General features: G+C 33.5%; 4 protein-coding genes, 1 long non-coding RNA gene and 1 other non-coding gene across 11 annotated transcripts; 2 read left to right on the top strand and 4 right to left on the bottom strand.

The window, feature by feature from the left end:
• Positions 1 to 3398: 3398 nt before the first annotated feature.
• Positions 3399 to 7948, bottom strand: LOC145791169 (uncharacterized). 3 transcript variants are annotated; one of them, XR_014330988.1, is made up of 4 exons: positions 7760 to 7948; positions 7514 to 7634; positions 4138 to 5257; positions 3399 to 3704 (listed from the first exon to the last, which is right to left on the bottom strand). It is a non-coding gene; the product is annotated as an uncharacterized LOC145791169 (long non-coding RNA). The 3 variants fall into 3 exon arrangements; XR_014330986.1 differs by having other exon boundaries at positions 3400 to 3704; positions 7514 to 7948; XR_014330987.1 differs by having other exon boundaries at positions 3400 to 3704; positions 7601 to 7948.
• Positions 7949 to 10767: 2819 nt separating this feature from the next.
• TRNAG-UCC (transfer RNA glycine (anticodon UCC)) lies at positions 10768 to 10839 on the bottom strand. The gene has a single exon. It is a non-coding gene; the product is annotated as a tRNA-Gly (tRNA).
• A 47-nt stretch (positions 10840 to 10886) lies between these two features.
• LOC114320293 (Radical SAM superfamily protein) lies at positions 10887 to 15647 on the top strand. Of its 2 annotated transcripts, none has more exons than XM_028267440.2 (8): positions 10887 to 11242; positions 12306 to 12408; positions 12555 to 12699; positions 12832 to 12972; positions 13062 to 13170; positions 13641 to 13832; positions 13919 to 14055; positions 15107 to 15647. In XM_028267440.2, the coding sequence occupies exons 1-8, from the start codon at positions 10991 to 10993 to the stop codon at positions 15387 to 15389; spliced, it is 1362 nt and encodes a 453-aa protein (XP_028123241.1). In that variant the 5' UTR covers positions 10887 to 10990; the 3' UTR covers positions 15390 to 15647. The 2 variants fall into 2 exon arrangements, with proteins under 2 accessions (XP_028123241.1, XP_028123242.1); XM_028267441.2 differs by having other exon boundaries at positions 10888 to 11242; positions 12555 to 12652; positions 12842 to 12972.
• Positions 15648 to 36264: 20617 nt separating this feature from the next.
• LOC114320292 (uncharacterized) lies at positions 36265 to 42105 on the top strand. 3 transcript variants are annotated; one of them, XM_028267438.2, is made up of 19 exons: positions 36265 to 36460; positions 37245 to 37282; positions 37406 to 37428; positions 38043 to 38149; positions 38245 to 38296; positions 38382 to 38466; positions 39030 to 39120; positions 39386 to 39424; positions 39580 to 39647; positions 39735 to 39797; positions 40009 to 40064; positions 40157 to 40230; positions 40359 to 40451; positions 40531 to 40632; positions 40865 to 40945; positions 41029 to 41117; positions 41242 to 41257; positions 41579 to 41689; positions 41799 to 42105. In XM_028267438.2, the coding sequence occupies exons 1-19, from the start codon at positions 36344 to 36346 to the stop codon at positions 41898 to 41900; spliced, it is 1407 nt and encodes a 468-aa protein (XP_028123239.1). In that variant the 5' UTR covers positions 36265 to 36343; the 3' UTR covers positions 41901 to 42105. The 3 variants fall into 3 exon arrangements, with proteins under 3 accessions (XP_028123239.1, XP_028123238.1, XP_028123240.1); XM_028267437.2 differs by having other exon boundaries at positions 36283 to 36460; positions 37122 to 37282; XM_028267439.2 differs by having other exon boundaries at positions 36290 to 36460; positions 37117 to 37282.
• A 2559-nt stretch (positions 42106 to 44664) lies between these two features.
• Positions 44665 to 53887, bottom strand: LOC114320290 (ubiquitin-like-specific protease 1D). Its single transcript, XM_028267433.2, has 15 exons — positions 53521 to 53887; positions 52937 to 53122; positions 52486 to 52537; positions 51382 to 51461; positions 51009 to 51280; positions 50088 to 50136; positions 48388 to 48467; positions 48239 to 48271; positions 48016 to 48111; positions 47787 to 47889; positions 47133 to 47227; positions 46675 to 46797; positions 45978 to 46092; positions 45252 to 45359; positions 44665 to 45140 (listed from the first exon to the last, which is right to left on the bottom strand). The coding sequence occupies exons 1-15, from the start codon at positions 53773 to 53775 to the stop codon at positions 44964 to 44966; spliced, it is 1824 nt and encodes a 607-aa protein (XP_028123234.2). The 5' UTR covers positions 53776 to 53887; the 3' UTR covers positions 44665 to 44963.
• Positions 53888 to 63149: 9262 nt separating this feature from the next.
• LOC145792056 (uncharacterized) lies at positions 63150 to 63464 on the bottom strand. The gene has a single exon (XM_082872539.1). The coding sequence runs from the start codon at positions 63462 to 63464 to the stop codon at positions 63150 to 63152; it is 315 nt and encodes a 104-aa protein (XP_082728665.1).
• Between the last annotated feature and the right edge of the window lie 8625 nt (positions 63465 to 72089).

Here is a 72089-nt window from a genome sequence, read left to right as displayed (position 1 = left end):
GCCCTTTCCTTTACTGGATCAACTAGGGGCGGTCGTAGCTCAAAACTGACCAAGTCCTTTTCCCCCAACGGCTTGGGGCGCGGTCGGATTCACTCCCTCGCGATCGGCTTCGGACCAGGCCCTAGTTGGGTCTCCTTGTATTTGTTTGCTCGGGCGAGCAACCTTCTCTCCTCCTCCTCCTCCGCCTTCCGTTGCCTCTCTAACTCCTCCCTTTCTGGATCCTCTTCCAGCGGCTACGGCCCCAAGTTCAGGGCAAACAACTTTGAAGGCAGGACCAGCTCGTCCCACCTCACCCCCTTCTCTTCCCTCCATTCTCTCACCCTCTTCACACAGTCCTCCGCCTCCTTGTCCAACTTGGGCTCGACCGATTTGGTGGGCACCTTCCACGTCGTGTGAACCCCAACTCCACCATTCGCTATCACGAAGAACCATCTCGGCCTCCACCCCTTCACCAAAGATGAAAGACCCGCCACCAGCCCTGCCATACCACTACTTGCAGAGTCACCCAGGTCTCCTGCTGACCGGAGGCCTTGTAGTAGGAGAAGAACTCATTCACTGACATTGTCGTCCCCCTGGTCGCCTCCAGCCAGGTACTCGCGCACGCCATTACTATCTTCCAGGCGTTCGACATCAATTGCCCTGGCGCCACCCCTAACTTATTTAACACCTCCACCACTACTTAGGGGAGAGGTAGCCTCAAACCCCCTCACAGCGCTTTCTCGTATAAACTGAACTCGCCTGGTCGCACATCCGATGCCCTCTCCTTGGATTCGGGCAGTCTTAGCCCTATCTCAAAGGGAATTTGATACTTCTTTCTTATTCCCTCCAACTCCTCCATTGTCAGCACAGATCTGTCCGGTTTGGTGTGCCAATGGTCCGGCTCCACCTGGCTAATAGGTCTCGTGACGAAAATCATTGTCCTGGGGCGAGCCCGCACAGCCTGACTCGCTTCTTCCCCCTCCCTACGCTCCGTACGGTATTGTTCTGTCAACTCTACCGCATCATCGTCACCCAATGGATCAACTCTTGCTTCTTCTTGGGCCATCTCTCTCGTGTGTCTGCGAATAGCTTCGGATGCAGATGCAAGAAAATTCACAAAGTGTTGCAGGGATGTATCGCTTGCAATGAAGGAGTCTACACTTGGAATGCTTTGATTTTTTTCACAAAGATAGGTAAAGCGAATAATACCCAAGGCTTGCCTGTATTCTAAGGGTCACAATTAAACTTTACCATTTTGAAAATTTTCAAAAATCTGCCAAAACTGTCTTTTCAACACCCTGCAATGACCTATCGTTTCACTTATTGCCCAACGCCTAACCTTCCCCACTACGAGATTCTGCCACGTGTACGACCACGATCCACTGCCCCTTTCCCCTTTCCTGTCTATTCCACTTCACCTCACCACGTGCCCCGCCGCCTCTCGAGCCCCGCGCCGCACCACCAAACCCTCGCGGTCGGCTCTCTCCATGGTTGGTCTCTCCACTTGGCCACCCTTCGCGGTCGGCCCTCCCCACGGTTGGTCTCTTCACTCGGCCACCCTTCGCAGTCGGCCCTCTCCATGTTCGGTCTCTCCACTCGGCCACCCTTCGCAGTCGGCCCTCCCCATGGTCGGTCTCTCCACTCGACCACCCTTCATGCTCGCCCCTCCTCAGGGTCAGCCCACACTCGGTCGCCTTCGCAGTCGACCCTCCTCATAATCTATCACCATTCGCGGTCGGCCCTCCTTATGGTCGGTCCTTCCACTCGGCCACCCTGCGCGGTCGGCCGTCCTCATGGTTGGTCAACCCTCTCACAACCCTCATTTTCTTCATTATTCCCTTCGTTGGACTAAAGCTACACTTGGGAATGGGGAACTACTGACATGGGTAAGCCCATAAAGATTATAGCCCACCATTTGGGGCCCAATACATAACTCAAATGCTAAAGCCCAGCACTGCTGAATCCCATGTAGCAATAAGAACCAATGACATCAAGACACATGGTGAGAGAAGGGCAAGCCACATCAGCAGACAAAGATCTGTAAAGTTATTGCCACGGCACATCGCCATTAATGAGGCCCCTTACAGCATTTATTGCGATAACCCCTCTCCGTCGGAACAGAACGCCTTTACCATGAACAAGGTAAGCTAGAGCATAGACTTTCGGCCAAGGTGACAGGTCGGAAGGGACAACGAAATGATTACCAGAGGATATAAGCAAAGGTCGAAGATAGAAAGAAAGTTAAGCTTTCTATCTCTAATTCATCTCTATACTCCACTTCTCTCTCTAACTTGCTCGTCGGAGGGTTTGCTGGAAGACTCCCCGTTCCCCGTTGAACTCTTGTACAGGTCTTCGGGTGGGCTTGGTCGCTTGGACACTGGCTAGAGGAGCGTGGATCAGTCCGACCCGTTCCACTTGGAACGAACTGCATCATCATGTTGCAAGGGGGCTTTCAGAAGATGATGAAGAATGGATATAATGCTTGAAAGAGGCTATAGTTATAAAAACTGGATATCAATTGAGGAGATTGTTTAGTATTATTCTTACCCAGTGCTCTCTACTAAATCCATGTGCATTATGGAATCAATTCTCAACGCATATATGTGATGATCTTACACATAAGATTCGTATATTGTTTGTCATTTCTAACCCAACTGAGACTCAAATTAAAGATTATGGTCTCCATCTTTTGAATCAAATGCTTGATGAATAAGGCAAAAGTTTAATTGACTTCCCACCCATACCACAACCTACTGCAAATTGGAGTGCAGTAGTTGGTAATCGATTGATACTCGAACATTAACAATTGCAGAGTGAGGCACAACATGCAGATCCACAAATTATTATTGATTGTCTTAATAATGGACAGCGGAATGCTTATAACACAATCACATCTTCAATTTTTCAAAATAATGGAACTGTTTTCTTTCTGACTGGGGGTGCTGGAACGGGGAAAATATTTTTGTACAATACAATTACATTAAAATGTCGCAGCCTTGGGTATATCGTTGTTACTGTGGCTTCATCTGAAATTGCATCATTGTTACTGGTAGGAGGTCGCACTGCATATTCAACATTTTCCGTTCTGCTAGATGTCTTGGAAAATTCATTTTGTGGGTTTAGCAAACAATCATTACAAGCTGAGTTATTTAGAGAAACAAAACTCATAATTTGGAATGAAATTCCTATGCAACATAGACATTGTGTCACTACTAAAAAAAACACTTTTTGCGACCGCCACAAGCCGTCGCAAATAATAAAAATACAGTCGCAAAAAACTTTTTGCGACGGCCTATGCGACCGCAGGTGGGGGTGGCAAATACTTTTTGCGACGGCAAAACAGCGGTCGCAAATTATTTGCGACCACCTAAACTACTTTTTGCGACAGCTATTTTGCCGTCGCAAAAAAAATAAAATAAAATAAAAAAACACTTTTAGCGACCATTGTTTTACTGTCGCAAATAATTATTTCTTTTAAAAAAAATCATATATGGGTTTGCTATAACAAAAAAATCAATTATAAGCACCAAACAATTTTTTGTTAATGAAAAATAACAAAATTAACAATTTAATTAAATTTATAATAGACATTATCCATTAACCATCCTTAAATACACTGTACTAAAAAATTCAAGTCTCAAAAAAAGAAAAAAAAAAAAAAGCAACATAATCTTTGGCTCCCAACATCACCTGCTTGATCATACCAACTATTCCCTCAACAAAATCTGCAAACACATATATCAAACTTAACTAAGTGCCTTCATACTATAAAATGCTATGTAGTTAAACACAATATAAATTCAGAGAGACAGAGCCATTCTTCAAAGAGTGAAATCCTAACTTTTCATGGAGAGAATTATTATTGTGATTCAAACCCACCCACAAAGCTAGGGGCAGATAGAACTTCTCAAGTCATGTCACGACCACTAAGAGGGTTCAAGCCTTGCCATTCAAGCCCTCCCTCCCTAAACCTATCAGAGTACAAGTACTTGAACTGTGCAAATTCCCTACTAATGGTACTAGTAATCCCACTATTGCTTAGTTATAACAGCTCATGTTTTAACCCACTATGACTCTACTGCATCAAATATATATTAAAAAAACATAACATCCTAGAAATAGACTTTTCTTGATTATTGCTAAATAGGAACCACTTACATCTTGATATAATAGCTCTGTTCCACTCAACTTTTAGAAACCCAATCCATCTTCCTTGACCATATTAAGTTTACAACCTGCAAGATGGAGAAAAAATTGGAGAGAAACTAATTAGCATCCATCATTAAACATACGATTAAAGTTGGAATGTTTCATAATTCTAATGTCTCCGAGACCCAATATGCTAGCAATGATTTAACTGCAATCATAAAGCTATAAACTTTCAAAGTTTTGATTTTATTTTTAATTGAAAAGTTGTAACATGAAGGTTTGAACTCATTCAGCTAAGCGAATGACACAACCACAGTATGGAAACTACTCAAGGAACCAGAATTCTGAAAATGATGAGACTAAGCATTTTGTATAATTCCAAAATTTATGGCAAGTAAAACTAGGTGACAGGAATATCTTTAAATGGGACAGTAAAAAAATGATAGATAATATCAAAATCACATGAACATCACAGATAATATGACAAATAAAATATAAAAACCACAGATCATGTTCTGACAGTATTAAGTGGAATCAGCATCAAGTAAAGTTCCATCCCAACTCAGATAATATGAATTTTAATGGGAACATGATAGTCCAACGATTATAGATATGTATTGAGAGAGCGTATAACAATTTAACAAAATTTCTTTACAAACAGAATTCTGTACTTGACCAGATGCTGCCAGTGCATCCATAAGGAGAGATACAGCCCAACCATACTTGTAAGCATATTTGATGAGCAGCCATAGCTACTGTTCCTTGATGAGCAGCCATTGATGTCCCTAGTGTCATAGTCACAAGAACAACAAAATAGTGTCCCAGTGTTCTACTGGAAGATGAACTGCTATAACTAATCAGCCTTAAGCAGGATTTATGGTCCTAATCCAATGTTATATTGATATCAAAATTCCGCACTCACAGAACAAAACTACAATAAAATGACACAGCATAAATCGTATTTCATATGCATGCCAATAGATTTTAGTCACACTAGCATTATCTTAAAAATAAAATAAAACACTCACCAGATTTTATATGACCTCCAAATTGCAGATCTCTCAACTTTGGAGGCAATAAGACAACCCTCTTATTAAGATGACAAATCATTAAAAAGGTAACAATATCTCTGAAACAAAGAAAATACACACATATATATATATATATATACAATATATCGAATCCTCAAACAATAGTTACAACTCAAATATATCGAATCCTCAAACAACAAAAATAAAAGCCAAAAGGAGAGGAAGTCAAAAACTAGTGAGAGAGAGAGAGAGTGAGAGATCTATTAAATGCAATAAAGAAAAGCAACTATAGAAATATGTTTGGTTTTCTTTTAATATTGAAAGCATAACATTTTTGGGTGCCCAATAGTTTCAATCAACCATCTGCTCCACAGGACTAACTTCGCACTGAAAGCCAAGAGGATAAGAAGAGTTGATTTAGTTATTGGTCATTGTTCATGAATTAACTTCAAATTTCCTGTTTACTTTTTATTCTTATCAAATGATTTGTGTTGAAGTTGATGAATTTTCTTTGGTAACAAAACATAGCTGACTGTAGTTTTTCATTTCAACTGAAGTAAACATTTGGGGAAATGCTTAAGCAAAATTTGAAAGCCATAGAATTTTTATTATTATTATTATTGACAAGAAGCTATGCTAATAATTATCATGGTGAACTTTCTTTTCAAATATTTGGTCAGAAACCATCTCCACCATATTCAGTGCTACTGATGTGGCACGACCAGATGGAATTCATCGATTCCTGGAGAGAATTTTAGCTAGTGGAAAACTAAAGTCCACTCTTTTTCCCCTGTTTCAGTATCTTATACTATCTTATGCTGAAAATGGTTTTTCCTCATTAGAAACAAAGCAAGGATTGTGAAAAAACAAAACAAAACAAAACAAAAGTTGATACAGAGAAAAAAAAGGTAGGGATTTGCAATCACATATCACTACAGAATCTAAATTTTAGAGATGGTGTTAGATAGGTTGAGTTGAGAAGTTCACACCACAAACAAATTTTCATCCCTTGCTGCACTTCACTGCAACCTAAATTGAAGTTGGTGTGAATGGCTTCATGAATCCATTACAAACCCCATTTTCACTGAAACTTGACTCAATTTGAAGCTGGAAATTTGTTGAGAATCATGAAATGCTATTGCTTTGCCATTCAGCCATTAAGAAAATCTTTTGAAGTTCATGTTTTCACTACTTGTGACATGAATAAAAAAAATTCCAAATCAATTGTGCCCAATTCAAATGGTTGGTTGGTGAATTTTCACTAGCAACTTCCAACATCAAAATTCAGATCTCATTACTTTTCTATTTCCTTAAAATTGTCTCAACAACCAAACATAGGGCGAAAAGGGCATTAACTAGATTGTTCAGAATTTTCACGATTGAACATTGGTTAATAATAATAAGAATAATAATAGTGAATTTTCATTATCGACTTTCAATACCAAAAGTCAATTATCATTTTCTTTTTCTATATCCTCAAAATTTTCTCAACAAACAAACAGATGGAAAAAGGGCCAAATTTGACTATCAAAATTCAAACAGACACATAATTACGAATTAGTACCTGCCATTGTTACACATAATTTGACTATCAAAATTTGACTATCAAAATTCAAACATAATTACACATAATTACACATAATTACGAATTAGTACCTACTGTTAAAAATTCACATGTTTCTCCTCTGTTTAAACAATAGTTACAACTCAAATACACATATATATATATTTATAAAATTACATCAACATATCTAACTAATGCTCCTTTATTTTCCAAAACTATCCACATTATATCTATCTAACAGCTCATAATGCTATATAGGAAACCTATCATATACTTTATCTAAACCAATAATCACCATATAAAGGCCCTACAAATTCAAAAACTTTTGTATCTCATGAGAATTTGTCAACAACTTTACTGCATATTTTTTCTTTTCCGGCATTTTCTCACAAACAAAACAAAGGCAAAAACTATAAATATCATCTGAAACATGTACAACATAAAAACTCTAATCTTAATTTTCATTCTAAGGGACTAAAAACAGAGCTAAAGAATAAAACTCAATTTTTTCAATTTTAGTTTCTGACAATATCTGAGTAGATAAACAGAGGCAAAATGGAGAAATATAATCAGACAAATAAAAACATACTGAATTTTCAGGCTTAAGAAGCAACAAAAAAAATCGAAATGAAAAAATAAAATTGAATTTCATTCATCGAATAATAGAAATCATAAAATTTGAATATTGCAAGGGTCATCCGTCGATCCAAACCCTAGGAGCAGATTCAAATTGTAAAATGACAAGAGACAAAGGAAAATAGAAACAGAGAGAACTTCCGAGAGAGAGTACCTTGAACTCGATCGAAACCCTAGGTGCAGATTCAAATCAGAAAACAAGAAGAAGAAGAGAAAGAAACTTGAGAGAGAGAGCGCGTACCTTCAATGATCGAATTCAAAAGAATCAGGAAAAGCTGATTGTGTTTTTAGAATATAAGAAACAGAGAGAGCACAAGATTGAGAAGAACATCAATGAGAGAGAGAAGAGATTGAGGGACACAGAACGAGTGAGATCGAAAGAAGAGAGAGTGATTCATACCAATGTGTGAGACTGAGAGAGAGACTGAAAGAGAGCTCGCGCGAGAAAGAGAACGATCATTGTGAAGAGTTAGGGCAAATATAAGGAAAAGGGAAAAATAAATAGAAGAAAATAAGGAATATGTTAGTTATTTGCGACTGATAATCGGGGGGTCGCAAGTTATATGGTAGCAAAAAGTCATCTTTCTAGTAGTGTGTTAAAGCGGTTGATTGTACATTGAGGGATATTTGTGATGTAAAAAGACATTTTGGGGTATTACTGTTGTTCTTGGTGGAGATATTCGACAAATCTTACTAGTTTTACCCAAAGGAGTTCGTGAGAAAATTGTGAATGAATCATTAAGACACTCTGTTCTATGGAAGCATATATATATCTTAACTTGGATTTGAATATGTGCTTGAATCATGAAGGCCATAAAAATGCTAATTTTGTAAATTTTTTGATAGAAGTAACACTACTTTAACATTTTTCCTTATTATATAAATTATTTTAAATTAATAAATTGTGTTTATGCTCTTACTTTTTTATTGATTTCACTTTTTTTAGATTGGGACCAATCCTCAAGAAATCGTTAACCTTCCATCAACAATACACAAATGTCAAGATTTGAATGAATTACTCTTTACAGTTTACCCACAATTGAATATGATAGAGACGTCAACCCCAGCACTTTTAACTGAACGCACAATTCTGTATGTACGTAACGATGATGTCAGTGACATTAATACTACTACGTTGAATATCTTTCTAAGGAGATTATATACTTATCTTGCAGTAGATAAAATGTTTGAAGATAATGAAATTGATCCTACCATTTCAAATAGATATCCTAATGAATATTTAAAATCATTGGATCCTCCTAGGCTGCCAACTTTTAAGTTAGAATTGAAAGTGGGTTGTCCTATAATATTGTTGAGAAACATCGCACCGAAAGATGGATTATGTAATGGTACAAGATTGATGGTTACTAGGTGCGACACTTGCACAATTGAAGCTCAAATTTTAACTGAAGAAAAGTTTGGCAATTTGGCATTCATACCAAGGATATCTTTGACACCATCTTCTTTACAAATGCCTTTCCAAATGACAAGACGTCAATTTCCAGTCCGATTGGCATATGCCTTGACCATTAATAAATCTCAAGGACAATCTGTGAAATTTATTGGGGTTGATTTGCGTATACTAGTATTTAGCCTTAGGCAATTATATGTGGCATTGTCCAGATGTACATCCTTTGATCGTATAAGTATTCTCTTTCCTAAAAATAGTTTGAATTCTACTACAAATATTGTTTATCCTGAAGTGTTGTTGTAGTATTCTATGTAGATTAAATCACATTTTATCAAAAGGTAACCATGTAAATTTATTTCTATTGATTATGTAATTTTTTATAAAATTTCAATTTAATAATAATTTGAAAAATGGACTTTTGTAGGATTAGATCGAAAAATCTATAGAGCTTAAAAAAAGAAATACGACTAGCTTGCTTCAATGGGGATGTAATAAGGTAATTTCAATCTCAAAGTATTTTGATATGTATATTTCCAACAAATATATTAATCTATATTTTTTTTGTTTCCACAAATTACCAGATTGTTATACATGTTCCTCATTGGGGATACATACTAGTAATGAGGAGGAAGTTTGGACAAACACATGTTATTGACACATCTTTTGTAAAGCATACATATTTTGGAAGGCTTTAACCCACTTTTTGTAAAGCTTTAACCCACTCTTTTGGTGTATGACAATATAATGTTTGTTTTTCTTATGTAGTTATAATTTGATTAGCAGCAGTAACACTAACTGGTATGCATTTCAATTTTAATTTCTTTTAGATTACAGAGCACTGGCTGGTATGTATTATTTGATATTTAATTTTTTTTCATATTTGATTTGTTTGGAATTGTAGAGTAGAGGCTTTATGTATTGTTTGATATTTAATTTTCAATTTATTTGTTGAGATTGTAGAGCACTTACTAATGTGCTTTATTATATAGATTTAGTAATTTTTTTTCTTTTTATTATAAAACGTTAACAAGTATATAATAACTTTAATTTTTATTTTTTATTCAGTGTTTACACTTTTTTTTACTGCCTCTTATATTTTGATTTGTAATATTGGTGAACATTATAAATGTTATATGTTTGTTTCTTAATTTGTATTAAGATTAGGAGGAGTTGTTAGTTTATTTGAGTTTTGTAAAGCATTTAATACAAGCAAAATTGTTACAAGTTTTTTAAAAAGAAAAATATTTCAATATATTTTTTCAATATCTTTATCAAAAAATGACATAAATTTTATAAATTTCAACATAATATGTATAAATTATAACTGCATTTTAATCTTAAAATTATTTATATCGTGCCTTTAAGCACGAGCATACGCTAATATATATATATATATATAAATATATTAATCAAATATTTTATTTTTAAAATTTACTTAAAAAGTAAAATATTTATGAATAAATACAAAAACAAAATAAAAATATACTGAATTTTTTGTTTTTATCTATTTAAAAGTTCGACCAAAACAAAACAAAAAAAACTAGGGGGATGCACCAATAAATCCCAAATTAATAACTTATGCACTGTTTAGTCCTAAAAGTTTTCTTATAGACTGAAAGGTCCCATTACAATGTTAATAACATCAGATACAATGTTAATAACATCAGAGTCATGTTACAAACATTGGATTTCAAACATCTAATGTTCATCAAATTTCAATAATGTTTGAAAATATATGATGAAAAACATCTAATGTTCATTAGATTTCAATAAATTTTGAAATTATAGAATGAAACATCAGATCATTTACATCATTCACATCATGTTGATGTAAAAATTGGACTAAATGGAGCATAAGAAAACTTTTAGGACTAAATGGTTCAACGTTTCAAAAACTAGGACTTATGGGTAAATTTTCCAAAAAACTATATTTAAAGAACCAGAGTTATAGAAGTAAACTAAAAACACTTTTCTGAATAAAAATAAAAGATTAATTTTGCGTCTGCCGGGAGTCGAACCCGGGTCTATTGCTTGGAAGGCAATTATCCTAACCGTTGGACTACAGACGCTGTCTTTTGAAGATGATAACTATAAAAATCTTTATACAAAACAAGACCACTCAAAAGTCCCTCCACATGCTCTCTATCTAGGCTCTCTCTCTCTCTCTCTCTCTCTTCTCTAGTATTCAGCAAAAACATCGAGAAGAGTTGCAGTGTGTAGATGAGGCGGCTCATGGCAACTCATCATCATCCACTTCTCACGAAGAAGCTTCCTCCTCCGCCGACTACTCTCAATTCCTGGCCGCCTCTATTCTTTCCATCACTACGCCTCGTTTCTCCGATGTCCTCTCATCGCCGCTGTCTTTCAACCACTACGGTTCTTGTTTCATCCTCTAATCGCGACGATAATGGAACTGTAAATCAGGACTCCAAGAAGGTGTTGCTCAAGGGAATGAGATATGCTGAACTTGAAGTATGTATATCTCTCTCTTATGTTCTTTTTTTTTCTTTCTTTTGCAATTTCAGCTGCAAACAATGGATTTCGTAGCTATGCCATTGATGCTGCTTACTTTCATTTCTGTTCATATGATGTGTATATGTAAATCTCTTGAATGTTTTGTGATAGGGCTTCTTTGATTGGTAGGTATGGTTTTTAATTTTACTGGAATTGGATTAGGAATTTAGGATATGATTGAGTTTTATGTAAAGAAGGGCAACCCTTTTGCTAACTTTGTCACGTAATCATATTAGTTGTGAAAGTAATGTTGGATGTTTTGTGAATGTGAGGATAATTATACGAAACAATTGTGTCATTTGAGCATTTCTACTATTTTTCCAACATTTTAGGTGCTAACTCAATTAAGAAAGTTAAACTATTATTATGTTTTTAGATACTCATTTTCATACTGTTGCAGCTAAATTTTAGGTAACAGATCATCCAATTCCAATTAAAATAGAGCAATGCTGGTTATGACAACTCATGGGCTGAAACCGACTTACATGGTCGGCCATGATTGGTGCACACAACATTGGGGGCCAATTGTGACCGATTATGTAAGTCAGCTTGGGCATATATTCTGTATTTCGACTTGCACATCATTTGTTTAAATATTACTTTTGCACCACTCGAGGGTAGTGACCTGGTGGTAGGGGCTTACTCCCTTGTGGTTTGGTGACCAAGAGGGCATGGGTTCAAGTGTGTGGTTCAAGAGTCTTGCCTATTAATCCCCTATGGCTCAAGCCAATCTTGAGGAAACCTATGGATCCCCTACCTTGCCAGACTGGTCTAGACCCCTCATGTCCAGCTCCTGTGGTCATGGCCAAGGAGGGCGCAAAAATATATACTTTTGCTGAGCGCAGTAGGAAAAGTATGCAAGTTATCGAATGATACAACTAGACAACCGATATGAATATTGAGTCTATGACTTCAATGTTATATTTTTCTGTACTGTGGGAATTTGTCTATATCATGGACTTTTGCAATATGGTCCCAGTTCATGGATTACATATCTAATTATGTGGATCTGATTTGACAGAAATGGGTTCAATCACATGGATTCAGGCCAGGTCAGGCACTAATGTTATGGAAGCGTCTTTATGGGAATGACATTTGGGCACATTGTATTGATGAACTGGAAGGTTGATTTCTGGATTCTGTCTTCTTCTCTATCCCTTGTTTTGTCTACATTTTTTGAAGCTAATGTATTTATGCTTCTCTGAAAATTAAGAAACCCTTTATATATATTTCTTTGATAAGATTTAGTTTTTAAATTTAATTTATGTAGGTTTGAACAAAGATTTCAAGAAAATGTTGAGTGAACATGCTGAATTTAGGGCATTATTTATGAAAGACATTCTTACAGCATCTGATGGAACCAGAAAGGTGGACACAATCTTTCCTAGTTGTCACGGTGCTACTGATTCGCTTTGGTTATTATCTTGTTTAGAACTAATTGGAAATCATATATGCATGTAGCTAGACAAAGTCCTCTATGCATATATGGGATTTTTGTCATATACTTGTGATTCTTAAGAATCTTCTCATTGATTTTGAACTAACAGGATTTTGCAGATTTTATTCACTTTGGAAGATGGACTGGTAATTGAAACAGTAGTAATACCTTGCAACAGAGACCGGACTACTGTTTGTGTTTCAAGTCAAGTGGGCTGTGCCATGAACTGTCAGTTTTGCTACACCGGCAGGCAAGCTTTCATCCTCTTCATTTGATATTATATCAGTTAATAGTAATGTAACTAATTGGATTTTCATGATGTGCTAATCCATTTTGCAGGATGGGTCTAAGAAGAAATTTGACTGCGGGTGAGATAGTAGAGCAGGCTGTGTTTGCACGACGGCTGCTCTCTGCTGAAGTTGGCTCCATTACAAATGTTGTGTTCATGGTAGGTCTACATTTTAAAGATTTTGAATTTCCTTAAACTTTTCCCCTAGTATGGAAAGATTTCCACTATGGGTTATTTTGATTTTGGAAACTGCTGGTTTCTACTGATGGATTCCATTAGCTTAATAGGCACTGTGCATTTTGCATCTAATCTATTACACCTGCTAGTTTATATTCGGCGAAGGGGCTCCATTTCACATTCTTCTTATGCTTTATGGGCTTGATGAGGATCTAGTGCCGGCACTAATATGAAGTTCATAAAATGCAGAGATTTGTTTGACTTGTGAAAGTCATTTGAAAACTGGAGTTTTTTTCCTGCAGAGATTCTTATCCCTGGAGATTCTTTCCTCCCATCCATACTAGATGAGGAACCATGCCCTAATCTTGTTCAACTTAAGTATATAAGTTGAAATTAGATTATTGAATATCTTCTATTGCTTTCTAAACAAGGGTGGCTAGCTGAATTTGTAGGGGATGGGAGAACCGCTTCACAACATTGAAAATGTCATGAAAGCTGCAGACATAATGGTGCATGAGCAAGGCCTCCATTTCAGTCCTCGCAAGGTTACTGTTTCAACCAGTGGACTCGTCCCCCAGCTGCGACGTTTCCTAAATGAATGTAATTGTGCTTTAGCAGTTAGCTTGAATGCAACAACTAATGAGGTACGTCTCTTCTAGCCGTATTTTAGTTTGCACATGGGGAGAAATAGGGAGTGAGAAGATTGATCGTCGTTCAAAAAATATTGCAGGTTAGAAACTGGATCATGCCAATTAACCGGAAGTATAACCTAGGCTTGCTTCTTGAGACCCTTCGGCAGGAACTTCGTTTCAAACGTAATTACAAAGTTCTGTTTGAATATGTAATGCTTGCAGGCATTAATGACAGGTCAGATAAGCAGCCTTTCACATTTATGCATTTCCATTGCCAATACTTTAGTTCTCATTTATATTTCTTGCTACCCTTTTTTGTGTAGCATTTAAGTCAATTTCATTTATTCTTATCATGTGATTCAAAATTGCTGAATACTTAAGAGAATAAAAGCTTATAACAAACAACCTGACAAAAAACATGACAAAATAATCTCTCTTTTTTTCATTGGAAGCATTACACAAATGAGTATTTTGCTCTATGAAGTATTTGAACCCATTAGCTTACAAGAAATGCTTACATAACCTAAGAAAAAAAAAAAATTGATCTCAAGATTTGTATTTGATCTATTTTAAATGCATTAATTTTTCAGGAGGGATCAAGTGGGCCGTAAGTCATCTGTTCAAAGTCTCTTTTTTTCTTTTATTTATTTATTTTTGATAGCATGCTAGCTTGTCTATATTTCTAGATTAAAATATGTAAGTAGTTTGTTAAAATGATTTATCTTCATTTATTTCCCTCATGCTGGGGAAAAAAGACTTAGGTCTTGTTTGGCATGATCTAAAAAAGTTAAAAAGTCACTATTCTATTTAAGTCACATCATCTTATTTAAGTCACATCACCTTATTTAGATCATCCCAAACCACCCCTTAATGTTAGAATTTCAACGAGTGAGTTTATTTTTATTTAACTCAGCTTCGTACTTGGATGCCCTATACTTAACATTGAAACTGTTAGAAACATTTTTAGTTGGCAGAGAGTTCGTTTATTTGTTAAAAATTGTGGTTACTTGAATTTGATTGGATTGCCTATTTAATGCCTTTCTTGGCATCCTTTACTTTTGTAATGGCATGAAATTCTCTTGAATTGCTCAACTCTTAGAGTGCCTACTATTTAATTTTCTTATAGAATTACATGGCCTATCTTTCAATGTTCTATTTATTTTTGTAAAGATTATCTAGAGAGAATATATCTACATTTTTCAAGCAAAAAATAAAATCCATCTACATTTTACTGTCTGAAATTATAGGCACTGTATTAGTATCTCAGTATTTGGTTCTGTCTGCAGTACGGAGGATGCAAAGCGTCTGATTGAACTTGTAAAGGGCATTCCTTGCAAGATCAACCTTATCTCATTCAACCCTCATTCTGGGTCTCAGTTTAGATCAACCCCTGATGCGAAGATGATCGAGTTTCGGAATATTCTGGCAGAGGCCGGGTGCATTGTTTTCTTGCGACCCAGTAGAGGTGATGATCAGATGGCTGCCTGTGGTCAGCTTGGCAAGCCCGGTGAGACCCAGGCTCCTTTGTTCCGCATTCCAGCTCAATTCCAAACATTATTGGAGACATAAGCGTCCTGACTGGTGCAAAATTTCTTACTTTTTCGAATGAGATGATACAAAAGCGTCGTGAAATTTACCGGCTGGACCGGTTAGATTGGCACTGCCCTAGAGTCTGTTCAGGCGGTGCATCATTTTTGGGGAATGTTAAAGTTATCAGTTCTGGGTAATCTTATTTTCTGCTATTATAATTTTATGTACACAGTATTGTGTTATGTAACCCATTGTTACACATCTAATCCGATTGCTGCCTTCTGGAGATTTGTCAAACCTATGTCTCGAAACATGGCATTTTGTGATGCTATTGGATCTGAAAGGCCGAGATAGTGGTATTTTGATGTTACATAACTTGCGGCGTTTATTTAACAACCCTCATTTCTCATATTTGTCAGGGTTTGTCAAACCCATGTCTTGAAACACGGCATTTTGTGATGCTATTGGATCCAAAAGGCCGAGATAGTGGTATTTTGAGGTTACATGACTTGTGTTATTTATTGGGTAAATTATTAATGGGTTCTAATAGTTAGATTTAATTCTCATCAAGCCCTATTGAAAAATAAGTTTTAATACAATCGTCATTAAAAATAATTTTTTTTGACAATTTTTTTCATATGTCGTTAAAAATTGACAATTAGTAACTTTTTTTGTAACAGTTTTTGTAAATTGTCGTTAAAATTTACCATCAATGACTTTTTGTGACGAATTTTCCGTGACGCTTTTTGTGACGAATTTTTTAAACCGTTGTTAAAACTTATAATTAGTAACATTTTTTGTAACAAAATTTTCTAACTGTCGCTGAAAATTACTAATTAGTAATATTTTTTTATAGTGTATAATGAAAAATGTCATTAATTATTATAAGACCTATTGAATAACAAGTTCCTTTAGTAAGACCTACATGTAAGTTGCCTTTATTTATTTAACCAGCATTGCTCATATTTGTCACGGTTTGTCAAGTCCATGTCTGGAAACATGGCATTTTGTGACACCATTCACTGTATTTGGTTTGAGTTTTTTGGATTAAGTTTTTTAAAAATTGAGTTTTTTGATTTTCGTATTTTTTTGTTTTTAGTGAATATTTTTAAAATTTTAAATATTTTTTTTACTTTTTTAGATGCACCTTACTTAGACGTGTCTAAAAAATAAAAAAATTGTGAAAAAATATTTTAAAAAATTAAGAAATACATAAAAATACAAAAAAAATGTACTAAATTCTTATATTTTTTTGTATTTTTAGTATTTAGTGAATTTTTAAAAGATTTTTTTTACAATTTTTTTACTTTTTAGGTGTATTTATGTTAGGTGTGTCTAAAAAGTAAAAAATTTATATAAAATATTAAAAAAATTCAATGAAAATAAAAAAATATGAAAAATAAAAGTGTAGAATTTTTTAAAAATTATTTTTGAAAAATGAAAACCAAACAAAGTGATTGGATCCGAAAGGTCGAGATAGAGTATTTTGAGGTTAAATGACTTGTGTTGTTTATTTGTCAGGGTTTGATACCCGCTGACCGGCCCTTCCCCGCCGTGTTTGGTGCATTATCCTACTTGTATGCATTGAAAATGCTAATAATGTGATGACGAAAGCCTTGTTTATTCCCATTGTTGTTCACAACACGGGTTTGCTTAGGTTGAATCATTCATATGTTGTGTATTTTTATCAAAGTATATTATATGTGTTAAAAATAGTAACGGTATATTCTATCTATTATACATATCATATTATATTTATTATCATATTTAAGATTATCATACCTAGATTTCTCTTATCTTATATAAAGGAGTCTTGTATCCATTGTTACATAATTATTCAACACAATATTCGATATAATCTATTAAATATTGTAACATGGTATCAGAGTTAGGTTAAATACCTAGTAATTTTGCTTCACCGCCAAGCGGCAGCCTTGCTTTGACCGCCCGTCGAATCTCAACACATTCTACTGTCATATTTTCTTTTGGTTTTACTTCGTGGTGATCTCTTCCTCTATCCACTAGTTTATTTTTATCCCAAATATGTCTATCATATATATATATTTTTTTACTCTTAATCCATTTTTTTGTGTGTTTCTGTTCCACTTTGTTTTCCCCTCTATTTCAACTTCAAATAGATTTCTATCTTCAAACCTTTTTGAGTTTGAGAGGATATTATACCTATATCATTGTGAGTACGGTGATATACCATGTGACCACTTAAACCGCCTCATCTGTCGCACAACCCAAGTCACCCCCCTCTGGCGCACTTTTGGTGCACCCTTGGTGCACCACCTAAGCCGCCCATTCTGGCACATAACTAAAGCTACCCCCTCTAGCTCACCACCAAAGCCGCCTCCTAACACACTTTTAAATAAGTCGTTCCTTGGTGCATTCAATCATTTGTTGCCATCATTATCCAACACCACATCATAAGTTACGTGTAAACCACGTTTGTTGGTTCAACATCCAATTCTCTATATCGATCTAGCATGACCTCTTTAAACTGTCCCGACATTGATTCCGGTTAGTTTCTACAACGATCCGACATGACCCCTTAAACTGTCCCGACATTGATTTTGATCAGTTCGTACAACGGTCCGGCATGACTGCGTAAACTGTCCTAACATTGATTCCGATCAGTTTCTACAACAATCCAGCATGACCTTAAACTGTCCCAAGATTAGTTTTTACCAGTTTCTACAACGGTCCAGCAACTGTCTCCCGGCATTAGCTCTAGCCTCTTATCTATCTCAAGCACCCTTGTGCACCCATCTAGACTTTTTAATCTATTTGTCTCGGATCTATCCATATTTTATTTTATTTTATTTTTCAGTTTTATTTCATATTTTTTTGGATACTTACATGTAGGCCCTAATAAGTGAACTTATTATTTAATAGGTCCTATGGGAAAAAAATTGTCACTAAAAAAATATTACTAATTATAAGTTTTAACAACAATTTATAAAAATCATGACAAAAAAAGTCACTAATTATCAATATTTAGCAGCATATATAAAAAATTGTTACAAAAAAATTATTTTTAACGGCAGTTTTATCAAGACTTATTTTCAATAGGACTTGATGGGAATTAAGTCTAACTATTAGGACCTATTGGTAGTTTACCCAATTAATTTCTCTCTCCAAACTCAAGTAGGTATCCCTATTTAAGTTTGAAGGGTGTTAAATATAGTAACTATATATTCGGTCTATCATACCTATCACATTATTTTAATTATCATATTTAAGATTACATACTTAAGTTTTTCTCCTTCTATATAAAGAAATTTTTATATATTATTACATAATTATTCAATATAATATTCAATATAATACAAATCTCTCTCCCTCTTAGATAGTGTAAGAATATGTGTGTACTGTGTGTAGATTAAACTTGAGTCTTGAGATGTATTTGGATGGTGTGAATATTCGTTATTGTGATGCACATTATTCCCATAAGATCCAAGGGCAATAGCTGAATGCTTCAGAGACAAGTAATTTTGGGACATTGTTAGATTGGATTGGCGTGGAGTGCGTGGAGCGACATTGGTCACGCGTTTTCCAACTTTATCATTTACCCAAAAGGAGCAATGCTACATTTACTATTTAGGTTTAATCATTTATATTTATTATTTAATATGTCAATGTCAATGTCAAATTACATGATAAATATAAAAAGTAAAAGTAAATGGTCAATTTTGTTTAAAAAAAAAAAAGAAAAAGTATATTATAATTTCATCTCATCATCAAATTTTAATTTTATCATCATTACCAATCTTATAAACCCTAACCCTATATCTTCATCCATCTTCATCAATTCTAACCTTATAAATACAGTCTTAATCCCATCCTTACCATTTCCAACCCTTCTTATTTATCATGTGGCTAGAGGAGTTGGGAAGAGGAGGGAGGGGCAAAGGAAGATGGAGATGGAAATTCGGGTGGTGAGGAGATGGGGGATAAGCTGTTAGTGGTTGCAATGATGGCTGCCAGAGGTGGAGATATAAGGGCTAAAGTTAGGATTTTAATGATGAAATAAAGAGTGACCACACCATAATTTGGTGTGACTCACTTTACTCAATCTTCTCTCTCTTGAATTGTAAAGAACCTCCTCGCAAAAATATTGAAGCTATCTGTTAGTTAGTTAATGGTTTGAATTCAAACATCAATAGACACAACTTTTAGTGAACCATGGTGACCGTTGTTGTATGAAACAAATTCAAATATTATACCTATTCCCAAAGGTCACTTATTTGTATATAAATACTTAACAGCAGATTTAGAATAATTGATATATGAACTAGAAGATTTCCATTTTCTAACTTTCAGATAATCGATATTCCACTGAAAGATAATCTTAACAATGGCAATTGATCGAAAAACCCATAAGGGTGTTTATCACACGAGAATATCGATTATCCGAAAATTAGAAAGTGGAAATCTTCTAGTTCATATATCAATTATTCCAAACCTGCTGTCAAGTATTTAAGATTATCTGTTGGTGGTATTTCGATCAATTGCCATTGTTAAGATTATCTTTCAGTGGTATTAAAGCAAGGTTATACATTATCGCAGATGTCGAATTTTAGTCCGGAAGAACAAAAATTTTCCGAACTCTTTTTTCCAAAAATTCAGAAAATCATTGATCGTCAATCTTCGGCATTGGTTAATTCGGTTTGTTTATTTAATCATCACCAACATGTTGTATTTCTAGAAAACTATCTGAAGAAAATAACTGTTGGTGGTGCTATTGTTCCAAACCTTGCCGAAAGTGAGTCCGAATTACACCGTTGGAAGCAATTTTATAAAATATTTTTCAGTTCAAATTGCGTCTCCAAATTGGCGCCATCTTGTTCTTCACCAATTTTCATCATAACGGAGAAATTCGTTGTGAAAAACGGAGAAAATTTGATCCACAAGATCCAACTTGTAGTGTGTGGTCTTCTACCCCCACCGGAGCAGACAACCGGAGCAAAAGAGCCGTTATTTATTCTAATTCAAAAGATCAATCAATTGGGCTCAAACTAAAAGGGCCAAAAATTAGGAAAACAGCAAGGAAGTCTGTTCCCTTGGGCCTAAAAATTAAAAAGAAATTTTTTGGGCCAATCCAGCCATCGGCCCAAGTCAACCAGGCGGAGCCCAGCCGCCCAAAGCCTCAAGGACCGCCCAGCCCAACGACTTAGCCCAGCAGTCCAACGCTGCAGCCCAGCGCGCATCCAGATCCGCGCGTCGACCCAGCGCACCGCGCTCGGATCCGCGTCTGTCTGCTCCACACGACCGGCGTGATGATCCGCGCACTAACTCGTGCGTTGACCAGTGGTTCAAGCCAGTTCAAGCCGGTTCAGCCAAGACATTGAACTGGCAGATTGGTTCAAGGGGTTTTTCGGCTCGTTGTCGCTCATTTCATAGCCGTTTTCAGTCATTCAAAAGCCAAAATTTTTAGAATTTTTCTGTGGGTACTTGCTCTACATTTTCAAAAGAAAAAATTCAAGGAGAAGGCTATCAAAGGATGTTACCAAGAAAAACATCTAAAGAAACATTGTTTAAAAGGCACCATTGTGTTCCTTAGGCTCGTAACTATTATTACAATACTCATAAGCAAAGTATTGGGTTTACTAGGCCATTGGGTTTTTATCATTCTTCTTACCCAAGGCAACAGTATCGTTCTATTCCTTCACATCATTTTCATCACAGGGGCTGATTCAACAACTACAAGATTTTTCCTTATTGTTGTTATTTTTAATTTTGCTTATTTTTATTTTTAGTTTAGTATTGTAATATTCACATTTGTATTTTCATATTCACATTTGAATTTTCATAGTAACAATTTTGTTTTTAATATGGCTATTAAAAATACAATGGATCCTTCGAGAATCGAGATGCTTAATGGAAATAATTTCCGAGCATGGAAACGCCACATTTCTTATCTTCTTACACATGAGTTCTAAACCAGATGATGATTCTAATTGGTTCCAAAATAAATAGATAGAAGATGATGCAATGGCAAAGGCAACTATGTTACATAATATGAAAGATAACATTATTCCGCTCTTTGAAGAACATGAAACTGCCAGACAACTAATGGAAGCACTAGAAAGTAAGTATAGAGTTCGATCGGATATTCAAATTCAATTGCTCTTAGACAAATATAATAACACTCGTATGAGTGATAATGATAGTGTTGGTAATCATGTTCAAATGGAATTAATTGCTAAAGAATTATCCAACGCTGATCACTCTTTGTCGGACAAGATACAAGTAACAACCATACTTAATAGTCTTCCATTGTCTTGGGATCATGTTATCACATCTCTAACTCATAGCAGACGAGAGATTTCAATGGTAACATTGCCTGTACTCTTAGTTTTGGAAGAAGAAAGAATGAAGCGCAAGCGTAAAGAATGATTGTCTTCTAACTTGTTGATGGCACAATCTTCACCACAACTACAGAATAATACCCACACTCCATTCCACAAGAAAAAGATGACTTTTTTCAAGAAAAAATGAAAAAAAAAAAAGGGATTTCAGAAAGGATGGAAGAAACCACGCAAATGGCAAAAACAACAACATCACAAGCATCAAATTGGCCCATGTTACAAGTGCGGTCAAAAAGGTCATATCAAAGCCAATTGTCCTCAGAAGAAGTAGAAAAAGGAAAATAACCCTGTTGCCATGACAGTTTCTGAAGCAATGGTACTTGAACCTTCATCAAATTCATGGTGGATTGATTCTGCTGCAACTAGGCATATTGTGCAAAATAAAGACATGTTCGTGGAGTTTACTGAAAAGAAGGTTGGCGAACACAGAATCTACATGGGAAACAACTCCTATAGTGATGTTTTGGGCATCGGCAACTGTCAATTCTCTATTAATGGAACTTCTATTGTGCTTCATGATGTGCTTTATGTAGCCAACATTCGGCGAAATTTAATTTCAGTTCCAGTGTTAACTCAAAAAGGTTTTGAGATTAATTTTAGGTTTAGCATAGTATTGATTAAGAAATGAAGTGTATTAGTGAAAGGTGTAAGAGTGAATGATATGTACTCTCTTCCTGTTGATAATAAAGTATGTATTTCTGATTATATGCATGTTTCTACTAGTAATAGTTCTTATTTGTGGCATTTAAGGTTAGGTCACATTAATAAAAATAAAATGTCTCGAATGTTTAAAAGTGGCTTATTGCCTAAAATATGTTCCGATGATTTTGATATATGTGAACCATGTATCAAAGGCAAAATGACTAGCAAGTCATTTTTCAAACATTGGAAATCATCGAAATTACTCGAAATAATTCATTCGGACATTTATGGGCCTTTAAGAACTAAAACTCATCAAGACATGGAATACTTTATTACTTTCACTGATGATTATTCAAGATATGGACATATCTACCTTCTTAAACACAAATCAAAAGAAATTGAAAAGTTTAAGGAATATAAATTAGAGGTAGAAAAGCAACTTGGTCGGTCCATTAAACACTTGAATAATGATAGAGGTAGCGAATATGAAGCTATGGATTCTTTTTGCAAGGACAATGACATAAAACATTTGTTTACAATGCCATACACACCACAACAAAATGGGGTCCAGAAAGACGAAATCATACTCTCATGGAAATGGCACGGTCTATGATGGTTCATGCTGATCTTCCTATTCATTTTTTGGGAGAAGCCTTGTCCACCGCTGCGTACATATTAAATAGAGTCGAAACAAAAGCCAAACCTCTAACTCCTTACGAATGTTGGCATGGAACTAAAACTAATGTTCAAAATCTCAAATTTGGGGATGTAAGGCACATGTACCTATTCCCAAACCTTTAAGGGATAAATTGGGAAGCAAAACTTGGGAATGCAAGTTTATTGGTTATGTCGAAAATGGGAGTGGTTATCATTTTTACCATCCCGAACGTGGATTAATAGAAAGTAGAGATGCTATTTTTCTTGAATCCACTGATCTTGTTACTCCTATTGAACAAATTGAATTGCTCTCTGAAATATCTCAAGATTCTTCTCTTCCTTCTTTATCACACAGTCCACATATTTTCCCTGCATCATCTAATAGTGGGAGCAAAGGCAAATTACATGACGTTGTTTTACCTGCTTCGAATCCTAAGATAAGTGGGAGTAAGAGAGCAAGACGTCCATCTACGTTTTTGAAAGATCATTATGTTTTTCAAGTTGAAGAACTTAATAACTTAGTGGATGATCATACTACTTATAATGAAGCAATAAGTAGCAGTGATGCTACTCAACGTCCATCTACGTTTTTGAAAGATCATTATGTTTTTCAAGTTGAAGAACTTAATAACTTAGTGGATGATCCTACTACTTATAATGAAGCAATAAGTAGCAGTGATGCTATTCAATGGCTTGACGCAATGAATGAAGAACTTGACTCGATCAAGAAAAATGATGTTTGGGAATTAATTGATCTCCCAAATAGAAGAAAAGTCATTGGTTGCAAATGGGTTCTTAGAAAGAAATTCAAAATTATTATATCTAGATCAAGAGAAATATCTTGACAAGGTGCTCAAAAGATTTAATATGGATAACTGTAATTCTTTAAGTACACATGTTTGCAAGGGACAAAGTCTTAGTAAAAGTATGAGTCGTCAAACAAGTCTGACATTGAGGAAATGAGAAATGTCTCGTATGTTCAGGCAGTAGGCAGCCTAATGTATGCTATGACAAGTACTAGACCTAACATCTATCATGCAGTCGGACTGGTAAGTCGATTTCAATCCAATCCAAGTAAGGAACATTGGCAAGTAGTCAAAAGAATATTCAGATATTTAAAAGGCACTAAAAAATTGAAGTTATGTTTTGGTTTGTGTGATTTAGACATAAAAGGATACACTGACACAGATTTTGTAGGAGATGTAGATGATAGAAAATCTACTAGTGGTCATGTGTTCTTGTTTGGTGGAACAGCAGTTTCTTGGTTAAGTAAGAAACAGAGTTGTGTTGCAAAGTATACTATGGAAGCTGAATACATGGCTTGCAGCACAGCCATTAGTAATGCAGTTTGGATAAAACGATTTGTTGACAGTTTACAATTAGGTATACCTGTCAGACCGGTCAATATGTTTTGTGACAATCAGTCCGCCATCTCATTAATAAAAAGTGGAGCAAATAGCTTCAAGGGAAAACATATTGATGCAAGTTACCACTATATTCAGGATATAGTAGAGAGAGGTGAAATTAAAGTCAGCTATATGCCCTCAGAAGAGATGGTGGCTGACCCTATGACCAAAGGGTTGTCTCTGGAAAAATTCAGAGAACATATAGCTAATATGGGATTGAAAAATGCCTAGCTAGGTGGTTTAGCTACTCATATAAGAGCATAGTCGGATGACTCTGGGGACGCCTAGATAACTGATGTTTTGCGACTTTATCTTGCATGGAAACATGTGTTTGGTCAGGTAACAAGATAGAGGAACTGACAAGGTATGGATATCATAATTAGCATGAGATGTAAAGTCCATTATATGCAACGTGCTACTAGATGATATTGTCTTCTTGATCAGCAAAAAGTTATTGATAAGGTGTGTTAAGGAAAACCTTCAGGAATGGGTCTTAAAGGAAGTACTTAACAATAATTTCAATGCAGGTCGATACATGAAAAATATATGCGGCTGAAGTCGTCAATGGTGATTGGGTATGGACTATGAACCCAACACTGAAAATTGATGCCGTTCATTTGAAATATAGTGAATTGAAGTCATCTGGAGTATGTGTCAGTGGGAGAACACATTCGTACGGGTGCGGTCAGATTGGTGGCAAAAATGTGCGCACGTATGGCCAAGTCACAATCAGACGTCGATCTATGAGGTAATTTCGTAGATGGAAGTTGTCATGAGGCAAAATTTTGGTACCAAGGTTAAAAATGCTCAACTCAGGTTTATCATCATATTATGGTGTGTTCAAGTGGGAGATGATGGAATAAAGAGTGACCACACCATAATTTGGTGTGACTCACTTTACTCAATCTTCTCTCTCTTGAATTGTAAAGAACCTTCCCGCAAGAATATGGAAGCTATCTGTTATTTAGTTAATGGTTTGAATTCAAACATCAATAGACACAACTTTTAGTGAACCATGGTAACTGTTGTTGTATGAAACAAATTCAAATATTATACCTATTCCCAAAGGTCACTTATTTGTATATAAATACTTGACAGCAGGTTTGGAATAATTGATAAATGAACTAGAAGATTTTCATTTTCTAACTTTCGAATAATCGATATTCTCGCGTGATAAACACCCTCACGGGCATTTTGATCAATTGCTATTGTTAAGATTATCTTTCATTTAAGATAGGGATCCAAAGAGAATGAAAAAATTCGAAAGTTTGAGGTGATGAGACTTCAATGAAAAGTTGAGTATAAGAAATTTTAATAGGTATTATTAGCAGCGCTCGTGAATAAAGCACGACTTCAAGTTTTATCTTAACAAATGTTTTTTTTCGATCCTTGATTTCAAAACTTTATTTTGTTTGAATCAATAATTTTTGGCTGATTTCCTTCGTCGTGGTGGTGGTGATGAAGTTTGTTGGTGAGAGAACCACAATCTGCCAAACATCTTTAGCTATGACAAAGATGTCACTGCCTTAGCAACATGATATGTTGTTTGGAAATTGGCCCCAAAACTAGGTGGTTAAAAAGCAAAGATTCCATCTCATCCAAGGCCTTTTTTGCCACATCTTCAATAATTGGTTTTGATGTTCCTCGCATTTTGGTAATGCGTCAAGTCAACAAGGTTTGTCATTGGTGGGATGATATCGCTTTTATGTTGTGTTTGGTTAGAGAATTTGAAAAGAAATTTGAAAAGAAAAATTAAAAAAATAGATGAAATGTGAATAAAACATACTTATATTTCACCTAATTTCACACATATTTTCTTTTTTTACTTTTTAAATTTCTCTCCAAATTCGCCAACCAAATATAGCGTTAATGAAAAAATTATGTAATGCTCTTGACATAAATTTACATTGCATCTCAATTTATTATTTATTGATTAAAATTGTAAAGTCTAATATTTTTTATTAAGATTGTAAAAAATAATTTAATAAGTGTCAAATAATAAATTATGTAGGGTAATATTCCAATCAAATAATCACCCGGCCTTTAGTGGGTGTCCATTTGGTCATTGTAGGTTGTCCATGTGGCAAAGAGAGAGGACCCAAAGTTAAAGAACCCAAAGTAAAGATAAAAGACCCAATAGGGAGAGAGAGCTTTGAGAGGAAGAGTATATTATATCAAAAAATTCTACGAGTCCATAATCCTTTTATCATGAGTTGTAAAGGTGAAGATTGATCTGTTGTACAGTGGGCCTTACCTAAAATTTAGATTATAAGTTGTTTTGAAAAGTTACTTTTCAAGTTTTAACTTACCTTTTTTTTCACACAAAAAAATTAAAAAGTTTTAACTATCTTTCCAAATTGTTGATTTGTTTGGTAAAATTGTAGGTAAATTTTCTAATTTGTAGCGTTGCTGGTACTATATATTTAATAGTTGAGCTTATTTTAATAAATCAACCTAGAATATCACCTGTATTATGTACGAAATAAAAATAAAATATTATTTAATAAAAATATAATAATTATATTTAAATTTTTTTATATTATGTAAAATAAAAATTAAATAGAAACTAATCAATCGGGATTTTCTAAATTGTTTAAAATTAAAAAATTAAAAAAATTAGTATGAGATATTGATCATAAGGTTTCTCACTAAAAATTTCATTTTGCTTATATAAATGGAAATATAAGATTTACTTTATATAAGTGAAACAATTCACTTTTTCCTTCTTTTCTCAATATGAGATTATAAAATAAAAGTTAAATGAAAGCTAGCCAATGAAGTTTTTTTAATTGTTTAAAAGTTAACAATTGTTTGGTGAAAAGTTTATTTCGAATCAAGTAATTTTAGTCGTTTAATCTATAATTAAGTCAACCTTTAATTTATTTTAAATACTAATATATTTTGATAAAACCGCTAATATCGCAGTTAAACCAGCAAATCAGTCAAACCAAAAATGGTTCACCATATCGGCTAGGTCAAAGGACCAACTAACTTATACAAAAATTAATTAATTAAAATTTTAAAATTTAAACTGTTTTCAACTAAAATATACACAATACTACAATATTAAATGGGAATTTAAAGTTTATATAGTGAAACAACTCATTTTTTCTCTCATTTTCCTGATGTGAGATTGTAAAATAAAAGTTAACGGTTGTTTGGACGGAAAATTCATTTTTAATCAAGTAATCTTAGTCGTTCAATTTTGAATAAGGTCAATCTTAATTTATTTCAAATCAAACAAATCTAAGTAATATATTTTTATAAAACAGCTAGAATCGTGATTAAAATAGTAAATCAGTCAAACCGAAGACGATTCAATCTAATTAGTTAAGTCAAAAAAACCAACCAATTTATAACAAAATTAATTAATTAAAACCTTTAAATTTTATTTTAAAATTTAAATCATTTTGAACTAAAACATACACGATACTATAATATTAAATGAGAATATAAGATTCACTTTATATAAATGAAACAATTCACTTTTTTATTTTTTTCTCAAGGTGGGATTGTAATTATTTTAAAGTTAAATATTAGGAGAGTTTCAACATCTCATACAAAATTATTTTTAAAATCAAAACGTCTATGTGAGATTGTAAAATAAAAGTTAAATGGAAGCTAACCAATGGAGATTTTCTTAATTGTTTAAAATTAAGAAGAAGAAAAAATGGTATTAATTATAGGGTTTCTCACTAAAAATCTTCTTTTGGTTATATAAATTAGAACATAAAATTCACTTTATATAAGTGAACACAATTTACTTTTTTATTCTTTTCCCGATATGAGATTGTAAAATAAAAGTTAAATAGAAGCTAACCAATGAAAAAAAATTTAATTGTTTAAAATTAAGAAATTTATATAAATTGGAGCATAAGATTTACTTTAGAAACAATTCACGTTTTCCTTCTTTTTTTTCCCGATTTGAGATTGTAAAATAAAAAGTAAATGAAAGTTAGCCAATGAAAATTTTCTTAATTATTTAAAATTAAGAAAAATCAATAATTTTAAAACGAGGGTTTAGAACTTCTTGAAGGCTTCTTACTTAAAATTCCCTTTATAAAATTCATTTTATAGAAATGAAACAACTTACTTTTTCTTTCTTGTTCCTAATGTGAGATTGTAACACTTTATATAAGTGAAACAACTCAATTTTTCTTTTTTTTTCTCGATATGAGATTGTAATTATTTTAATATTAAATATTATGAGAGTTTCAATATCTCATACAAAATTATTTTTAAAATCAAAATTATGTGGGATTGTAAAATAAAAATTAAATGGAAGCTAGCCTATCAGAATTTTCTTAATTGTTTAAATTTAGAAAATTTAAAAAAAAATAAGTGTGAGATTTTGATCATAGAGTTTCTCACTAAAAATCTCCTTTTGCTTATATAAATTGGAGCATAAGACTCACTTTATGTAAGTGAAATAATTCACTTTTTCTTTCTTTTTTCAATGTGAGATTGTAAAATAAAAGATAAATGGAAACTAGTCAACAGAAATTTTCTTAATTCTTAAAATTAAGAAAATTCTTAATAAAATAATGGTTTGGAGCTCCCTAAAAGGTGTCTCCCTAAAATCCTCATTTTCCTTATATAATATATAGATAGATAGTGAAACAAACTTTAATTTTTCTTCTTTTCTCGATGTAGGATTATAAAATAAATCATAAACTAATAAGGGCATGTTTGATTGGGTGGATTAGAGCATGGGATTAGGATTATTAATCCGTGGGCCCAATTATCTCATGTTTGTTTTAACATTTTGGTTTAGGATTATTAATCCAATGGATAATTAATCCAACAAATTTATAGGATTATTAGTAATGGGGTAGGGGTGGGATTATTAATCCAATGGATATTAATCCAATTGGATAGTGAATCCTACACTAATTTAATAGGATTATTAATACTTCACTATTAGTCTTTTGAATCAAACATGACCTAAGAGTTTTATTTTTTTATGGTTAAATGGAAGTTAGCCAATCAAATTTTTTTAATTGTTTAAATTAATAAAATCAATATGAGAAATCGCAATTAAATCGGCGAATCGGTCAAACCCAATATGGTTCAGCCTAATCGGTTAGGTCAAATGACCAACCAACTTATAAAAAAATTAATGGGACATTTACATACAAGTCCTAATTTACGAACTTATACTTTATTGTCCTAACAAAAACTTTTTAAACTTTCAAGTCCTATTAAATTTTTATCAAGTTCACTTGTATCCTCGTCATTTTTTTCTACTTCATTGCAGTCATTCCCATCCTCTCTGCTAACGACGTTTTGCAAAACCAATCTGAAGAATCCAAGGCGGTAGAAGTCGCCGACGAATGGTACCGACACAGATAAATCATTGAACCAATCACCAATACTTGCATACAAATTGAAAACATGAATTATTTTTTTTGCAAAATTAAAAATTTTATGTATATAAAAGAGCATGATGTTGGAACATTAATGTGCAAAATTAGAGAAAAGAAAAACTTTAAAAAAAAAATTGATAATATTCTCAGTTTTAAAACTGAAAAAAACTGATAATGTTCTCGGTTTTATTAGATAGATGAATCAAACCAATAAATAAAAAGATAAAAAAGTTTAATCTCATGCTCTATTTTTTTATCAGTTAGTAAAACAATTATATGGAATATTATTATGTAAAATTGATAATATTCTTAATTTTAAAAATTGAAAAAAATGATAATATTCGCAATTTTACTAAATAAGACTTATTGGTTCAAAAACTCCTAAATAGGACATAAGCTACCATAACATTCCTAAATAGGAATATTATTATGCAAAATTCATAATGTGCTTAATTTAAAAAATTAAAAAAAAAATTGATAATATTCGCAGTTTTACTAAATAAGACTTATTGGTTCAAAAACTCTTAAATAGGACCTAAGCTACCATAATAGTCTTAAATAGGACTTTTAGGTAATTAACTCAAAATTAATTAATTAAAAATTTTAAATGTTATTTTAATTTTAAAATTTAAACTGTCTTAAATTGAAGTATATATACACAATACTACACTATTAAGATTCACTTTATATGAGTGAAAAAACTCAATGTTTTTTTCTTTTTTCAGTGTGGGATTATAAAATAAAAGTTAACAATTATTTGAACTGAAAGTTTATTTCTAATAAAGCAATCTGAGTCTTTCAATCTTTAATTTTTTTCGAATCAAACAAATCTAATCAATATATTTTGATAAAACCACTAAAATTGCGGTTAAACTAACAAATCAATTAAATCAAAAATGATTTAGCCTAATCGGCTAGATCATAATTAATTAATTAAAACTTTTAAAATTTAAATTATATTGAATTGAAACATACACAACAATATAATACTAAATGGGATGAGAGCATAAAATTTACTTTATATGAGGAGTAAAATAACTCATTTTTTTTTCTTCTTTTTTCGATGTGGGATTATCAAATAAAAGGTAACTAATGGAGATTTTCTTAATTGTTTAAATTTTTTTTTAAAAAAATCAAGAAAATTAATATGAGATATCACGTGGCTTCTCACTAAATGAGATAGGAGTATAAGATTCTCTTTATATAAGTAAAACAATTCATTTTTTTCTTTCTTTTTCTGATGTGGGATTATCAAATAAAAACTAACCAATAGAGATTTTTTTAATTGTTTAAAATTAAGAAAATCAAGAAAATTAATATGAGATATTAAAAACTCCTACATGACTTCTCACTAAATGGGATAGAAGTATATGATTCCTTTTATATAAGTAAAATAATTCCTTCTTTTTTGTTTTTTTCTTTTTCTGACATGAGATTATCTAGGGCTGAGCAAGAAATCCGTAAAATCCGTAAAATCCGTAATCCGATCCAGTCCAGTCCAATCCGATAGGTTTGGATTGGTTTTTCGAATCCGTGGTTCGGTTCCGGATTGAAGAATTAAAAATCCGTAGTCCACGGATTGGTTCCGGATTGAACCTCACGGTTCCGGATTGAAACCGATCCGGACCGTATACAAATAGTCTATATTTTTATTATACATCCTCCCCCATAGTATCTTCTCTTATTCTATATAAAATCTAAACTCAAACCTAAACCTCGTATAATATCTTCTTTTATTACTTTTGTTTTTTAGTTTTTAGTTTTAATTTGTAATGGTCTAAATACTTATGATGAAACTAGTTTTTTTATGATTGTTTAAATTCTAGAACATTATGTCGCTATTATAAAAAAACATGTTGCTATTGTAGAACTAATATAGCGCTATGTTTATATTTTTATAAAATTAAAGTATTATATATATATATATATATATTTTTTTTTTTGTTATTTAATTATGTGAATCCGTGGTCCTAAACCGATCCAATCCGTGTTGAAATGGATTGGTTCGGATTGGTTCCAAGATTTAAACGGATCGGATTTGTTCCGATTTTTCAGGAACCGTAGATAACGGATTGGTCCTGGTTTTATCCCAATCCGGACCATGCTCACCCATGAGATTATCAAATAAAAACTAATCAATATAAATTTTTTTAATTATTTAAAATTAAAAAAAAAATTGATATGAAACTTTAGAGCACTTACAAAACTTCTGACTAGAAAGATTATTTTCCTTGTAAGATACTACTGGACTTGACCCCGGTATTATGATTGATAAATGATTGTGGTCCTTAATCCAACATAAAATGTGCCAAAATTTTGGTAATGGAGCTGTGTTTGTGAAATTGCAATGGACAAATTATATCAAAATACAAAAATATGATCAATCAAGTTGTACTGACATTTAAAAATCTCACTCTTTTAAAAAAATTCAAATCCTTAAACAGATTATTTTAATAATTTTTTAATTTCTTGATTAAAAAATTAAAAAAAAATTAATATGTTTAGAATGATTTTTAAATTTTTTATAAAACAAATGCGTAAAAAGTAGAAAGAAAAAAGAATATTTAATTTTTTGATATAAGTTATAAATTTTTTAATTTTTTTAATAATTTTTTAATTTTTAAACTAAAAGTGTTACATGCCTCTCATTTTACAACAATCTTATTATAAATGTGTTTTTTCTCTTTTTTCTTTTTTTTGGGGGGGGGGGTCTAATCGGGATTTTGTTTCTCAAACTGTCATGAAATTGTGGCAATTTGAGTATCAAAGTAACTAGAAATAATCAATGAAAAATAAAAATAAGGCCTGGTTTGGGGTATTTTAAAAAATTTAAAAAGTTACAAAAAAAAAAAAAAAAAGTCATCACTATTCATAAATTAAAAATATAAAAAATTTAATATACATAATATTAAAATACAAACCAACTTCACACCACCTTAGGTACTGAAGTGAAAGAAAGGAATAAAAAAAAATTACATATATATTTACTGTTGGATGAAAATGTTGGGCCCATGGGAGCCCACCACAGATCCCGTTTTGATAATCTGAACCGTTCAATATGTAAAATTTGTCAAGTACTAAATGCCTATAAAAAATTACATTGATCGGATATCGCTAACTAAATGATCAAATCAGTTTTGTATAAAAAATTGATGGTATTATAGTTAACAGTTGGCAAAAAAAACTAACACGATCAGATAGCTATCGATATTCAGGTAGTTATCGATATCCAATCAACGTGATTTTTAACAAGCATATAGTAATCGACGGGTTCTACACATTGAATGGTTCCGATTAGCAAAACAGGACCTGTGGTGGGCCCCCACGGACAGAACAACAATCCAATTCAAGCCCGAAAAAGAAGCAATCATTTCCCATATCGTAACCAGCCCACTACACTGCCCAACCTGTACAGCCTACTCCACTAACTTCTCCTACACGCTTATTAATACAATTTTTTAATACATATTTTTTCGTAAAAAATCAAAAAGTTAACCCAAACATCCATCTTTTTTTTCCTTAATTTTTTAGTCCAAAAAGTGCACTTATTGAGGACACCCAAACAACTCCTAAAGTATACACCATAACACACAATTTGTTTAGAAAGTGAATTAACTTTTTGACTTTTTAATTTTTTAGTTATTTTAATTTGGGGTTAAAATGTCTCGTTTTGATTAAATTTTTTAATTTTTTTGATTTTTTTAAGAGAAAAAATAAAATAATTATAATTTAGATATGACATTTTATTTTATTGACTTTTTAATTTATTTTATCTTTTTCTAACTATTTTAACCTAATAACCCCAGCTAAGATGCCAAAAGAGGGCTTAATATGCTTAGAGGCCTTAAGGAAATGTACAGTGAATTTTTTGTATGTAGTTGAAAATACAAATTTTGATATAGTTTCGAATGTAATGAGTTTAAGGATGTAAGAGTTATTAAGCACTCTTTTGAGCATAAATTATTTTAATATTTTTTTATAAAAATATATAAAAAAAATAAAAATACTAAAATGACAATTTATAATAATTTTTTAACCTTTTAATTAAAATATGTAATCTCCAAAGGAGCTCTATTTATTTTTTCAGCAGTGATTGATACCACTAATTTGGTATTATTAAACCACCACTAATTCGGTAGAAAATAAAAAAAAAAAAAAAAACAAGGTGTAACAACACTGTGGCAGTGGAGCAAGGATCCTTTAGAGTTTTTTTTTCTTAAAGTTTCCTAGAGTGGTGCATTGTGTGGTTGAGATTTAATGATAAGTCACATCAATTTTTCAGCATTAAATCTCAACCACACAATACACCACTTTAAGAAACTTTAGGAAAAAAATACTCTAGAGGATCCTTGGTGGTGGCAGTGGGTGTTAGAGCCACCACTAATTAGTGATTTTAAACATTTTTGTTATTTTTTTGTTTCAAAAACTTAAGCTTCGTTTGAGAAGGGCTTTTGATTTTTTTAACTTTTGACTTTTCTGTGAGAGAAAGAATGTAATAATTATACATTGAATATAATATTTTATCTTATTAGAATAAAAAGTCTATTTTATTTTTTAATGACTATTTTAACTAAAAAAAAAACCCAAACCACCAATTCCCAAACAAGCCCTTAATTCATAATTACAGTATAAAAAATAGAGAGTCATTGTAAATATAAAATTTTACAAATCCCATCCTTTCACATCAAACATTTTGGGTCACCCAATTTATGATGAGTTACTATTATAGGGTGGGCTATGTAGCTTTGGTCATCATTTATTATAAGATGTTTTGAGTAGGTGGTTAAAAATTAATTTTTTTTTTGATTTTTTTAAAAAATATATAAAAATGTGAAAAATAATATGACGTAAAATAGGTTATAAATTAACTTTGGAATTTCTCCTTTCATAATGTAAATACACAGTTTTTTTTGGGTTAATAGTGGCTATGTTTGTATGTGAAAGGTTTGAGAATGGGATTGGAGTGCTTTTGTCCGCCTCACCGTGTTTTGGGGGTAGTGTTTTTTTTTGTTTTTTTTTCTTTTGCTTTATTTCTGTTTTTAGTGATTTTTTTTAAAAAAAAAATTAGATTTTTAAATTCAGCTAAACAAAATGAATTGGGAAATTATATTTTTTTTAAAAAAAATTCAAAAAAAATCAGAAAATATAAAAATAAGTCAAAATAAGCAATCTTTGTTTACTTATTTTAAGACGGACTAGAAAAAAAAAAATTTGACGTAGTTTACAAAAAAAAAAAATCATTAAAGACAAAAAAATTCAAAAAAATAAGTGATTTTTTTTTTTTTTTTTGCCAAAATGGGCCAAAATTTATTTGTTTGAAGAAAATGTTAGGCAATCATTAATACGCTTTAAAAATAGTGTCTTAAGAATTTTTGACCACTCGGGCTAAATTTTAAAAGAGATTTTATTTTGGCCTCTTTTGTGAAGAGTCACTTTTTGATTTTTAATTTATTTTGAATTATATTATCTCTTTATTTTTTTATATATTTTTTTAAAAAAAGTCAAAAAGTTAATTTTTAATCAAATTTTCAAAACCATCATTATTGTGCTTATTAAAATTTGAGATTTTAAAAAATAAGAATCATTTAAAAAAACAAAATTGATGAGCGTTAAGCAACTAAGTAAATAACTTAAACGTTGAGCTATCTCTATACTCTAATGAGATAATTATTTTCATGAAAATGTGAGATTTTTTAATTCATCCTATTGGAATTATAGATGAAATTACTATTTTATCCTCTACTTACAAAAACAATAAAATCATCATTTATATAACAAATCTTTTAATATAATTTTCTAAATTTAAGGCCAATTGACCATTTGTATATTGTAACTGATTTATGAATGGATCTATAGCATTATTGACATGTGAGTTGGTAACTGATTTGCAAATTCATTTCCCCAATCGCCCCGTCCTTCCACTTCCAAGTTTTCCACTCGCGACCATGAGAGTCTTCAACACTCCGCAAACTATTTTGGAAAAATTATAATTAAGGGGTGTGTTTGGAACTTGGATTGGTTAGTTTTTTTTTTTATTATTAAAATAGTTAATAAAGATAAAATATCACATTTAAATTATAATTATTTTATTTATTTATTTATTTTTCAAATTCGATTTTTTTTTTCATAATCATCAAATCAATTACAAAAAAGAAAAAAATCAATTATCATCCTAAATATAATTTTTTTAGCGAGATTAAAATAGTTAAAAAATCAACTAAAATAGCCAAATTCTCAAAAGAACCCTAAGTGTATTTTTTTAAAAAATAAATTACAAATAGATTGAAAATTTTATGAACTTTAATTAATAAAATTTACCATTTGTAATTATTTTTTTGCAATTACGCTGATTATTTCTCTCGCATCGATTCATTTGTTTGCACTCGCTGTTGTCAGCGCGTAGCCTAACACACAACCTTTTTGGCGGCACCACTTCACCACCACTCCTCCAAAATTCCTGTACATATATTCGCTCCTCTCCGTCTCCCCACACACACACCACTCTCTCTCTCTCTCTCTCTCTCTCGTTTGTGTGAACGACGAGAATGGGAGCTTGCTACAACGAAGACCAGCCGAGGTTCAGCTACGCAGCATCAATGGAGGATCCGCGATCCTCGAAGCTTGTTCACGATAACGTCCACGGAAACATCTATCTCGATCAAGTAACGCCTTTCAATTCCAAATTATTACGTTTTTGCATTTTTGAAACTTTTTTTTTTTTCTTCTTTCAAATTACTGTGTTTTAGCTGTTGATTTGATGCTTGAGACTTCGTATTTTGCTTTAGTTGATAGAAATTCTTCGTTTGGATTAATTTGAACTGGTGTAGTTCAGAATTAAATATTCTCGACAAGCAGAGCACACATGCATATGTGTGTCTGTGTCTGAATGTGTATACAAGAACTATTTTTGAATCGAGATTTTTTTTTTTTTTTTTCCTTTTTGTTGCCTTCGTAACTCATCGTCAGGCATTCAAAATAATTGATAGATTCAGAGTCGAATGAAGGTTTCAAATGTGTTTGTCTATAACAAGAAAAATCTAAAAGGATGATGAAGAATTGTTGATTCAAACTAGAGATCCTTAATGCTTTTTCTGAAGGCTGAGCTCTATATGCATTTTGAAGTTTTGTATATGATTCTTCATTTTGGCCGTCAGATTGTTGCTTTTGTCTTTTTGGCACAACTTTTCTTCTTGTTCCCTTTCTATGCAAATTTATGTCATTATTTTAAGGAATATTTTATTATTTTCTCAAATTTTTTTATACGGATAGATAGCTTTCTAACATCTATTCATTATTTATTTTTTTTCTCCAACATAAGCTCAGTATCAGTGGATGAAATTAGGCAGCATCTACCGTGCCTATTCTTATTTAGAAGCTTCACCTGACTTTAAGCCATTGGTGCTCTGTAAATTCTTAAAAACTTTATTATGTTTCTGTGGATTGCAGCTCTCTTTGAAGTTCATCGATACTGAACAGTTTCAGAGGCAAGTCTGATTTTGACACGTGACTTTCCTTTTCCCCCTCTTTGCTGTGTAGTGCTCATTGCACTTTTATGCTTTATAGTTTCCCCATGACTAACAATCTGATAATTTTTATTCATATTGCAGACTTCGCGATCTAAAGCAACTCGGTGAGGCTTGATTTTTCATTTTTTCTGAACTTCATTAATAGGAAAATTAGTTAATGACTTGATTTTTCATTTTTTCTGAACTTCATTAATAGGAAAATTAGTTAATGACTTGTAGATTTTTCTCGTTCGTTTTTTAAAGATGTGCGGCATCTTTAACTTTTTCACCATATATATATGTTTATGTGTGTGAATATGTGACAATAGAAGTTCTCTAAATAGTTTATTCCATTTCAACTTTTCAACTTTTGACAGTATATAAATAGATTTGACTTTAAAGGCCATACATCTTTATCGCGCATATTTAAGTCCACATTAAAATTTGTAGAGTTGCAAGGTTGAACTATAAGCAAGCCCTGTTTCTACCTTCTATGAATTTATTCCCTCTTTTGTCTTCTCTATTCAATTCTATCGCACAGTTGTGTTTGGCGATAAGAAAACATATTTTATCATCTTATCTAACAATTTACTATTAGCTCCACAATTGGATTTGACTAAAATATAGAAAATGAAAGATATTAGCTACAATAAATTCTCCAGAAAAATCTACTGTCTCATACATGTTTATTTGTTGTCCGAGCTTGTTTCTAATGTAGTGCTAGTTGTTTATATTTCAGGTGTAACACACTTGGTTTATCCAGGGGCTGTACATTCTCGGTTTGAGCATTCACTTGGGGTTTATTGGCTAGCTTGTGAAGCTATTCATAGAATTAAAAACTACCAAGTAGGAAAATGTCCTGGTGACCAGTTGACTTTGCTCATTCTTATTCTGGATCCTGTTACTAAAAATATTCTGTCCATACACATGCCATCTTGCAGGGCCTCGAGCTTGACATTAAACCTTTTGATATTCAGACAGTAAAACTTGCTGGTAACTAAATGTAGTTGCTGTAAAAACACTTTGTCCGGAGCTATCTATCACTATCTAATAATATTTTTGTTGATTCTACATCTAGGATTATTGCATGATGTGGGCCATGGGCCTTTCAGCCACTTGTTTGAGCGCGATTTTCTTCCCCGGGTTGTCAATGGCTCCAAATGGTGATTCTCACATGCTTCATTAATGAATATCTTCATTATCATATGAATACTGATTGTTGAATAATAGAATTGTTTACATCCTTGAACATCTTTATCCATAGTGGAACCCTTAATTTTAATATATAACAATAGAGTCTGTGGAATTGCTACAACCTGATTGATTTGAGCATTCATAAATGAGATAGCACTTTAATACGCTTTTGTCTTGGTAAGTTAATTTGTACTTGTGGAGTACAAAGAATGCACTATTCCATACCATATATGCAGTTTTTACCTTTTTCGTACATTGTTGCATTTGAAATAGTATAACAGCTAGTTTCGATAAAGCAGGTCTATTTTTATTTGTAATATAGACATGCACTGACAGGGACTTTGAGGCTTTGCTTGGTTTTGTTTGACAAACAGTGTCTTGTTAATCTTTCAATGACATGATTATTTGTTTGTTTTAGCCTTACTGAAATGGTATTACATAAAAGGTGCAAGACTAATTATAATTTTAAATTACTTTTCAGGGATAATTTCAATGCACGATTTGGCTATTAATTTGACCAAACCTTTTGCAGGTCTCACGAGGAAATGTCTCTAAAGATGATAGACCACATAGTTGATGTGCACAACATTGATATTAAACCTGATATTCTTAAGACAGTGAAGGTTACATTGTTATGTTAAATCCTCATCATTTCTATGCTTTCTTTTCCCTTCAGTGATCAAGCTTATCATGAGATATCTCTTTCCATTTACTGAGACTACTGATTGATTTCAATTATGTCTCACCCTTTGCATCATTTTGCCCTTTGAGTTCTGCATGAATAGTTCGCGGATGTAAAGCTTATTAGTAACATTAGACAATTGGAGACTATATGAAACTTTCCCCTTTTTTATGCTGTGCTGTGATATAGATTTGATTTTTCAACAGGAAATGATAATTGCTAGCCCTGAAAATGCTCCATCAAAAGTAAGTTGTGACAGTTTGAAGATTTTGTGGTATTATTACTGTAGAATATTTCATTTCACCTTTTGAAACCTGTTCTATGCTTCTACTCCAACTTTAATTCTTCAATGCATCTATCGTCTTCTTGTTAGCCTGTTGTTAATCATCTTCCTTTGTAGAGTTCAAAAGAAAAGCGTTTCTTATATGATATTGTCGCAAATGGTCGAAATGGAATAGATGTTGACAAGTATACCCCTTATCTCTTTTCACTTCTTTTGGAATGAATTTTAATATTTGGAGATTGAAATTTATAGATAAATCATCTGTTTGGCAGATTTGATTACATTCTTCGTGACTCTCGTGCCTGTGGACTAGGCTGCAATTTCCAGTTTCAGAGGTGTGTCAAACTTTTTTCCAGCATAATCTTGTTAATGGACTATATGCGTAGCTACTCTCTTTGGTTAAAGTTATTCAAAATTTTAAGGATGGTTATCTACGTGTGCGGTAACTGGATTTGTTACTTCATTATTGACATGTGAAACTTCATGAAACTTTTGACCACTTACAATATCATCTACAATATCATGTTTTATTGTTGTAACTTGCAGGCTATTGGAAAATATGCGAGTTATCGATGATGAAATATGTTATCGTGCTAAGGAACGTACGTGTTCAATGTCTGTTATCCAACTATGTCAATATGGTCATCATGTTGTTCACTAATTTCATTTAACATACAAACAACGATATGGTCAGGTCTTACGATCCACCATTTATTCACCTCTCGTGCTGATCTTCATCGACAAGTATATATGCATGCCAAAGTAAAGGTATAAAATACGCCTAAATCTTATTCTGTGGAAACCAATAAGTGCACACTATGTAGTTCAGAAATTTCATTTCTTTACATTTATGTGAAGATTAAATGGATTGAATCTGACACTTGCTCATTTTCCAGGCAATAGAACTCATGCTTGTAGATGCCCTGACAAAAGCAAATGATCATCTTCAAATTGCATCCAGCATTCACGATCCAGCTGCTTACTGGAAGGTTTGATGATCTTTCGAAAAAAAACCTTCAATATGATATGGCTTTGGGTTTTATATAATCCCTTTACTTAAAACTGCAGTTAGATGACACAATAATAAAAACCATTGAAATTGATCCCGACCCAGCGCTCAAGGAATCTAGAGATCTGATCCTACGGATCCGGAGAAGGGACCTGTACCAGGTACTTGAATTCATAACATGATGGAAGGGATAATAAACTTGTTTGGCAAACAGTTTTCCGGAATGTTTTTTGAAAAACTCACTTTTTAGGAACTACCAAATAGTTGTTATCGAATTTCTCATTGTTTTGATTCTGAAAACACAAAATTCAAACGGTGAAAATTCAAACATTTTTTTATTGCACTTTTGAAAGGATTGTTGTGACCTTTTAGTAATATATCATCCTCTTGCAGTTCTGCAACGAGTTTGCTGTTCCCAAGAATCAGCTGGAGCACTTCAAAAATGTCACTCCCCAAGATATCATTTGCTCCCAGGTCCTTCAAATCTTAGCCGAGTAAATTTGTATGCCTTTTCCTAAAGACATAGAAAATCTCTTACAAGTGATTTTTTAAACCAGAAAACTGGTGTTACGCTGAAGGAAGAAGATGTTGCTGTCTGCAACGTCAAAATTGATTTGACCCGTGGAAGGAATAATCCTGTTGAATGGTACGTGGGAAGAGTTGGTTAACAATTATGATGAATCAGTTATTCGTTCTCACTCTTCGATAGATTTACAATTTTTAACTCCATTTATCTTTGACTCCTGTGTGCATGTATTTTCCTCTTCCAGGATCAACTTCTTCAAGGTACTACAACTTTCTCTCTCCCAAATCATTATAGAATTACTTTTTAGTTTTTTGAACCTGACTCAAGAACAGGATTAAATATAATGAAAATCAAGATAGTTGATTTATAGTAATGCAAATGCTTAGATATAGGGATGGTTGAAAACTTCAATAACAAGATGAGTTCCTAAAATGGAGATTATTTCTACCTAGAAAATTAATGTTTAATCTAATTACTTCAGAGAATTGAAATGTTGTATGTCCCGATTCTAATTGATTTCTCTTCCCAAAGATGGTTTGTTGTTTTTGCTGTGTATTCTTCAACAGCTTTTCTTTTTCCAGGACTATGACAGCGAAGAGAAATTCCACATACAGGACGACTGCATCAGTCACTTGCTGCCTGCATATTATCAAGATATGATAGTGAGGGTGTACTCTAAAAAGCCTGAATTGGTTAGTGAAAGAAACATCGGTTCTGCTGTGTAAATCATGAATTTGGTTTCCTCTCCCTTGTATGTGTTTTGCAAAATTAATGTATGTGTATTGATAAAATATCATACAGGTTGAAGCAGTTTCCTTGGCCTTTGAGAATTTTCAGACGAGGACGTATGGGAGGAAAATCCAAGTGCACGCAACTCCTGAGAAAAAGAAACACCGAAGGTAATACTTCAATTGTTTGCCTCATCTTGCTTTCCGATGGATAAAATGTACATATTCCACAAGCAGATGTGTAAAGAACTTCTCTCTCTAAACTAAGATAAGTACAGCTTGATTTCTGTTTGGTACTCTTATGTACGTGATGTTTTAAGTTCCAGAACAACTTTAACATGCCAAATTATAGTGGCATTTGAAAGCTTTTGACAAAGAAATTCTATTTCCACACACTTTTTAGTCTTTGTACACACACTTAATGAAATAATTTTTTATTACAATTTTATCATAAAATAAAATGACCATAATGGATATCAATACTAGCACTATATATTAAAGTTAAGTATTCTCTATACACACATCTTTTGGAAACAATAATTCTCAATACATATCTTTTAGAAAAACAAAAAAATTAAAATCTATGTTGTTCCTTCCTTGTTTCTCACTTATTCCATTACCACACTCTATTTGTCCTCCATTACAATTAATGCGGCGGTGAAAAGGTGAGTTTTATGTGCAAAATTTGATTATTTTTTTTGTTGTTCGCGATTCTCATTCAACAAACCAATGTCAAAAATTTTCTTTATGTTCTAAAATCAACTGCTGAGATAGTTTCATGATTTTGGAAATAAACTTTCGAAAAATATAAATTAATTCAGTTTTCAACTATTGAAATTTTTTCAGGAAGTATAGAATCAAACGAATACTAAAATTTTGGAAATACAAAATTGAATAAACCTATTTGATTTGAAAAGTCAGTATCGAATGGATTATTTTCATCTCATCACCAACCAACATTGAACTATTATCGAAAATGATAAATTTATTACTTATTTTTGCAAATTTATTCTAATAACTACAAAATGAGATGGAGATACACATTCCTCACCTTCAAGAATGCAGTGAAGCTCAATGTTGATTTTTCATGGAGTCATGTTTTGCTGGAAAGTGTTGGATTGCCAATATTCATTTGATGTTCATATGTTTATCACAACTTCTAGTTTATTTTTCAGAATCATAAGATATGGGTACAATTTTATTGAATCCTCCTTGTAATACTTGCTTTCCAATCTTTTAAGATATTGAACGAGGCTCATTAAAGGTAGAATGGAGCTGGCGAGCAGCTATCCTTTTTTATTAAGAATCGAACTAGGTAATCAAAATGAATCAGTTGTTTGTTTGGTTTGAGTTTTGAAATACTGTGCATAGTGAATGATTTAGGGGTTTGAAGGTGCAGTGTATGGAAAATTCTATTTAGGTGGTGTGTGTGCATATTATGAGTTAGGATTATAGTTGAAATATTTAGTATGTGAAATGAGAATAATAACATATAATTAAATTTATAAATGTGTGAACTGAAATATAATATGTATAGAGATTAAATGATGCGTAGAAATAGAATTTTTCCTTTTTGCAACATATGGATTAGGTTAAAGTTAATTCAAGAATATACAGTATGGGAAGCTTTTTATTGAAAGATTCAAAAATAAATAAAAAATTTATTTTTAATGTTAATTCTCAAGTATGTCAAATTTGATCAGAGCCCAGACAAAAAAACAAGGTACTAGTTAACTAGACCGTCCAATCCGGCCTATTTAAGGCCTATTCTTAATAATTCGAACCGTTCAATGTATAAAATTTATAAAATATTGTATCTTTTTTGTATGTACACATTTTGTTTATAATTCTTGCTTGTCTTTGACCAAAGTAGTCTTCTTTCCTTGTCTCACTCTCTCTTGGTTTTTTTTTTTTTTTTAATTATAAATATTAGGAAAATATTATGTACCCCAAATAATTTATTAATTTTTTTTATCAAATCTCTCACATGGATGTAAGATCTATACAAACTCACACATGTGTGTAGGTCCTACAACCATGTGAGAGATTTGACAAAAAATTTGATAAATTATTTAAAATTCCTAACATAACTCTAAATATTAAGAGATGTAAAATAAATCATTCTATTCAAGTTGTTTACCACATTAAAAATCCATTTGAAATATGTTCATTATGTAAATAAATTAAATTTGAACATATTTTAACACAATAATTTTTTTAACTTATTTTGTACTTCCAAGATTATTATATAATTTTCCTTCAAATAATTAAAGACTAAAAAACCAAATCACTCAATCAACTCGATTTAGCTTGTTAAAAGTTAACTAGAGAACTAGTTGAACAAGTCCAAACAAATTTTAAAAATTATTAAATTTTCAATTAAATTTCAACAACCTATCACTCAATTTGTTGATGGCTCTAGGTGAGTGTCTTGTTAAGAACATATTGTGGAGGGTGTACAAGATCGCACCATTTTTTTTTTCCTTTTTCTTGCTCCAAAAACTCTGATTATTAACAATGCTTTGTCTTATTCAAGAATGAAAAAACATGGTGCTTTGACATTCTTTACTTTCCTCATCACTTAAAAAATTTTAAAAAGTAAATTAATTCTCTCATATTCATATTCACATCTCAACCTGAGAGAACTTAAGAAGCCCATCACAAGTTCTATTTTAATAATCCGAACTGTTCATTTTATAAGATCTTCAACATATATCATTCATCAAAAAAATTAAATCAATTCGATAATCGTAACATTTTTATTTTATCATGTTTGTCTCTAAAAATAAATAAATAATCTATTTTTAAAATTATATTTATCATCTATTTTTTTAGATAAAGGTTAGGATTATCGGATTAAACTAATTTTTTTAATGAACAATCAAATGAACAATTTGGAGAAGATTTAAAATAAAAAAACAAACATGAAAGAAGCAAGCTAAGAAACAAAAATGGTAGACTTTTGACTAAAAAATTATCACCAGAGATCGGCAACCGTTCGTTTGCCTCTAATACAACTGATGAATCATTTTTAACGTGCTTCTAAACCTCATCAGAGAATGATCACTAACTATTGACATGACATCTAAACTGTGTTTCACAAACCAGAAAAATCAGCATCTTGCAGAGCTAATTCATCTTGCAGAGCTAGTTCACAGAAACTGTAAGAGTTTACAGAAAATGGATTACCAAATACCAAATTTTGGAGAGCCTGTGACAGCAATGAGACGAGCCTACATTAACAATCTATAGAGAGCTCAATCCTTTCTCCATCAGGACGATGCACAAAAGGCAAAGGCTCGTGATCCAAAACACAATTATCCTCGGTCGCATTCAAGAATTCTTCCACGATTAATTTCCTGATTTTCCGTCTCAATTTGGATGCTTCTTGAGGTTGGAACCAATTCTTACCAAACTGAGAATGAAACGTGGTAATCAAAAGAAAACACTAATGTGTAAGAACGAAGCTAAACCAATTAAGAAGTCGACATAAAATTTCAGTAGAAGAAGGAATGAAATACTCTACCATTGCTAAATCTTGCTTTTTCAGTCTTTGAGGAGCCTCGTCAATGAAACGTTCCATAAAGAAAAGAACAAACGGACCACAGTCATAGTCATTTCTCTGTTGCGGAACCTGGCAGAGAGTGATGGAAAAAAAACAGAAAAGGTAAAACTTTGAACCAGAAACTCGCCAGAAATGAATTTTGAACTAACTGATGCAGATTTTCTTATTCTGTTTACAGCTTAAAGTTCTCAAAAAGAACTGTACTTGAGCTCGTGCATGTCTACTTCAAGAATTTGATTCACCATTCTTGTATCTTTCATTGAGGTTTAGAAACAATACCATAAATCCCACAAGTTTGGGATAATTACACTAAACTACTTTTTAGTAAGGCTAAAACAATTGGAACTAATGCAGATGGTGTAGATACAAACAAAAAAAAGTAAAATATATATTTCAGTATAAGAGAGATGTCAACATCATTTTTCTATCCATATTTATTCATTTATCACCCAAAAAAAAAAAATCATTTTTCTATCCATAAAACTAACGAATTATTGATGAAAATGGAACTAAGTGTTAACATGAATTAAAATCTTAAGAGAGCCCAATGTTAATATGCCAAACTTGTGGGGCTCAATATATTTTTTAAAACGTCAAGAGAGGTTAGCGTAATTTACCCTTAAATAGAAGCACAAGCATTAGGCATAAAGTAACACCAAATTTCAGGCAATAAAGAAAGAGATTTACCGCAATTCTTTTTTCCTCGATTCTACGAGGGAGATTTTCCCATATTCTGTATGCAATAGGAAGATCTGGAGGAGCCTCTCCTTGGTTCAGATACTTCCACTCTTCTATCAAAAAGCTGCAGAGAACAAATCACACAGTTCTTAAGTAAGTTTAAACAAGCTTCAAGTTAAAAAAGGGCACTAAATGAAAAATTACACAACAAAAAGGTTTCTGACGGTTTTGCGGCCTAACAAACTTCTCATTTGATTTCATAAAAACGAGAAGCATTGAATGAGAATAAAATACTGACACACAACATCGTAGAATTGATAAATAAAACATAAATTAATCAAGGGTGTCAAGTGATGTGCTTGTCAAAGGTAAAGAAGCGAGAAGAGAAACATGGAAAAAGAAAAAAGGAAGAATTTTTTTTTTTTCCCCTCCTCATGCTCCATTCCCTTACAGTTATTAAAATTGTCACAATTGCCCATAAAATCCCCCTGCTGTTTTTTTTTTTTTTTTAAAGAAAAACTGACACCTCTCAAGTAATCTCTCATCTTGTAAAGTTGTTGTTTACTTTCCACAACACAAGAATGGTCAATTTTTAGACTCCAACTGCTCACTCTGTATCATTGATAGAAGGCTTGCATATTGAGACAGCCAACAGTTTCTAAGAACAGTCATATGTTGTTACTTTCAAGGGCTTTCTGTATCTCACCTTTTAATGTTATCAAATATTGATTTACTAAAGTGAAGTCCAAGAGAATCCAAATGAAGTATGACGGGTCCTGATTCATCTTCCTTGTCTGGGATGCAAATAATAACCAAACTCCAATGAAGGCTGCATTAAAAAAAATATAAATTAATTAAAAAAATGAAGCACCAAAAAATAGTACAGAAATTTGCAGGAACTAAAGCAATTAGAGAAAAGAGATTGAAACAGAGAACTGATGCACAATAAGAAGTGTGGTGTGTAATATCAACTTCTTTCATGAAATAACAAAGAAGCATCATTTTCAACCAGTAAGCATTAATAAATGATAATCATTCTTTTTCTAAGTTTCTATTCATATATGAAGGAATCAGACTCCAACATTCACTCAAACAACTTACATTAACTTTAAGAATACCAATGTCACATTCATACAGACGTCAACATTAACTCAAACAACTTACTTTTCATGTATTGGAAGAAGTATATATGCTTTATGAAATATATTGACACCTTTCCACCACCTCCTGAACTTGACAAATGAACTTTCCCCATCACTCTGCCACAAATCATCAGGATAGACAAGTTATTAACACAAGATGTAATGTGCAACACAAGGATTAGCATCCAGATAAAAAAAAATATTAATGTTAAAGCACCATTTTAGTTTGATGGATACTTAACCATGAAGATTCAAATTATATTGCCTTTCCACTAAGTTTCTGGGTGGGAAAAAACAAAAAACAAAAAAAAACAAGAGTCTCGTTACACCTGACTATATGTACTCCCAGGAAAAGTGTAATCCCTGGAAAAAATTTGCATCGTAATGCGTGAAGAGCCAAAGCTTCACCCAAAAAATAAAAAGAAAGAAAGAAAAATGTTTCAAGCAAAACAATGTCTCTATACGCTTCTCTTTCTTTTTTTCCATCAGGAAATATTGCACACCAAATTTACAACTCAAGTACCTACATTTACTAGCTTCAGAAAATTCACAAAAAAAAAAAAAAAAAAAAAAAAAAAAAAAAAAACCTGATAATTACAATCATAAATTGAAATCAAGATCTTAACTAGGAGAATGAAGAATAGTTTTTGGAAAAACTTCAGTGAGAAAGAGATACCTTCCTGAATACAGCCTCATTGAGTTTGCTGTAGAAGTATGTGTTGAAAAAGTGATAACCACTTCTTGCACTATCTGTTGGAGAAGTTAGCCGCTGCAGATGTCTAGCCAAAGGCAGGAAATTATGATAAAATAATAACTTGAATAGTAATTCATGCTGAAATTTTTCCCACTAGTGTAACTAACATATTATTAAAACATGACAGGCATGAAACAGCCCTGCAACTTACCGGATGTAAAAATTCATAATAGTTGATGACAGAAAGGCTTCTGGAGCAAGGCATTCCATGTCTGAGTAATGAATTTCTATTGATTCTGGATCATCACTGTGCCCAAAAAAAAACAAAAAAACAAAAAAAACAAAAAGGCTACAATCAATACAGATATTATATCTTATAAAAGAACTCTTCATAGAAATTCGTACTCCATGTTATCTTTTGGGACATGGCATACCTTGAAGGATAGTAGATCTTACTCTCTTTCATGCTGAAATAAAAGAAGCAGTGGATCAAAATTACTGCTGACCTCCAAACCACATACTCACAAACAGAGATATCAAGGGAAAAAATAATTAGTAAACCCTAGTTGAATGATCTATTTACCATTCAACTGTTTTATCTGCTTGCTCCATCGACTCTATGAACTGAGGTTCCTCCTCATCCACTAGAACAATTGGTTGTCCCTGTTCAATTATAATTGGCACATATTAGATCCATGAACTCTAGACCCTATACATAGAAACAAAATAAAAGTTATAGAGGTGTAGTTCTCAGGAGAACAACCAAAAAAACGAACATATTGCATAAGGTAAAAGAGGTCAACCAACTCAAATCTTCTAACAGCACACACTACTCAAATTCAAAGAGTTGTAACTTAAGCAGTGGAAAATTTCCCTATACAGCTCAAAATGTCCCAATGAAACATGCCATTTAACTTGAACAAACAGCAGCAACTGAAGTAGTGTTTAATAACACAACAAATACCAAACATATCAGACAAGATGTTGTAGAATTAACAAATTACACGATATGAATGCTACAGGTATTTTCCTGGAATACAAAATATAAGACCACCAAGGCACCAATAATAACAACTTTCTTTTATATGTCAAGTAATGTATTAAAAAAGAAGCCACAGGCACAACCTTTACACCAAGTTTAACCCAAAATTGAGCTCTCCTATAAAACCTTAAGAGCAAAAGAGGATTCACAAAAAATTGGTGTCGTCTACACCAAATATGAAAACTATGCAATAAAAATATTAAGAATTTGTATCCCCAACTCTGTTTCTACAACTTTGCCTCAGCGCATGCACTGATCATACAATAGAATCCACTTGAATTGGAGGATAGAGAACTTAAGCGATTTTCAATAAAGATCAAATTTGTGATCCTATTAGTAGAAAAATAGTATGGTACCACAAACAAAATTAGGAAAAATATATATATCAGGAGATCTTTAAACAAGAGATTCTTGTTCAATTTTCATAGCAGGATGAATTTCAGCCAACGAGACTGGATTACAACTTCCATGGTTGCATATCAAATACTCCTCTCTCTGTTTCCTTTTCATTGATTGTATTCAACACGACTTTAAATTGATAATTAGGTATATAACATTGTTGGTTGCTTTGTCTACCCATAGCTTGCGTCAATTGTGCTCAGAGTATACTACATTTCTGTTAACATGAGAAAACAAACCAAAATTTCATAAGCTTTCTACCCCAGTTTGTATTCGTCAAAGCAAAAAAAATAAAGTCATAAGCTGTGTAGAACCCAATATCAAGGTTAAAACCTTCATAATTTTATGAACTAATCTTCTAAAACATTTCAGTTCCTGCTGTTAACAAATTGAAAGAGAATATCCTTTCATTTCTTCAATTTAACTTTCAAGATAGAGTAACGTTCACATCTCCTTTTCTCAGATTTTGTAGTCCAAAAAAGAAACTTATGAGCGAACAAAGAGTACTTTTTAACTTCGTCGTGATTTTTTCTTTTTTTGCTGTGTAATAATTAATATGTACATAAACACGCAAGGCCATGAGCATTTGTCCAAGCAATTTTGCTTTGAAATCTGAGCACAGAAGGATAGAAAAATCATCAATTAAAGAGCATTTGAAACAATGGAATTTAAGAACAAAGGCAGTCCCAAAGGATTCCCAATAAGACAAAGCAAATTTCAAAAACAAAAATGAAAGTGCCATTTGATGCGCACATTCTGAGTTTCACCTGGGTCAAAATAATGTAAGGAATAACAACATAAAGAGAAAGAACATATAAAGAAGGAAAATGGGAAGAACTTACATTCCTAGGCCTCAAACCATTCAAAGGCATGACTTTAGAAGTCTTCTCCCTAGAAAGAAAGTGAAAAAAAATCAAAATCATGATATGCACTTCTTCAAGTTAAGCACTGATACTAGAGAGACATCGACAAAGAAAAATATGGAAATAAAGATTCAGAGAGGACAACAAAGAGAGAACAAATTTTGATTTTAAAAGAGTTGTGGAAGGAAAAGCAAACAACAGTAGGATGTAATCCCTTTCACTTTTTATCCTTTCCAAAATTGCATATATACTTGTTACCAAAGCTTTTCAACAAGATTTGGCTTCCATGCAGCCCATGAGACAAAAAACTCGCCAGCAATAATTTGGCCAACATTATCATGACCAATAGAGTTCCACATATTCAAATCAATGCAATAGAAGCCTTTACCATTTCAGTTATAGTGCAACATTTTCAGCTTATCAAGAATGCCCTTCTAGTATATTTTCAATATTCAAATTAAACACTTCGTGCAATTTATCAACAAAAAAAAAAAAATTGAAGACTTCATGCAAGAAAAAAATAACAATAAAAATTCCAATTCAAATGCAGCAAAACATTTTAAAATAGGTTCAACTTTGCCATACCACTAAACTCATATTCAGTATGGCTAGAGCAATGCCACCATAACAAACTCAAAAGCTGAACACCCCTCAATTAATGCCTCACATTTATGCACTACAGAAAGCTGTCACATGGAAACATGCAGCATTACATAGCTCACTATACATATACATAAACATGCATAACATGAGTGTCCATAGATAACTTATTTTTAAAATTAGGATTAGAGGTGAGGCAACACATTTGGAAAAATATCCATACTTTTTAGTAGAGACAAAACCAAACCAATCACAAAATTAAAATTAAAAAATAACTACGGAGAGGGAAATAATCCATACTTCATAGAGAAAGAGCCAGACAACTTTTCCTCAACAAGATGAGCAGAATGAGTAGAACGTCCACCATTGTGATCACCATCTGAGAATACATGTTTACCAGCATCAACAGACAAGCTGGTAGGGCATTGAAAGGATGACTGCTTTGAAGATAATACACTCTTGCGTCTTTCCCTTGGTGAAGACTTCCCATTAAGTCTCATTTTCCGGCTGTCACAACGACCCATATATGATAGTTCTTTTTCAAATGCATTAACTGTCCTACTATCTGTTTGCTACATAAATAAAAAAGTGTTCAAACAGTTACATTGTTTTGTCAAAAGGATCCCACCAGACCAGGAAAATAAAAATATTCAAGTTCAGTAGTCCACCATACGTTTTCTTCCAACTTTCTGCAAAAATGTGTGCTGAATAAGGACTGTGATGGAACCTCTTGCCTAAAGCCACCTGATGCACCTACAAAACACATTTTTTTTAGAAGTAAATAACTATTGTATTAGACAACAAACATCGAGGGGATGCCACTCATGAACATCAAACAAAACTAATGCTCAAGTCACAAAGGACCCAACAAAACTATAAGCACCTTAGAAAACTAAATAATCAACTAAGTCCAAAAATAGGTCCAGGTTAGATCTAATCCCCCCGGCTAACCAAATATACAAAATGACAATAAAAGAACTCCTCAAGCTGAAAACGTGATGGGAAGTTGAGAAGTGTAGCGATGTGTGTCTATGCAAGAGACGCTGAAGGAAGTTGAGAAATCTACATATGTTTTTAATCAAGGGGTATTTGTTCACACTCCTTTTCCAATATGTGAATAAGATTTTCTTAATATTTTGATATTATAAAATATTTATGAATGTAAAAAAAAAAATAGTTACTTACCAAAAATAATGAAGAAGTAGTTACTATTTTTATGTATAAGTATACTTATAAAAATATGTCTTTGTTGGCATATCCATACAATATTACTATGTTGTATCTATGTCCCATATTTGTATCCATGCTTCATAAAGAGCATTAATTGACCAAAATCTACCTCTTATTTAACAGGTATATTGTCCAAATCTAAGTATTCAATCAAGACTCAGGTCCACAACAGCAATCACCTAATATTTAGACCAACAGGAGTTGATTCAGTGGGTAAAGTAAAGACCTTCGAATTCCTCGCTCAAAGCCCGGGATCGAGTCTCCATAGCCCCTTGTTGGGGTTAAGCATACTTCTTAGTGTCCAGAGCACGCAGGGGCCTTAGCTTCAGCCCCAACGTAGGTGTAGTGGAGTTCTCTACTCTCTGGCGTACATGTGAAGTAGCCTATCTACATATCCATTTTCTTAATCAAAAAAAAAAAAATCACCTAATATTTAGACATGAAAAGCCTCCACAGAAAGGGGGTTACCAACAATAAAAAAGGTAAAGCAAGGATTAAAATAAAAGAATGTATTCAAATGTTAACAGAAAGGCATTCAGATACTCACTGGTAAAAGATGAGCTTTTGGATTGTATGTGCTTTTGACATCCATCATCAACCTGTCCAATATTAATCATGACAAACTTAGATCGAAACATAAAATGCATGTCACTAAGATATCAAGAATAGCTTGCATATACACTCCCAAATTTATAGGAGTTCAAACCTCCAAAATAAATAAATATAATAAATTGGTAAGCAACTCTATAATCTGTGGTGCCACAATTAGAGCAAACATTTACAAAATAGAGGAAAAGTGAAACAATTCTGAAGCATCCAGCATCAATAAACCAGGACTGGAGATGAGCCATAAAAATAGGTAAAATGACAGAAGTTTTGCAATTCCAATAATTACAATAGACTAACATGAAATTGAATAATATATAATTATTATGTACCAACTATAACATTCATGCAATTCACATTTCCATTCAAATGAAAAATGAAAGAAGCGTAACCTTTTCCACCCGGCGTACTTTCCGGCGCTCTCTCTCCTCTTCGAGACGCTTGAGATTAGCCCTCAGCTTCACACCGCCGTCGGCCAATCGGGGACCTAGGGTTTCGACACTGCGTTTCTGCCTGGTAATTGCCATCTCGAGCTCCCCATCCGTCTTTCCCTCTAGTTCTTCCCTCTGCGATTGTTCCTGTTAAAGATCAAACAAAGTTCCCAAATGAAATCGAACAAGATATAATTAGACCATTTCCAATCCTTACTCTCTCTTTTTCATCAAATTTAAAAGAAAATTTTGTTACTCTCTCTTTTTCATCAAATTTAAATGAAAATTTAGTTAAAAACTTGATTTGATATGTAAACTCTTTTAAAATTCCAAATTTGTCCTTTAAAACTTACCTTAATCATTATTTTATGAGGCAAAAAAATCAATTAGAATCGTTACTTTTTAATAAATTTGTCAAATTTAAGTAAAAATATAATAAATTTGATGAAATTGTTGGAGCACACTTTTGAAGATATGCATATATGTGAACAATATTATATTGAAGCAATACGCATTTGCATTCAATATTAAAAGTGAAAGAAGACCTTTTCCACTTGTCTGAGATTCTCGCTCTCTCTCTCGTCGTCGAGGAGCTTGAGACTAGCCCTCGGGGGACCGAGGGTTTCACTATCCCTCTTTCCTTCGAGTCCTTCCCTCTGCGACTGTTCCTGTCGATCGCCTCCCACTGGCGGCCGCGACGGCGCGGCGGCGGCGGCGGCGGTGGTGGTGGTGGTGACGACCAGAACCGGCGGAGGCTCGTCTTCGCGGCGGGGTCCATTCTTGGTTTTCTCTTCTTCCATGGTTGTGAATATATACACAGTCACTGTTTCCACTGATTGTGTAATATTTGATCAGATGCCTCTCTCTCTCTCTCTCTCTCTCTCTCTCAATGGAGATTTGACCTTTTACTACATACCTAAACAAATTACTAAACAAATTACTAGGCCTCGTTTGGAACACTTCTTTTTGATTAAAAAATCAAAAAATTATTAAATTAGTTAAAAAATTAATAATTTATATTAAAAAGTTAAAAAAAAAATTCTCTTTATTTTTTTACATATTTTTATAAAAAATTAAAAAATTATCCTAAATATATTAGTTTTTTTTAACTCATATTTTAATCATATAACCAAAAAAATTACTAAATTAACCTATTCTCAAACAAGATATATTCTAAATTTAATTTAAGTCGGGTTTATATTACCAAAATTAAATAAAATATATTCTCAGTCTCAGCCCAATTTATACTTTATTCTCAAATCTGTTTTAAAATCTGATATAGAAAAGTTTTACTCTGACATATAATAATTTTAAAATTCCTCTAATAAGGACACAAATAAATTTTATCTAAGCAACTTAACTAATACAAAAAATATATTAAATCTCTCTTACTATCTAAAATTTAGAAATAAATGTTTCACTAATTTTTTCTAAAGTAAAAAAATGAATAAATTTTAATTTAATATAAGTTTTTTTAAAAAATTACAAATAAATAATAAATTTTATAAATATTAATAATTAAAATTATAAATTTTTTTCTGAATATATTAATTTTTTTATAGTACAACTAATGGGTAATTTTCTTTGAAAAATCACAAATCCAATTATATGGTTGAGATATTATTTAATATAACTATTTTACAAATTTTAAAATCATAAAATATAATTACTTTAATGGGTTAAGTGCCTATTTAAAGATTAGTAGTTTAATTATTTGAACAATTATATAATTTTGTTTAAAAGTTTATCTCATAATATAAATTTATTGAACCTACTATTACATATTATTGGTGTCAGAATACATTAATATCAATATGCAATATATTTTTATACATCAAGAATTATTGAGTCTCTTTTCATGTGTCACAAATATCTTGCATGGTAAAAAATATAACATTAGTCATTAGTATATTTTCATTTAGGGAGCTTTTTCCATAAATTCATCTTTTATTACTTATGTTCCATCCAATCTATATTCTTTTTGACTATTCCATTAGGTTCTATTTGAGATAAGAAGATCAAAATATCATTTTCATTTACTTATGTTCTATTTAATTCATATTATTTTCTTATGTTTCAATAAGTCCTATGGGTGACATAATTACCAAAATACCCCTAATGTGAATGTTCATATCGTCAATGTGTAGGGGCCCGGCCCATGTACAATGTGAATATTCACATTGACATGTTAACATTCACATTGATAGAAGTGTAAAATTAGCCCGCGGCCCGGGACGAGCCCAGTCCGGCCCATGACAATGTGAATATTCACATTGACATATTAACATTCACATTGATAGGACTGTAAAATTGGCCCGCGGCCTGTGGGCGGCCCGAAGCCCGCCCGTTGCCGGGGCGGGCCCGGCCCATTGATAATGTAAATATTTACATTGACATGTTAATATTCACATTGATAAGAGTCTAAAATTGACTCGCGTCCTATGGGCAGCCCGAAGCCCGTGGGCGAGCTCGGCTCAGCCCGTGACAATGTGAATATTCACATTGACATATTAACATTCACATTGATAGGAGTGTAAAATTGGTCCGCGGCCCGAAGCCCGCCCGCCATGACAATGTGAATATTCACATTGACATATTAACATTTACATTGATAGGAGTGTAAAATTGGCCTGCGGCCCGAAGACGACAGCCTCGGGTCGGGCCGGTGGGCCTAGGCCTAGGCTCGAGCTTAGGCCGAGCTTGGGCGGGCCTGGCCATTTTTTTTTAATTCTTTTTAATTTTTTCTACCAAAATTTTATTATTTTCCATAAAAAAAGACATTGTGCCTCGGGCGGGCTGGGTCTCGGACCGAGCCTTGAATGGGCCTTAAGCGGGCCGATGGGCCGGGCCAGGCTTCAAAGTGATGGCCTGGCCCTAGCCTAAGGTCTCGGACATGCTCGGACCCGGACCCAAACGAGCCTGCTCCGGGCCGTGGACGGGCTTCGAGTAGTTCACGGGCGACGGACCAATTCTACATTCCTATCAATGTACAAGTTAACACGTTAATGTGAATATTCACATTGTCAACGGGCCTGGCCGGGCCTTTCTCGGGCCGCGAGCGAGCTTCGACCAACGGGCAAATTTTACACTCCTATCAATGTTAATGTTAATATGTCAATGTGAATATTCACATTGTCACGGTTCGGGCCAAGCCTACCTCGGGCTGCGGTCGGGCTTCAGGCCGCCCACGGGCTGCAGGCCAATTTTACACTCTTATCAATGTGAATGTTAACGTATCAATGTGAATATTCACATTGTCAATGGGCCGGGCTGGGCCCGCCCCGGGCTGCAGGCGGGCTTTTGGCGGCCCATGGGCCGCGGACCAATTTTATACTCTTATCAATGTGAATGTTAATATGCCAATGTGAATATTCACATTGTCAACAGGCCGGGCCGGGCCCGTCCCGGGCCGCCCACAGGCTGTGGGCGGGTTTCGGGCAACCACAAGGCACGGGCCAATTTTATACTCTTATCAATGTGAATATTAACATGTTAATGTGAATATTCACATTGTCAGCAGGCCGAGTCGGGCCTGCCCCGGGCTGCCTACGGGCCGTGGACAGGTTTTGGGCAGCCACGGGGCGCGGGCCAATTTTGTACTCTTATCAATGTGAATATTCACATTGTCAACGGGTCAAGCCGACCCCGAGCTGCCACGGGCCGTGGAAGGGTTTCGGGCAGCCACGGGGCGCAGGTTAATTTTACACTCTTATCAATGTGAATGCTAACATGTCAATGTGAATATTCACATTGTCAACGGGCCGCGGGCGGGCTTTTGGCTGCCCACGGGACGCTGGCCAATTTTATACTCTTATCAATGTGAATATTAACATGTCAATGTGAATATTCACATTGTCAACAGGTCGGGCCGGGCTTGCCCCGGGCCGCGGGCGGGCTTTTGGCCGCCCATGGGCCGCGGACCAATTTTATACTCTTATCAATGTGAATGTTAACATGTCAACATGAATATTCACATTGTCAACGGCCCGGACCGGGCCCGGACCGAGCTGCCCATGGGCCGCGAGCGGGTTTCGCGCCGCCACGGGACGCGGGCCAATTTTACACTTCTATTAATGTGAATGTTGGCATGTCAATGTGAATATTCACATTGTCAACGGGTCGGGCCCGTCCTGACTCGCAGACGGGTTTCGGGCCGCCCACGGGCCAATTTTACATTCCTACCAATGTGAATTTTAAAATATAAATGTTCACATCATAAAATTGCTAACCGTTCAAAAAATATTTATAAGGGTATCAAAATTAAATATAAGGGCATAAGTATCCAAGAAAATAGTGTAAATCAAGAAAAAGGATTTTATGGAATAAAACTATACATACATGGGATTAAATGAGTTAAAAAATTCCTTCATGAACTTTTTGGGTTAAAACATTTCTAAATGGGATTTATCAATAATTTTCCCTTTCATTTATGTAGAAAAATTTGAATAATTTTTTTAAGAAAATAGAATGATATCATACCTTAGGCCCCGTTTGGTAGAGTTATGGGAAAGTGATTATAGATTATACCTTAACAGATTATGGCTTATAGCTGTAAACATAAGCTGTTAACCTGTTTGGTGCAACTATGGAATCATGGATTTAAGCAGCAAAGTAGTATTTGGTTGATAAACTGTAAAATAGCTTTTTACTGCGTAATTGTCCTTTTTGCCATTACATGATATAAAAATGATTATTTTGTCATTTTTTTAGTTTTAATTTTAAAAAAATTATTTCATTAATAAAAGTTAATGTAATTGGTATTAAAAAAATTATCATTTCATTTTAAATTATTTCATTAATAAAATATAATTTTAAATTAGTAGTTAATGTAATTAGTGGCAATTATTAGTTTAATAAGCATCAATTAATAGTAAAATTATTAATTTTTTTCATTAATAGTTTAATAAGCTGTAAAAAATTATTAATGTAAAAAATTATTAGTTTAATAAGCATCAATTAATAGTTTAATAAGCTGTAAAAAATTAATAGTTTAATTAGTTTAATAAGCATCAATTAAAATTATTTCATAAGCTGTAAAAATTTATTTCATTAATAAGCATCAATTAATATTAATAGTTCCATTAAAATTATTAATAGTTTCATTAAAATTATTAATAGTTTCATTAATAAGCATCAATTAAAATTAATAGTTTCATTAAAAAATTATTTCATTAATAAGCATCAATTAAAATTAATAGTTTCATTAAAAAATTATTTCATTAATAAGCATCAATTAAATTTAATAGTTTCATTTAATATAAGTTATTTCATTTTTTTCTTCAATTTTAATTTTTTTTTAAAATTATGTTTATGTTTTTATTAAATTTTTTCCATTACAATTAATAATTTATTAATTTAATAGAAGTTATAATATTCATTTTTTTATTTCATTTAATATAAGTTATTTCATTTTTTTTCTTCAATTTTAATTTTAAAAAAATTTGTGATTCTATTCTTATTAATTTTTTTCATTTCAATTTTAATTTTTATTAATTTCATTTTTTTAAAACTTTTTTCCATTACAAACCCTAGCTACCGCCACCGGTGGCTAAGGTTTCATATCGCAGATCGCGATGGCGACGGCGGCGATCAGATCGCGAAGAGAAAGATGAGGCGACGATGGTGATCGTGGTTAGGTTTTCAGATCGCAATCACGACGTCGATGGTTGTGGTGACGGAAGGCGGTGACGGAGCAAATCGTGCCCTAGCCACTACCTTTAGTTCGTGAGAGTGAGAGTGAGAGAGAGAGCTCTGCTTTGAGATCGTGACACGACGGTGAACTTTGGTTTCAGATTGCGACAGTGTGGATCGATCGTGACGGTGAGCTCTGGTTTGAGATCGCGATGGGACAGTGAGCTCTGGTTTGAGATCGCGACAATGAGCTCTAGTTTGAGATCCTCACGTCATCGATGGCGGTGGTTAGGGTTAGGGTTAGGGTTGTCGACGCCGGAAATCGCCTGCGCACGCTGGAAATCGCCTTCGTCTCTCTCTGGTTCGTGAACAGTGTTGAGATGTGGTGTATATATAGTGGCATTTTCGTAAATAATAGAGATTATAAGGGGCATTTAAGTCATTTTAGCACCCAATATGCAGCTGTGCGCTTAAGCTATAAACTTAAGCATCCCCAGACCCACTTTCCAAATAAGTTGAAAATTAGCGTCATTTAAGCTATAAGTTGGTGAAATCAGCTAAGCCAAACACATGTTTTTAGCTTAAATTAAGTTAAAAATTGAAATAAGCTGTTTATAAGTTCTACCAAACAGGGCCTTAATATATTTGATAGGAATTTCACAATTATTTTCACGATTTTTATGGATCTATACTTATAAATGTTTGTAATGCCACTTTCATGAAACTGTCAAGTTACATAATTTATTATGTCATCAGTTAGTAATCAGTGTATGATAAAAATTGATCGAAACTTTTTATTTGATATACTTACTTTCTGCATTATTGAGTTGTTGCGATAATATTTGGACGTCATTTGATTTTTTTTGCGTAGAGAACATATTGCAATAGATCTTCTGTAGTGTTTCATTCATCATTTTTTATTTTTTTCTTACTCACTATTATAACTAATTGTAATAAATAAATAAAAAATGATAAGTAAGAATTTGAGGAGATATTTCTTTAAAGGGTACAACACCAAGCGCTATAAGTAAACTGTGACTCGGCCTTATCTCGGACCTCCGCCACTATGACTCGGCCTCATCCCGGACCTCCACCACGACAAGATACTAGCCCCAACCTAGGCTAATAATCCCCTCATTCCCCAGTACCCGAACCTCCGCCACCATGACTCGACCTCATTCCGGACCTCCGCCACGACAAGATACTAGCTCCAACCCAGGCCAATAATCTCCTCCCACCCCAGCACCTGCCTGCAAGCAGCATGCCCTATAAGGAAATTGAATTTGAGAGCTTATCCTAACATCAAATTGAAAAGCTCAGCTCACATTTCTCCTTAAGACCCAAGTGTTAAGGAAATGAAAATTGGAGTCTTATAACCAGCACATATAGGGCAATTCCAAGCAATGTGGGACACATTCCAACAGTTATAAATTTCAAAATTCATTTTTCCTCAATAATGTGATTTTTTCTGTGAAGGAAAAAAGAAATACAATTATTGTCGTGATGGAGGAATTTGGCAAAGTCTTGATTTATTATTGAAAATGTTAGTTTTAGATACTTGTTTGTATGACATGTATATATATATATATATATATATATGTATTGAACATAAATTAATAGAAGAACAGCACATAATTTCACAATTTTTTATTAACAAATATAACTGTATTACTAAAACGATACATGTTAGAAAGCATCTGATGATAATATAATATTGCGGATTGGCAATATATGAATACAATAACATATATAAATTTATATTACTAAAACGATACATGTTAGAAAGCATTTGATGATAATATAATATTGCAGATTGGCAATATATGAATACAATAACATATATAAATTTATATTTATATATATTTTTTTATATATTCATATATGTAGACATTGACATATATAAGATATTACAAAAGTAATATATAAAATATTTTGCAACAATATAATACATGTAACAATAATAGGTTAATTATTCATAATTAAATAGTTGGTCATAATGTAGATGTTTAGTGTTACATTTTTGTGTTTTTTGTGTGTGTGCACTATTTTTTAATTAGATTATTAAATTTACATAAAATGAAAAGGAATTTATTAATAATTTGTGTAAAATTAGAGATTGGATGAAAAAAGATTTTTAAAAAAAGCGAAATTTACAATGTTTTGTTTGGTTTGATTTTTCAAACTTTTGTTTTGCATTTTTTTATTTTCATGTTTTTTGTCTTTGAAATTGTTTTTTTAGTAACCCTTTTATTTATTTTTTAGATTCACTTAATTTAATAATACTTTTTTTTTTAATTTTATTTTTAGATTTAGATCCACTTAATCTAAATATACATAGAAAATAATTTGTTATGTATTCTTTTTAGGGAAAAAATTATTAATATTAAATAACAATAAGGGCAAACTTCACTTTACCCTATAGTTTGGGCCATGTGCGGATTACTCCCCTAACATTCGAATATCACCACATAACCCCTTTGTGATTGGTGGACTAAAATGCACCGTTCACTTTTCCATCAAAGTTAACGGACTGTGTAATTCAAACGCCCATACAGAGAGTAAGTTACATTTTAAGACCAAAATACCCTTAAAACATCTTTAAATTTGCAAAGGCATGCCATGGGTCTTCCTCCTTCTCTCTCTAAAATTACAACCCAAAACAAAAACCTAAATTAATTTAAACAAAATTTCTATCAAAAATTATTAGGAAATCCCATTTGGGAGAGTTTTGGATTGAGAGATCCCTTTTTTTTCTTTTTAATACTCTCACTAGCTCTGTTTGTATGGTAATGTTTACCAGCAAATCTCGTGCATTGCTGGGGTGTGGATCTTGTTACTGTTTTAGCCTTGTATTGTATGTAACGTGTTTGGTAACAAAACAGAAACACCACATCAACAACATTAACCATTCCACACCTATTACCCTCACACCACACAACCCCCAACTATCTACACAAACCATTCACACAACACTTGCCACACAAAAACAAAAACTAACCACACTAACTCCCCATATCTGAATAAACAGAACCTACACAAAAAAAAAAAAAAAACAAACAAACAAACACATTAGTTACCCCCAGACATCACCAACCACAACCACCAACCCCCCCAACACACACCCACATCATCACAACGGGATATCGGATCTCGTTCACATTGCGATCCACAGCCCAGCACCACCTAGAAATTTGCCAACAAGATCGTGTCACGACCCAAACCCAGTACCCAAAGGTTCGGCGTCGCAACATGATAAAAATAAAATAATTCAAATAATTTTGTGGTCGTAGCGCAATGGATAAATCAAATAAATTAAAATAAAATAATTGGATACCGAATGTTTATTAGAAGGAAACAGACATAGTCATTTGGGCTTTTATTTTATTCCAGATGTCCAATTAGACATGTAGACAGTACAAAAAAAAAAGGAAGAAAAAAAGAAGAAGAAAACACTGTGATTTATCTCCCATCTTGATCCCGCTAAACCTCGTCACCTCAAAGGGGTAACAGCTATAAGTACATAGCAGAGTAAGATATATTATACTGTGAGTATAGGGGCAAAAAATAGCCATGGATAGTTATTTAAGCTAAAACATTAACATAATTTAAGTTGCATAAATAAATTATTTAAGTGGCAGAAACTAAAATTTCGTAAATAACTATAACCACGGTACAGAACAGAACAGAACAGAACAGGGGTCGTTGAAGTGACAATCAGAACAGGAGTCAATGGATCCATGACAAATAGAGGACCACAAAGTGGCCAAACAGGGGGCAATGGTTTCTTTTTTAAGTCCCCTAAGGCATGGGACTCCCGTGGTGATACTTACAGAAAATAATTATTTACAAAATTATTGTCAAATAATTTCTAAAATTTAAACAAACATATCTATGGGTTTCAATTTAAGAAAATGGAGTTCAGAAAAGAATCCACATAATAGAAACATTAATATAACCATAAAACATAAATTATATAAAATAAATTATGGTAACTCAAAATATTCGTAAAATATATTATGGTAACTCAAGGTATAATATAACTCACATTAATATCAACCTTTAGCCTCTACTTTCTTATGTTTGTCTCGTTATTCGTACGCTACTCCTTGGATTTGTATTTTCCTCTATAGTTGTTCTTATTTATAGGCGTAAATGCATGGGTTCATACCAAATGGGTTGCTTTAAATTTGGCCACCTGTGTAACAGGTGGCATTCTCTCTTCCTTCACGTGGCTATTACATGGCCTAAGTTGGTACTTACTTAGTCACCATCCTATATATTAGGATGGTGATAAATCACCATTTTTTTTTTTTTACCTTTGATTTAATTCGCATTAGGCCCAAGGTTTTAATAATCTAATTAGATTACATTTTATCACCGACAACCATAACATTAATTATTATTATTATTATTATTTTTTTAATTTATATTTTTTAACACTAATAAAGAATTCTATTTATTGCAGTATTAAATTAAATTTACAAATTTGGGTGTCACATTTCTCCTATCCTTAAAAGAAGTTTGTCTCCAAACTTGATGTACCTTAGTTTTCGAAGAGGTGTCGATATTTGGCTCGCATTTGAATTTCAGTTTCCCACGTTGCTTTTTCGACACGATGGTTTCTCCATAAGACTTTTACAAGAGGTATAGTCTTATTTCGAAGGACTTGATTACAGCGATCAAGAATTTGTACTGGTTGTTCTTCATAAGAGAGATCTTCTTGAACTTTTAGGTTCTCGTAATTGACAACATGCTCTGGATCCTGAAGATATCGGCGAAGCATCGACACGTGAAACGCATTGTGGAAACTGGATAGTTCGGGTGGAAGCGCAAGGTGATATGCCACATGACCAATCATTTCTAGTATCTTGAATGGCCCGATGTAACGTGGATTTAACTTTCCTTGTTTTCCAAATCAGATAACCCCTCTCGTTGGTGAGATTCTTAGGAACACATGATCGCCCATTTGAAATTCTATGCCTTGTCTCTGTGTATCTGCATAGCTTTTCTGGCAGCTCTGAGCAGTGCGAATTTGCTGTTGGATGAACTGAATCTTATCACTTGTGATTTGCACGATTTCAGGGCCTAATAATTTCCTGTCTCCGACTTTCGTCTAACATAAAGGTGATCGACATCTTCTTCTATACAGTTTCTCGTACGGTGCCATTCCAATTCTTGCATGGTAGCTGTTATTATAGGTGAACTCCACCAAAGGTAGGTGATCATCCCAATTACCTTTGAGGTCTAGCACACATACGTAACATATTTTCCAAAGTCTGGATTATTTTTTAGGATTGCCCATCAGTTTACAGGTGATAAGCCGTGCTAAACTTCAAAGTGGTTCCTAGAGTTTCTTGCAATTTGTTCCAGAAATGAGACACGAAGCGGGGGTTTCTATCAGATACGATTGAAATTGGGGTGCCGTGCAAACGAATGATTTCCTTAATGTATAGAGTGGCGAACTTAGAGAGGGAGTACATGATTCTGATTGGTAGAAAATGTGTTGACTTCGTTAATCGATCTACGATAACCCATATTGTATCATTCTTTGAGACTGATTGCGGTACCCGACCACAAAGTCCATAGTAATGTGCTCCCATTTCTATTCAAGAATAGGGAGTGGTTGCAACAATCCTGCAGGTTTTTGATGTTCTGCTTTAACCCGTTGACAATGTAGGCATTTGGAGACGTGGCTTGCTATGTCTTTCTTCATTCTTGCCCACACCAGAAGCGTTCTTTCAGATTGTGATACATCTTCATATTGCTAGGGTGGATCGCAAACCTCGAGCTATGGGCTTCTACCAACATCTTTTTCTTAAGTTCTGGAAGGTCGGATACGTAAATTCAATTCTGAAATTTTAGCATCCTATTACTTATCGTAAAGTTAGGGTCAGGCGTGTTTCCTTGCTCCTCCTACTTTTTCTTCAAAAGTTTGTCTTCATATTGGCGGACTTTGATTTCTTTAATCAACTCAGGCTCTACGATTATGCTGACGAGCAGCCCATTGATCTCACGGGGAACGAGGGTACATGCCAAACTTTTGGTCGTCTTTCGACTTAATGCGCCTGTTACTACGTTAGTTTTGCCGAGGTGGTGATGGATTTCTATATCGTAGTCCTTCATAAATTCTAGCCATCGTTGTTGCCTCATATTTAATTTGTTCTTTGTAAACAGATATTTGAGACTCTTGTGATCTATGTAAATTTTGCAGGTTACTCTGTAGAGATAATGACGCCAGATTTTGAGGGCAAAGATTACTGCGGCTAATTCCAGATCGTGGGTAGGGTAGTTCTTCTTGTGGGTCTTTAGTTGACGTAAGGCATATGCAATGACCTTCCCATTTTGTATTAGAACGCAACCCATATCATTGTATGAGGCATCGCTATAGATTACGAACCCTTCTATTTCCATCGAGAGTGCTAGTGTAGGAGCCGTCACGAGTCTGTTCTTCAATTCTTAGAAGCAATGTTCCTACTTGTCGGTCCATTCAAATGGTGTGTTCTTCTGAGTTAGCTGAGTCAAGGTGGTGCTATCTTTGAGAAATCTTGCACGAAGCGCTAGTAATAGCCGGCTAGACCCAAGAAGCTTCAATCTTGGACACGTTAAGAGGTCGTGGCCAATCCACGATTGCTGCAATCTTTTGGGGGTTCAATTGAGATGCCATCTTTGTTAATGGCGTGACCGAGGAAGTTTACACTAGTGATCCAGAAGTCATATTTCTTAAACTTGGCATAAAACTTGTGATCACGTAGTGTCTGTAGAACTCTTCGCAAGTGGTGCTCATGATCTTCTGGTGATTTGGAGTATATGAGAATGTTGTCAATGAAGACAATGACGAACTCGTCAAGATAGGGTTTGAACACTCAATTCATGAGGTCCATGAAGGCCGCTGGAGCATTTGTGACGCCAAATGGCATGACGAGAAACTCGTAGTGTCCGTAACGGGTTATGAAGGCAGTCTTTTCGATGCTTTCCATTTTGACTTTTAGTTGATGGTAGTCAGAACGTAAGTCAATTTTTGAGAATACTTGAGCGCCTTGTAGTTGGTTGAACAAGTCATCAATTCGTGGTAAAGGGTATCGATTTTTTATGGTGACTTTGTTCAGCTCTCGATAATCGATGCATAACCTCATCGTGCTATCCTTTTTCTTTACGAATAGTACTGGAGCTCCCCATAGTGAGGTACTTGGTCGAATGAAACCTTTGTCCAATAGTTCCTGGAGTTGAGTCTTCATCTCTTTTAATTCTGTTATGGACATGCAGTAAGGGGCTTTTGAGATTGGTTGTGTACCAGGTTGGGTTTCAATGGTGAATTCGATTTCTCGGTCAACTAGGGTACCAGAGGAAAAACATCCAGGAATTCTCGAACCACATGGATTGCATCAAGTGTGGGGGCCTCTTGTTGAGTATTGATCATGAAGGATATAACACATGGAGGAGGAAAAACTCTAGTTCCATCAAAAATGTCACAACCCAACCCCAAGGGCTTAGGGTTGGAATCGTAACTCACTACTTTATGCTAAGCGTGGCAAATTAAATGGCGTAGGCAGAGGCAAAAGGAAATAAAAATAATTAAACATAAAATTTACTTCATTTTACTATTTTAAGAAGAGAAAATACATTTATGGGGCTTTTATTATTTTAATATTCAATGACCGGCCCTGAGTAAAAACAAGAGGGAGCAAAAATAAAATAAATAAATAAAAAGAAAAGAAAAACAAAATAGTGGTTCAGCATCAAATTCTCGTGCGGGTTCCACTACGTGAGGTTATGGATCTCCATTACATCTCGTCACCTGAAAGGATAACAGTTATAAGCACATAGCAAAGTGAAAAATATTATGCCAAGAGTATAGGGAATACAAAATAACCATGAATGGTTAGTTAAGCTAAAACATTTACATAACTTAATTTGAATAAATAAATTATTCAAAGTGGCAGAAACTGAAAATACGGAAATTATGTAAATAAATAACTATAACCACGATACAGAACAGAACAGAGGTCACATGAGTAACAATCAGAACAGAGGTCAATGGATCCATGACAAACAGAAGACCACAAAGTGGCCAAACAGAGGCCAATGGTTATTTAAGTCTCCCAAGGCATGGGACTCCCGTGGTGGTACTTACAAAACATAATTGTTTATAAGGTCATAGTCAAATACCTTCTAAAATTTAAACAAACATATCCATGGGTTTCATTTTAAACAAATAGAGTTTAGAAATTAATTTACGTAATTGGAATATTAATATAATTTATAAAACATAAACTTGTATAAAATAATTTATGGTTAGTCAAAACATACGTAAAATATATCATGATGACTCAAAGTATAATATAACTCACCTTAGTATTGACCTTTAGCCTTACTTTCCACCATCACAACCTTCTCTAGTATCTTGCGTGCCCCCTCTTTTTTTTTCTTTTTTCTTTTTCCTTGTGTTCTTGCGCAACTCCTCCCTATATATAGGGAGGCAAATGTATCACGAGGCCAACGCGTGGCACAACTCAAATCCCCCCATAGATTTGATCATAAATCACCACATATTTATGCTTATCTTAATGAATATTTGTGATAATTACACTTTGGCCTAGTTCTCTAACATAACTATATAAACAAATTAATCTCTAATTAAATTACACTTTATCGCATACCAACAGAAAATTAATTAATTATTTTACTACCACACCCACTATTATTATTATTATTATTATTATTATTATTATTATTATTATTATTATTATTATTATTATTATTATTATTGTGATTGGTTGTGGTATTAATTAAATATTTAGGTTGTCACAAAAGACAAGTTCGAGTTGGTTTGGCGACCAGAGGAAGACCTTTTTGGCTTCACAATCAATAAAGTTATGGTTGGCAGCTAATCAATCCATTCTTAAGATCACATCAAAGGTACTAATGCAGAGGGGAATCAAGTCTACGTGTAAGGTTTCACCTTTTAAGGATACAGTACGAGATTTGTGCACATCAGCACTAAGGGCAGAGTTTCCAGAAGGAAAAGACACATATAGTATGTATCCTAAGGGATCGAGTGTTGATGCCAACTTGGTAGCAAAGTGTGGTGTAACAAAAGAATGAGTTGAACCAGAGTCAAAGAGAACATGGGCTAAGTGACCACAAACAAAAAGTGTACCTAAAATAACATTCTCAGTAACTTCCGGGTTTCTAGGCACAAGGGCAAAGGCTCTTCTTTGGTGTTTTTGGTCCTTCCTCACTCTTTCAGGTACTGCGGATTTTCGAACTAGTTTAGAGGGGCTGGTTGTAGGTCTGACAAGCTTGGGACAATCCCTCAGCAAGTGGCTAATTTGGCCATATCTAAAGCATACTCCCGTGTCTCGACGGTATTGTCCCTAGTGAGTCCTTCCACAGGTAGAGCAAGTTAGAATGGCGCTACCTCTGGGATTCGTAGGACCTTAATTACTTGAACTAGTTATGCCCGTACTTATCCTTTTGGGAGGCGCGACACCGGGTCTTCTGTTATCTCTTTTCCAAAATCGCTTCATTTGGCTTGGTTCCCCGGAGCACAAGGCTTTAATCCCTTTTTTCGCAATGTATGTTCGACCTACCAACGTCGCATATGTTGGTAGTTTTAAAACCTCCAACCTGTCATTGATTTCAGTATCCAATCCTGCTTTAAATTTCCTAGCTTTTTGAGTTTCGGTGGGGATGACGTATGTCACAAATCGAGCCAGTTGCGTGAACTTACTCTCGTATTCGACCACTGTCATGGTTCCTTGCCTTAGATGTATGAATTCCAACACCTTTTGTTCCCGTAATAAATCTAGAAAGTATTTTTCATAGAATACCTCCAAGAATCTAGCCCAAGTCACAATATCTTCTTTCTCCAGGGTAAGTAGCCACCCTTCTTGTGTATCGTCTTTGAAGATGAATGTGGCGAAAGTCACCTTTTACCTTTTCTGTGCAAGGTAGTGCGTGAAAAATTTTCTCCATATCTTTGATCCAAGCTTCTGCCACCAGTGGGTTTGTACTGCCGGTGAATATGGTAGGTTTCAAGTCTTGGAACTGTTTTATAATAGTTGGCTCTTCTTGTCATTCAGGCAATCCGTTATTAATGTTGGTTTGTAAGGCTCACAGAAAACTAGTAACTGCTCTTTCCATGATTTGCTCTATTAGATTAGTACCACTGATCGATGATCCAGTTCCATTTCCATCATTAGCCATTACTACAAGGTGAAAACGATTAATGAACTTCCCCCTTTTTTTTTGATCCACTTAGTATGCATTTAATTATCTATGATTCACAAGATACTATAACAATTCATATCGCGATATCTTATCTATGATTCACAAGATACTATAATAGTACATATATCATTTTTACTTATGCCAAAGAAAACATATTAGTACAACGTACTTAAAATACCGTCAAGAGTTAGCGTCTAATCCTATTAATACAAAAACAGAGGATTAGACTAATCATTGTCAGCTCAAAAAAAAAAAAGATTAGCGACATCTCTCGGTCATGCTCCTAGAATAGGTCACTGAGCCCCCACGAAAACTGGCTCTGGAAGACTGGGCCGTGGAACAGCCATGGGAACTCTTGCTGCACGAGGGACTCAAACTCCCATCCACTAAGCTCAATCCCAAAATAGCGCCAAACTACCTGAACCATGTAGACCGGTACACTGTAGTCATATCCCCAAAACTGCCGCCCAGTGAGCCGCGTTGATATCTCTAAGTATGTGGTACTGTTAGTGCAGTCCACAGCTGGGGTCATGATAATGTGCTATGGAGGAGGTGTAATAGTGCAAATGTGGCTGCTAGGGTATATATTCCCTCTCCTCTCGGCAAAGCCTGAGGTAAGGAAACAACTGAGAAATGCGGATATACCAATCCTACGACGTGCATCGACCTACTGTATCTCTCTCGAGTGCTAGCCTGACTAAGTCTCCAAAATAGGTAGTCCTCGTCAAGGTCAGCCTGCAAATATACTGGCCTCTCTCTCGAGTGCTAGCCCGGCTAAGTCTCCAAAATAGGTAGTCCTCGTCAGGGTCAGCCTGCAAATATACTGGCCTCCCCATGAGTCAGTCAAGATCGGGGTGGGTCTATCCGATAGTGCTTTCTGAGTCCCCCATCCCTCCAATAAGTTAGGAGCCAAATGCGCTCCCTGGGGCTCGAACCAAATCAATTTTTCCTGGTGTGCCATGTCCTACAACACAGGAAAACTTAGTGTTAATCTAATAATAATTATAAATAATAAAAAAGTCATAATAATAAAATTATATACATATATTTTCTCTCTCTCACCCGCTCTCTCATTTACTCTCTCTTTTTCTGTTTCTCTTGCTCTCTCGCTCTCCCTTTCTTCCTCATACCCTCAGCCGACTCTATCTCCACCCTCACCATAGCCTACAACCAGCTCCACCATCCACCATCCACAAAATCATCCATCACTTCCATCACTACCATCATCCACCCAAATCCCTCACCAATCTTCCGAACTCCATCACTTCTCTACCCAAAATCTACATCACCATCTTTACCGATTCATCAAGTTCCATCACCGATCCATCAAGTTCCGTGAATGATCCATTAAGATCCGTGACTAATCCATCAAGATCCATTGTCGATCTACACAAATTCGTCACTGATCTACCCAATCTTCTCCATTTCTTCCGATCATCAAGGTTTTCACCGATCAACAGGTTAAAATTCTTTTTGCACTGTGTTATATTTTTTTACTTATTGTATGTGCTCCAAACTCTCTTGGATTTAATAATGGTTGCTTCGACCTTGTCTGAAGAAATTATTTTTATTTTTATTTTCTCTTTTTATGCTAGTGCACTTGGTGTAGTTGTTTATGGCTGGATCTTAATGGCCCTTAGTATTATAAATTGGTAATTTGTTTCTTCAAATTTGTGTAATTTTTAGTGCATTAATTTAGGAGGAGACTCATATATTTTGAGATTAACAATTATTATAAAAATATTTTTAAAAAAATGTGTATATTTTGTGCATAATTTTAGGGGGAGCATATATATACATATTTGTTTTTTACTCCTTATCTGCAATATTCCTTATCTGCACCAACAAACAAATGTTTTTTGTGCAAAGACAGAATTAAAAAATAATAATAAAAATAAATAAATAAAAAAGGAAGAAATGCTCACCATTTTATTTTAGAAAAAGAAAATATTACTCGATTACATGTAAATTTTCAGAAGGCTTCACAGATTTTTTCTGTTTCACTTCTCTCAACAATTTTTCATGAGCCTCTTTTACATGCTTCTCTCTATTTTCGATTTCTGTGAGTCTTGGCATTATAACCGTAGCATAATAATGCACTGCATTTTCCAATTGTGCATTTTTCCTTTTTAGCTCTTTCTTCTCCTTACACATATTAACTACTTGTTGTTTTAACAAGCACACCTCATCTCTCCATTGCTGATTTTCTTGTACTCTTGCTTGTAATCGTTGTGCCATATTAGACACTGCAGTCATTGCCTATGTACTAAGAGCCATAGTGTTATTAATAGCATCGATATCATTTCGATTACCAATAACACTAGGACCCTCATTTACAGGCATAGCATGTGCCTGCACCACTGATACCCTCTCATTTGCCTGCATTACAGGCACTTCATGCAGGTTCGAACCATTGATGGCTAAGGTAAGGAATGACATGATTACATAAGAAGCTAAAACAATTTTTTCTCTCCAACACTTGATGATTTCGTATCTTTGCCTATGATCTGTGTCACTTTTTATACACTCCATCGATCCATTACTCGATGCATATCTGCTCAAATCTTTTGTTTGTCAATATTTTCTGCGCTCAAGATGCTCCAAAATCCCCACAATAATTCCGATAAGACAGAAGGCCCATTATTTTATTTTTGGCCGTTCAGCTTATTTTATCAAATGTCTTTGTTTCATCTCTTCATCTTTTATTTTAATGATGTCAAATGGGGAGAAAAAATATTATTTTACTTTTGAAAATTATATGTTGCAGTATGTTGCAGGGTTATCAAATATTTTGTTAATTTTATTTTGTGTCAAATCCATACAAATATTGCCATCATCAAAAATGGGGAGATTGTTAATCATATTATTTAATTTTTTTAATGTCGAAAATATTATTTACAAAAATCTGGATTTTTTAATATACATATTATTTAACACAAAATATTATCTGTTTAAAATATATATATTTGTTAAATATTATTTAAATAAATTTTTTTTTGAAAACTCTACTATTCACTTTTTGAAAAATTAGGCTGATCACTATTTACTTTTTGATAAAACTAAAATAGATTAATTATATTGATTGATTGGTTGTATTATTTTGACAAATTTGATATTAATGAGTTGTCTTCTTTTGACAAAATTGATATGGAGCGGAAGGTTATATTTAATTTAGAATCTCTACAACATATACAGAAAAAGAGTATATATGATCAGATCTATTATAAATATTACTTAAAGGAATTTTACTATA

This window comes from Camellia sinensis, chromosome 5 (genome assembly GCF_055761805.1).
Source record: "Camellia sinensis isolate YWXY chromosome 5, ASM5576180v1, whole genome shotgun sequence".
NCBI classification, from domain to species: domain Eukaryota; kingdom Viridiplantae; phylum Streptophyta; class Magnoliopsida; order Ericales; family Theaceae; genus Camellia; species Camellia sinensis.
This window is presented reverse-complemented; position numbering and strand designations above follow the sequence as displayed.

Excerpts from the sequence above, each read along its gene's own strand:
- LOC114320292 (XM_028267437.2), top strand. The coding sequence starts at position 36,344 with ATGGGAGCTTGCTACAACGAAGACCAGCCGAGGTTCAGCTACGCAGCA. Across the intron at positions 40,231-40,358 it reads ATATGCATGCCAAAGTAAAG|GCAATAGAACTCATGCTTGT; the intron begins GTATAAAATACG and ends CTCATTTTCCAG. Across the intron at positions 40,452-40,530 it reads ATCCAGCTGCTTACTGGAAG|TTAGATGACACAATAATAAA; the intron begins GTTTGATGATCT and ends TTAAAACTGCAG.
- LOC145792056 (XM_082872539.1), bottom strand. The coding sequence starts at position 63,464 with ATGATTGGTCATGTGGCATATCACCTTGCGCTTCCACCCGAACTATCC.
- LOC114320290 (XM_028267433.2), bottom strand. The coding sequence starts at position 53,775 with ATGGAAGAAGAGAAAACCAAGAATGGACCCCGCCGCGAAGACGAGCCT. Across the intron at positions 48,272-48,387 it reads GCAGATAAAACAGTTGAATG|CATGAAAGAGAGTAAGATCT; the intron begins GTAAATAGATCA and ends CTTTTATTTCAG. Across the intron at positions 47,228-47,786 it reads ATGAGGCTGTATTCAGGAAG|AGTGATGGGGAAAGTTCATT; the intron begins GTATCTCTTTCT and ends GATTTGTGGCAG.
- LOC114320293 (XM_028267440.2), top strand. The coding sequence starts at position 10,991 with ATGAGGCGGCTCATGGCAACTCATCATCATCCACTTCTCACGAAGAAG. Across the intron at positions 13,171-13,640 it reads TTACAAATGTTGTGTTCATG|GGGATGGGAGAACCGCTTCA; the intron begins GTAGGTCTACAT and ends CTGAATTTGTAG. Across the intron at positions 14,056-15,106 it reads CTTGCAGGCATTAATGACAG|TACGGAGGATGCAAAGCGTC; the intron begins GTCAGATAAGCA and ends TTCTGTCTGCAG.